This window comes from Carica papaya, chromosome 3 (genome assembly GCF_054855325.1).
Source record: "Carica papaya isolate Zhongbai chromosome 3, ASM5485532v1, whole genome shotgun sequence".
Classification (NCBI taxonomy): Eukaryota; Viridiplantae; Streptophyta; class Magnoliopsida; order Brassicales; family Caricaceae; genus Carica; species Carica papaya.
This window is the reverse complement of record NC_142311.1, coordinates 30,655,551-30,727,639: the sequence shown is the minus strand read 5'-3', so window position 1 is coordinate 30,727,639 and position 72,089 is coordinate 30,655,551. Positions and strand designations below refer to the sequence as shown.

The 72,089-nt window shown below is 37.5% G+C and overlaps 4 protein-coding genes across 16 annotated transcripts in view; 1 reads left to right on the top strand and 3 right to left on the bottom strand.

The window, feature by feature from the left end:
* Positions 1-669, top strand: part of GATL4 (galacturonosyltransferase-like 4) — a 1,655-nt gene extending 986 nt beyond the window's left edge. The window contains exon 1 of the mRNA XM_022049345.2: positions 1-669. This exon is cut by the window's left edge and continues 986 nt beyond it. Within this exon, the coding sequence (XP_021905037.2) occupies positions 1-223 (223 nt within the window). The 3' untranslated portion in view covers positions 224-669.
* Positions 670-994: 325 nt separating this feature from the next.
* LOC110819848 (clathrin adaptor complexes medium subunit family protein) lies at positions 995-18,651 on the bottom strand. Its single transcript, XM_088216464.1, has 8 exons — positions 18,443-18,651; positions 17,867-18,013; positions 17,256-17,567; positions 14,584-14,876; positions 13,565-14,460; positions 12,315-12,371; positions 11,680-11,727; positions 995-1,420 (listed from the first exon to the last, which is right to left on the bottom strand). Exons 1-8 carry the CDS (start codon positions 18,508-18,510, stop codon positions 1,349-1,351), a joined length of 1,893 nt encoding a protein of 630 aa, XP_088072590.1. The 5' UTR covers positions 18,511-18,651; the 3' UTR covers positions 995-1,348.
* A 1,245-nt stretch (positions 18,652-19,896) lies between these two features.
* Positions 19,897-27,491, bottom strand: LOC110819885 (AP-5 complex subunit mu-like). 13 transcript variants are annotated; one of them, XR_015818006.1, is made up of 7 exons: positions 27,404-27,491; positions 26,220-26,982; positions 25,689-25,733; positions 24,131-25,063; positions 23,850-23,920; positions 23,510-23,617; positions 22,252-22,462 (listed from the first exon to the last, which is right to left on the bottom strand). XR_015818006.1 is itself a non-coding variant. In XM_088216463.1 (4 exons), the coding sequence occupies exons 1-3, from the start codon at positions 27,466-27,468 to the stop codon at positions 26,243-26,245; spliced, it is 240 nt and encodes a 79-aa protein (XP_088072589.1). In that variant the 5' UTR covers positions 27,469-27,491; the 3' UTR covers positions 19,897-20,131; positions 26,220-26,242. The 13 variants fall into 13 exon arrangements, 3 of the variants coding, with proteins under 3 accessions (XP_088072589.1, XP_021904898.1, XP_088072588.1); XR_015818005.1 differs by having other exon boundaries at positions 23,510-23,606; XR_015818004.1 differs by having other exon boundaries at positions 23,510-23,606; positions 23,850-25,063.
* A 13,605-nt stretch (positions 27,492-41,096) lies between these two features.
* Positions 41,097-47,758, bottom strand: LOC110807177 (F-box/RNI-like superfamily protein). The gene is made up of 8 exons (XM_088216461.1): positions 47,304-47,758; positions 45,985-46,230; positions 45,182-45,588; positions 44,295-44,480; positions 43,821-44,013; positions 43,656-43,732; positions 42,987-43,137; positions 41,097-41,563 (listed from the first exon to the last, which is right to left on the bottom strand). The coding sequence occupies exons 1-8, from the start codon at positions 47,568-47,570 to the stop codon at positions 41,267-41,269; spliced, it is 1,824 nt and encodes a 607-aa protein (XP_088072587.1). The 5' UTR covers positions 47,571-47,758; the 3' UTR covers positions 41,097-41,266.
* Between the last annotated feature and the right edge of the window lie 24,331 nt (positions 47,759-72,089).

Sequence of the window (72,089 nt, the reverse complement as noted above, 5' to 3'; positions counted from 1 at the left end):
GGAAATGAAGGCGGTGAATCATAGATGGAATCAACATGGATTAGGTGGAGATAACTTTGAAGGAAAATGTAGGACTCTGCATCCTGGTCCTATTAGTCTCCTCCATTGGAGTGGCAAGGGGAAGCCATGGTTGAGGTTAGATTCTAGGAAACCCTGCGTCGTTGATTACCTCTGGGCTCCTTACGATCTTTATCGTTCATCAAAGCACTCGTTAGATGAGTAGTAAGAAATATATACATGTATATGTATATCTGATTAATTAGCATTTAGAAGTTTATACGTGAAAAGGCTCCATTTAGGGTTTGGATATATTCAAAGAGATAGTAGACACCGAGAGTGGGATTCGGCAATGATGATGATGAAGATGATCATGAGTTTCCTCTCTGCATTTTGTTCATGAATATGGAGCTTAACGAATTAGGTTTTACGTCCTGCGAATTAGAATGATCGAGGAGGGATTTTTATTTTTATTTTCTTTTGATTTGTTTATTATTTATTTGTTTAATTAATTTTCACCTCCTTGTTTAGGTTGGATCGTGGAGTGACCCATGAAAATTGTAAATTAGAAAGATGAACCGGAACATGTTCCGTGGTTCGAAGGATACACACACACACACACACACACGCGTATATATACAGTCCTTGGAAGAACTAATTAATTAGAGATGCTATCAACTTTTAAAGTTCTTCGGTGGTTGATCTATTAATTCTTATCCTGGAATTTTAGTTCTTTTTTATGTACATAAAATATGCCTCCCACAACATCGCGTGTAGTATACATACATACAAGCGATGTCGTTAAAAGTGTAACCTTGATGAGGACTCAATGGAGATCGTATATGGAGGCTATAGCTTAAATTATATTCAATCAATGTTGGATGAGGGGAAAAAAACACATGCACAGACAGCAGGTACCTCAATCGATTGCACCAGCTATTCTTTGTGAATGGAGCAGCAAAACAATGGTTGAACATCAATTCCTACATACAGCATATAAAGGAGAAAGAGTTGGCTTCAATCTCATTCTATATGTTTCAGTTCCACCAAATAAGCAGAGATATGATGGCTCAAAACAAACTCTTTAGAAGTTGATATACTGTCTCAAAACGCTTATTATATATATATATATATATATATATATATAGCAAATTACACCACAGTATCCACGATCAATGAGTTTTAACTGCAATCACAAAGACTGATGCTTAGCTTTGAGTATGGCCAAACTCAAAGGCTTGAGCCTGGGAAAGTAGTCATCTAGCCTTGTGCTGGGCGATTTTCTGAGAATAAAAAGCTTCTTTCCCATCCAATGACAAGATTCTATGTTTCTGAAATGCTATCTACTCATTTATGCTTTTGCAGAGGCAGCAGATGGGCATTCACCTAATGTATTCCACAGAATATAATCCCCAGATGTAGCCTGTTGCAACCACATGTAAATAAGACAGAAAATTCAACTCTATCAAAGCAAATTCATATAAGCAATGGTAGATACCAATGTTCATTTCTTCTGTTCTTTTTTTTTTTTCTTTTTTTAAATCAAATTTCTTCTATTTTCTTGATCTCTTAATTGTTTTATGGAACTTGGTGGATTTCCATCAGCAATTATTTCCAGGAAAAAGGTTCCATTAGCAATGAGATGTATTAAGTCCTTTGCAGAGTGACTTTACTCTAAAAACTAAATCAAGGGAAATAAAACGAGGTTTAAAATCGACAAGCTAGTTGTTAAAATTGGACTACTCCAACCAATCCAAACGTGAACCAAACACCTAGCAGTTCAATTTAGCAAATTTATCAATGATAAACCTAGTGCCTAATTACAACTAGGTCGATTAGTTAAAGATAATAAAATAGCACTTATGTTTTGGACAAACATGACAACTTAGTCAACCACTGAAATCATTGTTAAAACACAAACAGGTCCTTTTTTTTTCTCCTCAAGAGAACACACAAAAAAACTCATCTAAAACGGAAATACATGAAATCTTGAAGAACATCAAAGTGCTCGTTAATCTGGTCAAAAACTCATCTAAAAAAGAAATACATGAAATCTTGAAGAACGTTAAAAAGTTTTTTGACCAAATTAGAAAGAACTTGGAGAACTGCGATCAAAGAAGCTTGACTGATCAAAATCTGTTCCCAATTTCAGTCAAGATCCTTCCATTTTCTTTCAATTTGTGCATTTTATTTTCTTATAGAAGGCTTTCATGTGTCCTCTTGGAAAAAAATATTGGTTTATGCTTTAGTGCTGATCCTAAAGTTTACAATTAGTTTATTGGACTAATTTGTAATGTTTGTATAAAACATAAATACTAAACGTACTCTCATGGTCACCTTTTCTCTCATAGTGAAGTGACTTGGAAACTTTGGACCAAGTTTTACGACACTTTTGGGTTTATCCAGGTTTATACCTCTTCTATTCATTGTTTCTTGAGGTCTAATTTAAAAGACGATTGGGTTAGAGATGAGGACTCTATGGAGAGAACCCATTTTTTGCCCTTGCCTGTTATGGTTGGAGCATAATGCCAGAATTTCCATAGATCACTATACGCTTTCTCAGTTTCTGTGGAACAGACTGACTTTTTCTACTTGGCTTTGGGCCAAGTCTCATAATTCTGTCAGGGATCCTTTATTATCCATTCTAAAAAGAAATTGGGAGCCAATTTTGGATTGATTTTCTTCTTTCTAATTTGTTTTCTTTTCCTTATTTTTCTGGAGTTTTTTCAAGGATGTCTCATCCTCATCTTTGTATCAATTCTTTTCTCTGTTTTCTAACAATTTTTATTTTCTTATGAAAAATTTGTAATTCTGTCAAACTAATGGACCTGAATATAATTAAACCAAAAACTCAAAAACCTTCTTGTAATTTATCCCATATCAAATTAGCATAAAAACCCATCAACAATGGTCAAAACCAGCCAGTTCAGTTAAAACCAACCTCAGGATTTAATCATTTTTTTTTTTGAAATAATTAGGATTTAATCATCTTGATCTTTTATTTCAAATTGAGCTTCTAAAGAAATATGAAAATTTAGCAGAATTTTTGAATTTGGGTGGTAATCTCTTGGTGCCTTGATTTACATATTCTTTTTTTTTATTTTTTATGTAGTATAACATTTTTTGTTTCTGTATTTTTTCACTTAATAATTATCAATTGTACATGATTTCGTGTTTGCCTTTGTGATCTATTCACATTCCTCATGTGCCATCTTTTCTTTACAAAGGAAGAGAGCAAAGAGAGCGAAGAGTGAAGAGAGAGTTAGAGCAAAAAGAGAGAGAGTGAAGCTTTTCACTTCAACAGCCTCTGGCCGGCCAATGTGGCCGACCATGTTGAGGGAGAATGTGGCTCAAACTGGAAGAAAAATCCTTGTAATTGATCACAAGTTGTTCGATTTAGTTAGCAAGGGCAGGAGGATGGACTGACCGAGAATAAGCCACAATGGGTGAGGATTTCGGACTCCGATTTCCCTAGATAAGGTTGAGGTAGGATGGCTTTTGACGCTCTTGAGGATTCCTCCTGGAGGAAAGGGAGAGTTGCGTGGGCAAAGCACTTCATTGGAGAGAATCATGAACTCTGGATTTCGTTTGGCAGTAACAGGAGATGATTATTTCGGACTCCGATTTCCCTAGATAAGGTTGAGGTAGGATGGCTTTTGACACTCTTGAGGATTCCTCCTGGAGGAAAGGGAGAGTTGCGTGGGCAAAGCACTTCATTGGAGAGAATCATGAACTCTGGATTTCGTTTGGCAGTAACAGGAGATGATTGTATCTGGTGTTATCTGTGTTGTGGGGTAAAAATGTGAAGAGGATTTTTATTTTGGAGAGAATACAGGGGAGAGGCTGGTGGAGATTTATGATATCAGCACTCAAGCTCACAGATCGGCCCGTTGTCAACACTGAGGGTAGAGCGAAGACTAAGAGGATCCTTGGAAATGCTGTAAGAGCGGAACATGGACAAGCGGCATTGTGGAAAGCATCCTTTCAGTGGCCCCATTGCGGTGCCCATTCATATTTTGGCGGAGGTAGGAGGAGCACAATTCTATGCAGTGGCAGTCCAAACCAGGGGGGAGCCGATGAAGGGAGTAGGGCAGATGCGACCCAGGAGGAAGGCGGGTCAAGTCAATCCAAAAATTCAAAATAGGGGGAATGCCCGAAAAGCAAGGAATGCGTGTCGTTTTGGAGCTCGAGGTGTTGGTGGGCTAAGATGGTTCGACCCAGTTTGTGGATCACTGGTTGGGTCAAATGGGAGGAGACGATATACCCAAGCAGAAAAAGAGAAATGGATCGCGGAGCCTAGTTCGAAAGTGGTTAAGGCTGGAAGAAGCAGCCCAAAGCTAAAAGGATGGTGGAGGCCCGTGGGGAGCATCTCGGCCCGAGGTGAGCCATCGGGTTTGAGGGGGTTTAGGTGTGAAAACAAAATGATCGAAGAGATTTCTAAAGATGAGGGGAAATCAGAGAAAAGGGCCAAGGAAATGTTGGCAAGGATGTGCGGAGAGGATGGGCGGGAGGAGATGTTGACTCGGGAGAGTCCATCGGAGGCGAGAGTCGAAATTGTACCTTGTTTTTACTACGCGTGAAGTGTTGGAGGAGGAAGTCCATGGAGTCGATGCCACGGGATCCGTTGACTACAATGGCAGTGATCCTGTGATGGTTCTGGTGGAAGAGGAGGTTCAGATGGTTGTCTCAGCATCAGATCCCGACATTGAGGAGATTTTGAATGGAGTCGACTTGGTGGACAGTGAAGATGAAAGGAGTTCTCTGTGGGTTTTGCAGAACATCCAGAGATTTAACAAGATGATGGGAGTCTCTCTAGAAGGTATAGAAGATTAGGTATATTCTTTTTTATCTGAGATTGAAAAGAGATTAGCTAATAAAAAGGGAGAAGGATCAGTGTCCAAAAAAATAGTGTGGATACTCCGAGAGAATTGAAGAAATTAGAGTATTCCATTAATTATGATTGCCATAGAAAGGTGGTAAAGAAGGCGGGGGAGGTAAAACTAACGTCTTAAATAATTAGCAAAATTATATCTAGGAATGTGAGAGGTGTAAATGACAGAAATAAACGTCTTGTTATGGGGATGCCTTAGTAAGTGGAAACTGTTCTGCCTCCAAGAATCTAAAATGGAGGTGTGTTATGATGACGTCGTGAAGAGCTTGTGGAGAGAGAAGGATGTGGGGTGGGATTGTATCCTGACTAGAGACAGCTGGTGGGATTGTGTTATTATGGAAGGAGGAGAGGGCGAAGTGTATGAAGGTGTTGAAGGATGAAACCAAGCTGTCCTACTTATTCTAAAATTGTAGGGGAGGGGGGAAGGGTTGAGTGGGTGTTTACTGGTGTGTACTCTCGAGGGAATAATGAGGAGAAGGAGATATTGGAGGGAACTTGATGCATGTAAGCAGAAATGGGGTGAAATGGGTGGACTTTAATATGGTCTTGAGAAGGGAGAAAATGAGTGGAGAAAACTTTTCGAGCACTTGGGCCAATGATTTTAAAGATGCTTTGGATAGGTTGCATTTGGTGGATGTGCTCTTAGTTGGGGATCAGTGGACATGAACAAATCAGAGAACTCCATCCTTCATGTTCATGGATTGACTGTTTTTTTATCTCACCTAGTTTCCTATTGCAACTTACAAGTGTTTGTCAGAAACTTTTGCATCCTTCATGTTCATGGATTAACCGTTTTTTTATCTCACCTAGTTTCCTATTGCAACTTACAGGTGTTTGTCAGAAACTTTTGCAACATTCCATTTCAGATTATTTCCCAATATATCTGGAATCTAAAGGCATAAAATGGGGACCTATACCATTCTGGTTGGACAATAAATGGTTGAGGGTTGATAAATTTAGGGGCTTTGATGTGGGCACAGATGACTTAAACTATTCAACCAACCAACCAAGTCAAGAAAGGAAACAACCCCTAAAGAAGTTAAAAACACAGGGGAAATCTGTCCCCACCCATGAGAGATTTTTTCTCACTCGAGAGATTTTTCTCTCCAAAATGAAAGTTTCCTTTTCTACTCCATATATTTCTCAAGTGGCAAAAAAGAAACCATGATCAAGAAATTTTGAAAATTCATCAAGAGAAATCAAGATCATATTTTTCTAAGTTTACAAGTCAATATCGTATCTTCCAATGAGAGTATATTCACATATAAGGAAAATCAAGGGAGATCATGGATGAATTTTAAACATTTATCGCAAAATCATGAATGAATTTACTTTCCTAAAGAATTCAAAGATCTTCATTAAATTAAAAGATTTTCTTTAAATTACAAAATCTTTCTAAATCAATCAATCTTTCAAGAAAAGATGAAACTAAATCTTTAATCTTTAAAGGAAGATATCTCCACAATTAATTAAGATATTTTCCATTTAAAAAGATTTTTTCATAGGGAGATCATATCTATTATATTTTAGTTGTAATTCTCTTAATTTTGTTTATTTTCTTATTCAAGTTTGCAGTTAATTTTCTATGTAACTTTTTCATAAATTTAGGAAATTATTATTTTTTTATTATTCACATATCTTACACTATAAACAGGTTATTAATTGACATTTGTTTTCAATCAAAGTTCGAGAATAATAAAATTACAAAATTCTAGTTTCCAACTAGTGAGGTTTTTTTCAACTTTCTTGTTTAGTGAAAAATTGGTGTTAACTTATCAAGATAACTTGTGATGTTTTCATCAATTTCTTTTCTTGAATTAATTGTAACTTATCAAGGTTTTCCTTATGGTGTTTTAATTAATTCATTTATCTATATTATCTTAGTTTTCACTCCCCTATTGATTGCGAGTCAAAGGTTTAGTATCAAGTTTGGTGAAAGAAAAATTGAAAGGTTTTAATGTTTAGGGTAAGGCCAGTTTCAAGATCGCGTGTAAGCTCAAGGCATTGAAGGATGAAATTAAAATTTGAGCAAGGGGGAAAGAGAGAGAGAAGGGGAGGAGTTCAGTATCACAATGAATGAGATTGATGAGCTTGATAAGAGGGTGGGGGTGGGCGGGTTAAATGAAGAGGAGAGGTTAAAAAAAGACTATTTGAAGGTGAAATTGGGAACCAAAATCAGTATGGAAGAGACCTCCTAGAGACAAAAATCTAGAAAAAAATGGTTGAAAGAAGGAGACCGCAATACAAAATATTTTCATGCTTTGGCTAGTCATAGAAGGAGATGCAATTACAGTGATGAGACATAGATTAATGAGAAGAGGGTCAAGGGATAATGATATGAGGGAAGCTAACCGTGGTTACTTCTCTAAGCTGCATGAGGAAGATTTTGTGATAAGACTTAAATTATGGGATGCAATTCAACAGGCTATCTGAAGATAGCAAACAGTTGTTGGAATCAGAGTTTACTGAGGATGAGATTTTGAGAGTCTAAAGTTGTGTAATGGTGATAAAACTCCAGGCCTGGGCGGTTTCAGTATGAAATTCTTGTAGGAGTTCTAGCATGTAATCAAGGGTGATGTAGTAGAGCTCTTTAGAGAGTTGCATGATTCTGGTAAGTTTGTAAAATCATTAAACACTACCTTTCTTGTTCTCATTGCCAAAAAGGAATGTGCAAAGGATATCAGAAACTTCATACCAATAAGTTTGGTGGGCTGCATTTATAAACTCATTGCTGAAGTATTGGTTAGAAAATTGTTGAGAGCACTTGGTGATGCAATAGGAGAGTCCCAGCATGCTTTTGTGGAGGGTAAGTAGATTTTAGATGCAATTATGGCGGTGAGTGAGGTGGTGGATCTGTAAGCTAGACATGGAGAAGGCGTATGACCATGTAAGCTGGGTTTTCATAGACTACATGTTGGGAAGAATGGTTTTGGCCAAAAATAGAGAAGTTAGATGCATGCTTGTATGTCCTCTACATCTTTTGCTGTTCTCATTAATGGAGACCCGTCGACTTTCTTTAAAACTTTGAGAAGGCTTCAACAGGGGGATCCTCTTTCTCCACTATTGTTTATCATCGTTATGAAAGCTTTGAATGGTTTGATGATAAAGGCTAAGGATCTGCAGTTGGTGAGAGAAGTTTCTGTGGGCAGAGGAGACAATACAGTTGAGATCTCACATCTTTTTTTTGCAGATGACACTTTGATCTTCTACCATTCAGATGTGAGGATTCTATTGGATTTAAGGTGTGTTATTTTGTGCTTCCAAGCAGTTTCTGGGCTCAATATTAATTTGAATAAATCAGAATTGGTGATAAAAGTGATGAGAGTTGTCTTGCTAGGGTGTTGGAATGCAGAACAGTCAGTCTTCCAATCAAATACCTTGGGGTCCCACTGGGGGCAAAGTATAAAGACACGAGAACTTGGGAGCCGGTGGTGGAATTGTTTGGGAAAAGACTAACTGGTTGGAAAAGAAATTTGTCCAAGGGAGGTAGGTTCACCTTAATCAAAAGTACACTTGCCAATCTTCCCATTTATTATCTTTCTACCTTAACGATTCCTGTGAAAGTTGCAAGGAGAATGGAAGTCATCCAGTGCCACTTCTTTTGGGGTGATGCGGATGAGAAAAGGAGATATCACTGTGGTTAAATGCGTTGATGTCAAACAACCCTTTAACCAAGCTAGTTTAAGTATTAGACCTCTTATTGAGATGAATGTGGCTCTTTAAGGGAAGTGCTTGTGGAGATTTTTGAAGGATAGGATGTGGACGAGGATTATTGAGGTGAGGTGGGGCGGCTTTGAGGATTAAAAAACTGCATGGATTGGGTTTATGGAGGAAGATTATGATGGAGTGGCCTTGTTTTCAGAAGTGTATTAATTGGAAACTAGGTAGAGATAACAGAATCAGATTTTGGCCGGATGATTGGTTTGAAGGAGGGTTTCTTATGAGGCATTTCTCAAAGATTTTTGCTATTGCACAATCAAGAAGCATGGTGATTGAGGAAGCGTACAGGGACATCAATGGTAGCAAAGAATGGATGGTGAATGTTACTATAAACCCCAATGATTGGGAAATTAGTGAGTACAAAGCTTTACTGCAATTACTTGCCTTACAACAGGTTAATTCCAATACGGACCAGGTGCTTTGGAAGCTTAAACAGAAAGGAGATTTCTCAGTTAAATCTTACTAAAAGCATATTGTGAGGAATGGGCAGGGAAGGAGTCACAATTTCCTGGTTCATCAAATTTGGAAATCAAAGGCGCCTCCTAGAATCGCTTTTTTCCCTTGGGATGGTAGTCGGGAATGCATATTGACCATTAATAAACTGGTGACCAGAGGCCAGATTATGGTTAACAGGTGTTACTTATTCATGAACGCAGCAGAATCTTGCAATCATATTCTTTTGTGCTATCCTACGGCTTATGAATTGTGGAGCATGATATATGGTCTTTTGAGGATTAAATGAGCGATGACGGGTTCTATTAAAGAGGATATTTGGGCTTGGGATGTGCTATGTAAAAAGAGAGTTTGTAAAGTTGATTCCATTGACAATTTTTTGGGTCCTTTGGAAGGAAAAAATTATAAAACTTTTGAGGACAAAGAGGTAAAGAATCATAAATTGAGAGATAGATAATTTCACTATTTTGGATCTATCTTATTAGGACATGACACCATTAGGGATGAAGATTTTAGGAATGTCATTGACACTCTAACAAAATTGTAAATTTTTTGTACATGCATAGTACCCTTTTGGTACCTTATTAATACATACTTCACACTTTTTGTCTCAAAAAAAAAAATTATTCTTTTGTGGTATCCTATGGCTCATGAATCTTACAATCATATCCTTTTCTGATATCCTATGGCTTATGAATTATGGAGCATGATATATGGTCTCTTGGGGATTAAATGAGTGATGGCGGGTTCTATTAAAGAGGATATTTGGGCTTGGGATGTGCTATGTAAAAAGAGAGTTTGTAAAGCTAATTCCATTAACAATTTTTTGGGTCCTTTGGAAGGAAAAGAATTATAAAATTTTTAAGAGCAAAGAGGTAAAGAATCATAGATTGAAAGATAGATGATTCACTATTTTGGGTCTATCTTATTAGAACATGATACCATTAGGGATGAGAATTTTAAGAATGTCATTGACACTCTAACAAAATTGTAATATTACATGGATGGTACCCCCTTGATATCTTGTTAATACATACTTCACACTTTTTATCTAAAAAAAATTATCCTTTTGTGGTATCGTATGGCTTATGAATCTTGCAATCATATCCTTTTGTGGTATCCCATGGCTTATGAATTGTGGAGCATGATATATGGTCTTTTGGGGATTAAATGAGTAATGACGGGTGTTCTATTAAAGAGGATATTTGGACTTGGGATGTGCCATGTAAAAAGAGAGTTTGTAAAGTTGATTCTTTTTGACAATTTTTTGGGTCCTTTGGAAGGAAAATAATTATAAAACTTTTGAGGGCAAAAAGGCAGCGAATCATAAATTGAGAGATAGATGATTTCACTATTTTGGATCTATCTTGTCAGGACATGACACCTTTAAGGATGAAAATTTTAAAAATGTTATTGATACTCTAAGAAAATTGTAAATTTTTTGTATATAAATGGTACTCCCTTGGTACCTTATTAATACATACTTCACAATTTTTATCTCAAAAAAAAAAATTATCAATTGTACAATTTGAATGACATTATTATTAAAACTTATGTTCTATTATTTATATATAAATTTTTGAACAAACAGTTCAATTAATAAACATTGGTTCCACCAATCAACCAGTGTCTCAACTGGTTCGGAAACTAGCCTAATTTTTCCAACTATGATCTATACCAGTGGCCCAGAATGTAATGAGAACTGATGTTTGCCAGGGATATCAAATTAATTATAGGAAGCTCATAAAGGGTGGGGGTTAAGAAGACAGCAGCAAGCAAAGCTAAAAAAATCTGTAAGCACCACAAAAACAAACTCGATATAATCAACAAACTAAAGTTTATACAGGATAACCACTCAATCACACATACAAAATGTTCATGCATGTGATTCCTATAGAGGAGTAGCAAACATTTACGTCGAATTTGGTTCAAATTTCAATTCCATGCAATATAAAGGAGAAAGCATATAAATAGGACTGAAATTTGAACAAGAACAGTATTCCTATTCCAAATTTATTTCATGTCCAATTCAAGTCAAGAGTTTTCGTGATGCCTTCCTTGAGAGGCAGGAATACAAAATTCATGGGTGTACAATTGACGATAAGATTAAAATGAACTTAATTATGTATCAAATACGTTAATATGACTAATTTCTCAATATTAAATAACTTAGATCTAGAAATTGAAGGAGAATAAAATTGGTCTAAAATAAACACAATATTACGGTATTTAGTTCAGTAAAAACAAAGGTTTAAAATGTTCTGTTTCTGATAGAATCAGAAAACAATTTTCAGATGCTTTCTGCACTCAGGAAGAAATTTTCCAACAGAAGTGTTTCTGTTTTGTCAAAATAAACATGTTTTACTTGTTTCCTAAAATAAAAACTTTTATTGGGAAACAAGACTTTCTACAACTAAACAACTTCTAATCTTTCCAGTCACAATAATTCTAACACCATTATGACAAAAGTTATCATTATGAACAAGTTCTCATCAGGTCAGCAAATCTCAGTTGATGTAAAGATTCCAAGTAGAAGTTTCAAAATAACGAAAGAAAATAAAAAACAAGGAAGAAAAAGGTCATCCAACTTCAATAGTAGATTTTGAAGACAATCCTACCTGAGTTGCTAACTCTACTGGTGCTTTTATCGCAGGATAGATGCTAACCTACAAACAGCAAAAACACCCGCAAGACAAAAGCATTAGAGCAAACAATTATCCAGATTTCAATATCACAGCAGTATAAGGCAAGAGTTACACAAGCACTCAGTCAAACACAATTAAGGCATGCACTGACAAACTGCCATAATATATAGATGAATTGTGCAGTTCTGTAGTTGCTTAAATGCTGCCACTCAGCAAATATATAGGTCTTTATTAACAGCAGTTATGAAGTGAACAAGAAATCTTCCTTGAGCAAAGCACCACATGAGAGTAGATATTGAGAAACTACTAGATAGAGCTATCTACAAATTAGAAAAGGATCAGACTTTTCATTTCCGATTTCAACTTTGGCAAACTAATACTAAACCCATAAAGTAACTAAAGAAATATCTAACATGCAAATATTGATTGTTATATAGCATCTGATACTCTGCGAGAACTTATTTGTTCACAAGCACATTCAAACCCCCAAAAAATGTTTAAAAATATAAAAATCAAAATTGAAGACCAAAGCAACAAGGATACTCATAACTTCCCCTCCTTGTCACTTTGAACTTAATTAAGGGAGACTAAAGGAATCATAAACTTACAGATTTAGGATCAATAGACATTCCAGATAAAGATGCACCAACAATCTTGAAAGATACCTGTAAATATGAGTTAGAAAAGCATGTTGTGGGAAAAAATAAACTCTCAACATCGAGGAAAATAGCAAGATGTACAACACAAACCTATAGCTTAGAAGTTATTTTAAATCGATAAAATATTACCAAATAAATTCTTGGCAAATCAGAATTATGCCACTATTCTTATCGGGATACTACTTATAGAGATACACATACTTTGATAAAGAAAACTGAAAACTGAATATAAAAGAACATTCAAGTTCAGTCAACAAGAGCAACTGCTTAACTAGCAGTCATCAGATTCACATCCACATGCATTGATCTTTAAAATAAAAATGTGTAAGCAAAGACAGTATCGTTTTTCCATTTTTGTATTCTTTTATCAGCATAGGACACTTATACCATTCAGAGGCACAAATTATCAACTTTGACGAAAGACATATATCAATAAAAAATTGAGAGCTATTGCATATTCTTTGCAAAGAAACAAGAACCTGAGAACTCTAGCATATTACAGAACCATGTCCAATAACAAAAAAATATATATATATTAAAGAGACAAAATCTTCTTTGAAGACATCATGCAACTACAAAGATTAACATCTAAAAGGAACTGTTTTTTTCCTACTGATACACATCTTCATAGGCAAGGCATAATTGTCTTTGGATGAAGAATGACTCAATTGGCCTCGACAAGATCAACTTGCTATAAGTCATGGAAACAAAAATTACATTTAGGAAGTTGTGCAGGGAATATAGAGAACTTCTAGAATTTGCAAAAGCAGGACGTAAAATTTAAAGCATATACCTCTAAGTGTACGTAAAAGAATTTGGTTTTTTTTTTATAGATAAAAGTTAGTAGATTTATTAAAAAATGGCACCAAGGGGATACCACTCATGTACAAAAGTATTACATAAAAGAATTTGGTTTTAAAAAACATTTGAATAACATCATGCAACCACAAACGTTTAACATCTAACGGAAATTGTTTTTTCCATTCGTGCACATGCAATAAAGCAACTTATTCAGTTTCCATCATTGCATCAACTCATAAAAGAAAACTAAAGAATGAAGCAGTTGTCTTTAAAAAGGTTTGACTAACTACAAATCAAGCAAACAAAAGTTACAGATATTACATATTCATGCAAAGAATATAGGAAACTTCTTGGATTTGGAAAACCAGCTGAAGGATAAAATAACAGAAAGCACATACTTTCGCATAATTATACGCATGCCAACAAAATGGCTCCTCTAAGTCAACTGGGGCGAGATCTTTGTTCATTTTTTCCATTAAAAACTCCTCCACATTCACCATATTGTTAGTATACTCTGTCTCAGTATCACTCTCTTCATCAGCTGCATTTCCAAAGAACGACCTAGAGTAAGAGACTCTTTGGGTTTGCCATGGTGAAAACCTGACAGTTCCAGGAAAAGTTGCCTCAATACTTTTCCCAGCAAGACCTCGTCCACTGGTGATAATTTTCCATTCAACAGAGTGCTCTGTAGTTGAAACTGTTCCAATTGATGGAGTCCCCTCAAAAGAGATGACCCTTCTTCTAGGAAATGGCATTGTCACATTACAGAATTCCATTGTCAGAGGGGCCTTATAACCTTCCATGAGTCTCAACTTAAATAAAAATGCGCCTTCATCTTCAGAAACCATTGATAATTGATAAAATCCCTTTACAGGAGGTCCAAGGATACAACCTGCCTGATAACGGACCAAAACAAAGTTACCTAAGGGTGGTGAAAACATCACAGCCTGCTTATCCATTCCATGTTCAGGAACCTGAGCACATGGATGGAATGATAAAACCTCTATGTGAGCCATATTCATCCCTGTCAAGGGGATTGACACATCCGGCAATCCTTCTAACTCTGCTCGACAATTTATCTGCCCTGCAATGGATAAACTATCTGGAATCTCATCTCGATCATACATAGCAGCATGAACAGTCTCATGAATTGTGAATAGCAATCTCTGCTTTCCTTTAAACAGATATGGCTTCCATGCTGGTTGCTTGAGGTCTTGTGGAGGCAGATCAGATGAAGAGAAGCCATTAACCTTAATAGCAGAAATATTGGAAAAACTGAGGTCCACAGGAGTACCTGTAGAATAGATAACAAGCATGTAAAACATTATGCATCAGCCCAATGCATGCCCGTCAACAATAAAGGATATATATATATATATATATGTATATCCAAGATGAAGAAATAAAAAGTACAAACCAAAGGGCATTGCACTGCTAATGAAACTTCGAAGTGAATCTTTATCTAAAGGCCTCGAACCAATTTTTGGAGCATCTGATGGAACAGCTCCAACGACAGCAGTTCCAGTTGTGGTGGAAGATGCAACAGGTGCAGCAACAGGCTTTGCCCTTGATGAGATACTTGATATCCCAATACTGCCAGTTAGAGAATCCAATAGTCCACCAACAGATGGAGATGCATTTACAACCACTTCAGGTTCCACTAAATCACCAGTAACTATGTCACCAATTACGTGTGCCACCATAAATGCCCTGTAACAGAAAGTGAAAAAAACTCTCCTGAAAGCAATTAAACAGGAAAAGACCAAGCTACTTGCCATGTAAAAATACTATTCTTCCTCTCGAAGAGAATGAAATAACTTTGAAGTATGAATGCAAAGACCAAACACCTCTATAAAAAATGAAAATGATTATGAGAGCAAGGAAGATTACGGAAAGGAAGATTACGGAGATATGTTAGCAAAAGTTTTCCTTAAGAATAAACAATGAGAGAACACCAACTTCTACCACGAGTAGATCATCAACAGGACAAATTTTGATGAATTGTAGTGCAGATGGCAATTTTTTATCCATACAGCTATTCTTAAGGAGACAAATTTTGGGGAACCATGGTGATGATGCTAGTTTTGCAAGGATACTGGAGTGTAAGACAGCAAAATTACCCATTAAATATCTTGGGGTTCCATTGGGTGCGAAATACAAAGACAAGAAAAATTGAAACTGGTGGTTGAGATGTTTGAGTCTAGACTTGCGGGATGGAAGAGACATTTTTTATCAAAAGGTGGTAGATATACTCTTATCAAGAGCACTCTTGCTAATCTCCCTACCTATTATCTTACCACATTAACCATTCCAGTTAGTATTGCAAAAAGATTGGAAACTATCCAATGTCGCTTCCTTTGGGGTGATGGTGAGGACATGGAAAAATATCATTTGGTAAGATGGTTAGAAATCAAGAAACCGCCCAAAATGGGTGGATTGGGAATCCGTTCTCTGGTTGAAATGAACAAGGCTTTACAGGGTAAATGGTTATGGAGGTTCTAAAGGAAGAAGAAAAACTGTAGAGGAGGGAAATTGAAGCAAGTGGTGCAGGGTTGAACTTGAGGATGTTGGGGGTCTGGATAGAAGAGGCCACGGTTTAGGCCTGTGGAAGAAATTAAGAAGGGCTGGCCAAGTTTTAAAGAATGCATTAAGTGGCAGTTAGGTAGAGGTAATTCCATAAGATTCTGGCATGATGAGTGGCTGGAGGGGGGGTGTCTAAAATCTAGACTCCCTAGACTGTTTGCCATTGCGCAATCCAAAAATCTGCAGGTGGAGGAGGCATATGTGATGGTGAATGGCAGCTGCTCTTGGTCTGTTAATGTTTCCTGAAATCTGAACGACTGGGAAATCGGTGACTACATGGAGATTTTGGATGCGGTATCTCTTTGTCAGATTGTAGATAGACCTGACCAGGACCTTTGGAAACTGTCTAAGAAGGGAGAGTTTACTGTTACTTCTTTCTACAGGCAGATAATGGGAATGGAATCTGGCAGTAATCCTTCTTTCCATTATTTACAGATCTGGAAGGCCAGGGTACCACCAAGAATTGCATTTTTATTGCAGGAGGCCTGCAGAGAATGCATTCTGACTTTGGACAAATTGAAGGCTAGGGGACAGGTGTTGGTAAATGGCTGTTCCATGTGCAGAAAAGCAGAGGAAACTTGCTGTCACTTACTCCTTAGATGCCCAGCAGTGTATGATTTATGGTGCATGATATACAGCTCGTTAGGCATTCAATGGGTTTCAACGGATTCGGTGTTAGCTGAGATATGGGCATGGGGAGGGGTTTATTCGGAAAAAAACTTTGTAAAGATTATTCCTCTGGCTATTTTCTGGGTCATTTGGAAAGAAAAAAATTAAGAGCTTTTGAGGAATTGAGGTTGGTAGATATAAATTAAGAGATAGGTGGTTCAAATATTTTGCATCTCTTATTTTGGGACATAACATCATTAGGGATGAAGATTTTAGGGATGTTATTGATACCCTTACAACCTTATAAATTCTTGTGTATACGGGTGGTACCCCCTTTGGTACCATATTAATACATATTATACTTTTTTCTTTCAAAACAAAAACAGCTATTCTTAATGAGAAGATGAAAGAAATACAAATATAGAAATTCCCATAAAAGAATAATAAATTTGATCACTATATGCATGATATGGTCGAACAACCCATATGCTTTCTATTATTTTTAAATATAATCACGACTTTCATATTATTACTCCATAATAAATATCAGCAATAACCTCCCCAATACTCTGTAAATGAAATGATTTCCAGAAAGACGGAAGTATTGTTGCAGCAATTCTCAAGACTTTAAATTTTCAACAATTCCAAAATGGAGCAAGCCCTGTGCTTATGTAATCAATTCACTAAAGTAGAATCAAATACCTGCTAATTTCCTTGATTTTCTAAAATATTTGTCCTTGTTTAAACTAAACTCATAAGGCAGCAGCGGTAACAAAATATTGTAAAATCCATTATGTTACACATTCAAATAAGAATGACAAATTGCTGGAAGAAAACACTAAACTATAATCTTATAATTACTAAAAAATGAAAGATACAGCAAGCAACTTACCATACCCTGTGATGCACAGAAGATCAAGGATGAGCGAAGACAAACTTCCATCTGCACCAATAGCATTTCCACAATCAGATCTTCTACACAACTCCATATACTCCTTTAGTTGACGAGGCTCCACCAGAGGCAACACTAGGATGCAATAGGGGCCCTTTACATGCAAGACTAAAGGCCATAGAAAATGATTCTCTCCTTCCTCCTCTCTGTGTATGTAAAGGCTTATAATATGGCGTGTAATCGGATCATCAACCCAGGAATCCGAGCCCTTGGTTGATTGAGTTGCACGAATGCCAAACCCGCGCAAGGATCCCTCCCTGCATATAGGTACAGCTAACATCATGCTCAGTTGAAAACGGGTTTTCAAAAAAGAAAAGGCTCCGACATCTCAAACGAAAAGATGACACCAGAACCAAAAGTTGGAATGCCATGGACTTCCAAATGTACATTTTGGTTAAGTAACGGAACTACCAAGCCTATATTCAGCCTCAATTTGATGAGTAGATTCATAATCACGAGATATGGGGCTTAAAAGCTAAGAAGCAATTCTCATTGACAGATTACGATGTCGAAAATTAGAGACGAGAAAATAAGACTGGTGAACTGTTTTGGTGACCTTTGCTTCCTCTCTGCAAATGCAGTGGCTAATTCTGCATCTGTAGGTAGTACAGATACCACGGGATTCTTTGACGAATATTCGCTAGCGCTCTCATTTTCACTCTGACAAGCAGCACACCACCGCTTCTCCACCACAGGAAACCTCCTGTTATTTTTCAAAAAATAAAACTAAATCAAAAACTGTTTGGTGGTGCGAATCAATGTCAAAAATAGGGGAAAGCGAAGTAACCTTGATCAGGAAACCAAATGAAATAATTCAACTTAAAAAATCGTTTTACTTTTCAAGTTTTTACTTCCTTAAATTTAAACGAAAAGAAAAAGGTCAAGCAATCATCAGATACTATCTCATATTAAAAAAAAAAAAAAATCTAATAGTGCCAAGGAACTTGAAATCCTACAAGTTCAAAATCATATCATTTAGCGATAAAGAAAATAATCAAAGAGAGACGGAGAGAGATTGTAGATGGAGTAATTGGAAATAATGCACAAATATGTAATCGAAGAAGAAACAGCGAGAAGCTTCGTTTTCAGCTGAACATATACAGACACGTAATAGTGTTAATGCGACGGACACCTGGAAAAGACGACGGCGTCTACGCTGTTGAGAATCCAGAGGGCTCTGATGCTGCAACCAGCCGACATGGCTTGATTTTCCTGCAACTTCCAAGTGATGGTAGTCGCTGGAGATATAATAAGAACAAGGAAAAGAAGGCTCAGAATCTGGAAATGGGTTTGTTCGGCCTGATGCTGTGAGGCCGAAACATGAAACGCGAGTGCGCACGCCAGAAGATCTTCTAATTAAACAACGACGTCGTTTAATAAGTAGATTTCAACGCATTTGAAAAAATAGTCGTGGTAAGAAGTTATGCACGAGTATTTGATAATAAAAAAATAAAAAATAAAAACTATTAATTAATTTGAAATTAGTTGATGATATTATAAAATTTAAAATTAGAGACTTAACTTTGTAAAACAATTATCAATCTATAAGAACCATTCTCTTGTTATTAACTTCACACATCAGAATTTGACAGGTAAAGAAAATAATTTTCAATTATTCTATTTCTTTCAAGTTCTTTAAAGATGAATAAATAGTAAAATTTTATTTTCTCTATATATAAGTAAATAAAATTTACTTATTTTTCAAAATAAATCCTAATATTTTTTAAAAAAATTTATCTTAATTAAATCTTATATCTTAACTTTTATCCTATTATAGGATTCAACAAATCCATTTTTTATGTTCATAGCAACTCATACACAACCTTTTAGATATTTTCAATTCCTATCAAAATAAAAATTGTAGACTTTTAATGAGTGTATTCTTTTTGTTAACAGCACGAGGGCAATGTTTTTAAATAAATTACTAAATAAACGACATCGATATTATGATAGTTTTGATTGATAATAGTTGTATTTTCATTAAACAAGGGTTAGATTTTATCAAAATTAAAAATTAAAAATTTTATTTGAGCACCCAAAAAAATTAACATCTTTAAACAACTACAAATAGTATATATATCAATAATTTAGTTTAACAATTTTTGACATCTTATTTTTATTTTTTCAATGTATTTAAAAACATTCATAAATTTTTATTCTTTTCAATGTACATATAAACATAAATAAATTTACAAAATAATTTGAATAACTAACAAAATTCTTATCTTTTTATTCTCTATTTTTTTCAATCTTCTCACTACTGTCATAATCTAAAATATGGTTAAGAATCGAGATCTAAGATTTTCACCTCAAAATTAACATAAAAAATTGTAAAACCTATAGACGTTCCTAAACTAAATACAATCCAAATTAAAAATTGTCTTTCTTGTGTAGGCGAAACAACTACTAATTATTCATTTTCAAAAATATCCTACACACATACTATAAAAATATTTGGTATGTTTAAAAAAAACAAAAACCTATTAAGAATGTTATGTAAGAAAATATTCAATAATAATAGATAAATTAAAGACAATCTTCACAAAATAAAATACAACAAATCACTGAATGATAGATAACTACACAAATACATTCTCGTCCTCATCCTCTTAAAACCTAAAAATTTTTAACTCTCTTTGACTCTCATACTATACTTATGGCACAGTATTGATGTAGGTTTTACATGAGCAACCCTAAATATTCATGCAAAGGTAGGTCATGATTGCACTTGTTCTGCATTTCATCCTCTCGCTAACCTTCCATTTCTCAACCAAGACCTTCTTTATGTTGGGACAATTGAAAATAATAGTGACAACTCTAGCTGCAGTTATAGTTAGATAATAAATTATATAATAGGTCTTGAGCATATTGGGACTTTTAATAAGATAAATCAGATAAACATTAATTATTTCACAATAATATGACAGTACTATATAGTTATGCAATAGGCATCTTTCGCCTAATTTGACCAATGTTACATCCTTCAAATTTTATCAAGATACAACGAAACTAAATTTATTATTTTGATAACATTAAAGAAGGACAAAAACAAAAAGCATTACGAAGTTGAGAGTTTAATAACATTTGAATGTTAAAGCAAAAAGTTAACGGATTATAGTTTGAATTTTTGCTTATTATAAGCTTTAATAGACACAATTTCTACGTTCAAGGCAACATACACACCTTTTTAGATTCTTCCAATTCCTATCAAAACAAAAATTATAGTCTTCAAATATCTTGTGAGTGTATCTTTTTGTTATCAAGATGACATACCTTCATGGGCAATGCTTTTAAAAATTACTAAATGAACGACACCAACAATATGATTGTTTGAAAAATTAAATTTTAAATCATTCACAATCAGAACAAAGTATAACAAAATAGAAAAGACACACGAAATTTAACATAGTTCGACAATATATCTACATTTACGGACAAAATCAACAAAAAAAATTTTACTATAATAATATAAGAGAGTACATCCGCAATAAATTAGCAAACATATAAATAAAGAAATTATTATAGTTTTTCTCTAACAAAACTTTTTATAATATATATCAGATATTCTCTGAAATAAATATAAAATATTTCTAAAATATACATAAAATATCTAATAAAATAAATATAAAATATTCTTTTAAATATAAATAAAATATCTCTAAAATTCAAGTCGCATTATCAATGATAATTTGACCAAGTTTTTTCATTAAACAAGAGGTTGGTTTCAATAAAATTAAAATTCTTAAAATTTATTTGAGCACCTTAACATCTTAAAACAATTACAAATGGTACATATATTAATAACTTAATTTAACAGTTTTTCATATCTTATTTTTATTTTTTTAAGTGTATTTATAAATATCCACAAACTTTTATTCTTCTCAATATACTTATAAACATATATAAATTTATAAAATGAAAATTGAAACAATTTAGAGAACTAACTAGGTCCTTCCCTTTTCATTCTTCGTTTTTCCCAATCCTCTCACTGCAGCAATAAGCTAAATGATAGTCTTAACATTTTAGAATCAAAAACTTTACATCAAAATCAACATGACAAATTGTAAAACCTATAGATATTCTTAAGCCAAGTAAAATCGAAATTAAAGATTGCCTCCCTTGTGTTGGCGAAACAACCACTAACTATTCTTTTCCAAATATATCCTACACAAATACTACAAAAATATTTGGTACTTTAAAAAAAAAAAAAAAATACTGCAAATATTAGGTAAACTATCATCCAAATGTGACATCACAAAATAAATTATTATAAAAATATTTGGTATAACTGCAAATGGAGTTGCTACTTTTATTTATAGTTATCCCAACATAAAGAAGGTCTTGGTTGAGAAATAACAAGTTAGCGAGAGGACCAAACACAGAGCAAATCCAGTCATGGCTGGCCTCTGCTTTTTTGCTTTTGTTGCTCTTTTTTTGTTATTAGAATAATAAATTTGATTTCGTTATTTCTTACAGAATTTGAAGGATATAACAATAGTTGAATTAGGAGAAGGATGCTTGTTACCAAACAATACAGTACTTTCATACTATTGTGAAGTAAGTAATGTTGGTCTAGCTCATCTTGTTAAAAATTTCAGCTTATTTAAGACCTGTCACATGATTTACTATTGAAGTATAACTGCAGTTGGACTTGCCACCATTATTTCCAGTTGTTCCAACATAAAGAAGGTCATGGTCGAAAAATGGAAGGTTAGTGAGATGATCAAAGGCAGAACAAGTGCAGTCATAGCTATCTTAAAGAGGATCTTTAGGCATGCCCATATAAAGCTTACATCAATGTTAAAACATGCATCAATGCAACATTGATACTGGCTTTACATGAGCAAGCCTCAAGATCCACACAAAGGTAGATCATAATTGCACTTACTCTACGTTTGGTCCTATTGCTAATGTAGCAGCCCTGGAAATTCAAGATGGAAATTATATTAAAAATATCAAATATGGAAGCGAACTCAAAATTTGAATAACATCCCTTACACCAAAACAAAAAACGTGCTCACAAAATATAAAAGATCAAACTACCTAAGGGAGAAAACTTGAAAGTAAAAACTACGAATGTGACTATGGAGTCTTTAGGCGTCCCCTTCATCGTCCTCCTGCGGAACCGGCTCGGGAACGATGTCCTCTTGATCTGAAATGATTAAATAAGGAATGAGCTACACTAGCCCAGTAAAGACATCAGGATATCTCACCGTCACGGAGGTAAAGGTGGGTAGAAAACACAAAAAAAACCAATGGAGCATAATTTACAACAAATCCTTTTATCGATAATAAAACCTTTACCATTCACTTACCTCGGTGAAATTCATAAAACAATATATGAAAGCAATAACATCATCATCATCATGAAAACATATATATGAACTGTATAACATAATACCTATTACACTTTTCGTAATTTAATCGTTAACAACATATTTTCCTAATTCATCAGCCCACTAGTATCTATGGGGATCCATAGGGGTCCCGCTACCCGTTAATCCTTAACACTTGAAATCATATTCCAGGGCCATCCCCATACCCCGTCCGGTATGGGCGCCAAATCATAAACCTCATTACCCCGTCCGGTATGAGGGTGAAACGGGCCGTCCCCATACCCCGTCCGATATGGGCGCCAAAACAATAAACCTCATTACCCCGTCCGGTATGAGGGTGAAACGAGCCGTCCCCATACCTCGTCCGGTATGGGCGCCAAAACACATAAGATCTCCATACCCCGTCCGGTATAGGAGACCACAATCCCGGTAGGGTTCCCTACGGACCCGGTCCGTCCACCATCTCCCAAGATATCTAGTCAGGCTGAACACATTATACAATTTCCATTCACATAATCTTTCATTCTCCTTTTCCCTCAGTCAGCATTATCAATCACATACAAACAAGCAAAACGATAATTTATGCCAAACAGACAACATATAGCATCAATATCCCGGTCATTCAATCCATAATCAATAAAACAGTAAAATATGCACACGAAACTATAAAATGAAAACATCGAACCTCATGCTGCATTTAAAACTGTAAAACAGGTCAAATAACAGTTAACCGATAAACACACTAGACTCGGGCTCCATTAGCGACCTTAAGCAATTTCACACATTCGTTGATTCATGAAAAACTGTTTTATCATTTATTGGACTTTAAAACCGTGATAGGAAATAGGGTGAGGGGTCCTTACTCGTTTCGGGGTCCGAACACGGCTTCACAGTGCGCTTGTAGGCTGTCCCTAATTTTTCCTGAATTTTCCTCGGGGAACTGAAACGCACTACTGGTACCTGCACGTATTCTAAAAAAATCCCAAATTAGGCCCAGGGCCCCTTTCGGCCCAAATCGCAACTCCGGCACGGCGACTCCGCCGTGCTCTGGCGATGGCGCCGCCGCTGGCGGCGGCGATTCGCCTCGGGTTGGCTGTTTTCGGCCGTTTCCGGCCGAATTCGACCACACTCGCATCGGTCCCTGCGAGAAAACAACCCTAGGGCCCTCGGGGGGCCAAAAAATCACGGAAAAACGGAGCTTACCGGCGGCGGCGCTCTCGGGTGCGGCGGCTCTCCGGCAAGGTTCGTGTTTTGGTGATTCGGCTCCGGTCAACCTGTAGAGAAAAGAATGGTGATCACGGTGATATAAAAATTGCATCAAACGGAGGCCGGGAAGGGCCTCATCGGAGGCAAAAACCGAGAAGGGGCGCGGCGGCGCCGCTGGGCTTCGGCCGTGTATTCCGACCGTTTGGCCGGGATTTTGGCTCTGATTTGGCCACAGGAGGAATCAGCGTGGAAAAACGAGTCGGGGGTACGAAATTTACCTCGATCGGCGGTCGGAAATTCCTCCGGTGCGGCGGCGGGTGGCGGCGGCCGGCTTCTGGTTCGTCTTCTCCGGCGAGCGGCAGGCGGCTAGGGTTTGTGGTCTGGTGTGGGGGTTCTATTTATAACCTTTTGCCTTTTGATCTCAGCCGTCCATTTTGTTTTAATCTGGGCCGTCCGTTTTTTATTAAATCTGGGTCGTCCGATCGCACCCACGCGGATCGCCAACGTGGCCCTTTTTGGAACGACGTGGTTTTGCCACGTGGCAGGTCCCGATTGGCCGGGACTGCTGACGTGGTTTTTTTTTTTTATTTTTTATTTTTATTCAGCCCCTTTCCGGGCGCTACAGCTAACCTTTTATTTCTCAATCAAGATCTTCTTTATGTTGGGACAACTAGAAATAATGGTGACAACTTCAACTACGGTTATACTTGAATAATAAACCATGTGACAGGTCTCAAATAGACTAGAAGTTTTGACAAGATGTGCTAGACCAACATCAGTTATTTCACAACAGTATGAGAGTACTATATAGTTGAGTAGCAGGTATATTTCTTCTAATTCGACACATGCTCCTTCAAACTCTGATAAGAAATAACGAAACCAAATTTATTATTCTTATAACAAAGAAGAGCAACAAAAGCAAAAAAGCAGAGGGAGGCCATGACTGCACTTGCTCTGTGTTTGATCCTCTCACTAATTTTTCATTTCTCAATCAAGACCTTCTTTATGTTGGGACAACTAGAAACAATAATGGCAATTCTAGCTGCAGTTATACTTGGGAAGCAAACCAATGGACAGGTCTCGAGCATACAAACTTTTTTGACAAGATGGTTACACCAACATCAATTATTTCATGACAGTGTGAATAGTAGTATATAGTTGAGTGGCGAGCATCCTTCTCCTAATTCGGCCAATGCTATATACTTCAAACTCTGGTAAGAAACAACAAAACCAAATTTATTATTCTAATAACAAAGGAGACCGACAAAAGCGAAAAAATCATGAAGTTGAGAGTTCAGAGGCATCTGAATGTTAAAATAAAAAGCTAACGGATTATAATTTGAATTTTTTTTCTGTTATAGGCTTCCATATACCCATTTTCTATGTTCAAAGCAACATACACACCCTTTTAGATCCTTCCAATTCCTATCAAAACAAAAATTATAGGCTTCTAATATCTTTTCGGTATATCTTTTTGTTGTCAACATGACGTACCCTCATGGGCAATGTTTTAAAATAAATTACTAAATAAACAAAACTGGCAATATGATAATTCGATCAATAATAGTTGGTTTTTCATTAAACAAAAGGTTGGTTTCAACAAAATTAAAATTTTTTAAATCTATTTGAGCACCCAAAAAGATTAACATCTTTGAACAATTACAAATACTAGATATATCAATAACCTAATTTAATAATTTTTCACATCTAAATTTCATTTTTTAAATGTATTTATAAATATCCAAAAACTTTCATTATTCTCGATATGCTTATAAACATATATAAATTCACAAAATGAAAATGCAAAACAATTTGGATAACTAACCAGGATCTAACCTTTTCATTCTCCATTTTTCCCAATATTCTCACTGCAGCCATAACCTAAATGACAGTCGGGATTTCAGAAACGAAGACTTTACCTCAAAAACATATTATCACTCCATATGGTCGAACAATCCATATGCTTTCTATTTTTTTTAAATATAATTCATGACTTTTATATTATTACTCCATAATCAACATCAGCAGCAGCCTCCCCATACTGTGTAAATGAAATGATTTCCAGAAAAGACAGAAGCATTCTTGCAGCAATTCTCAAGATTTTAAATTTTCAACAATTCCAAAACAGAGCAAGCCCTATGCTTATGTAATCAATTCACTAAAGTAGAATCAAATACCTGCTAATTTCCTTGATTTTCTAAAATATTTGTCCTTGTTTAAACTAAACTCATAAGGCAGCAGCGGTAACAAAATATTGTAAAATCCATTATGTTAAGCATTCAAATGAGAGTGACAAATTGCCGGAGAAAAACACTAAACTATAATCTTATAATTACTAAAAAATAAAAGATTCAGCAAGCAACTTACCACACCCTGTGATGGACAGAAGATCAAGGATGAGTGAAGACAAACTTCCATCTGCACCAATAGCTTTCCACAATCAGATCTTCTACACAACTCCATATACTCCTTTAGTTGACGAGGCTCCACCAAAGGCAACACTAGGATGCAATCGGGGCCATTTACATGCAAGACTAAAGGCCATAGAAAATGATTCTCTCCTTCCTCCTCTATGTGTATGTAAAGGCTTATAATATGACGTGTAATTGGGTCATCAACCCAGGAATCCGAGCCGTTGGTCAATTGAGTTACACGAATGCCAAACCCGCGCAACAATCCCTCCCAGCATAGGTACAGCTAACATCATGGTTAGTTGAAAACGGGTTTTGAAAAAAAAAAAATGGCTCTAAAGTTTCAAACGAAAAGATGACACCAGAACCAAAAGTTGGAATGTCATGGACTTCCAAATGTAAATTTTAGTTAAGTAACGGGACTACCAAGCCTATATTCAGCCTCAATTTAATGAGTAGCTTCATAATCATGAGATATGAGGCTTAAAAGCTAAGAAACAATTCTTCATTGACAGATTACGATGTTGAAAATCAGAAACGAGAAAATAAGACTGGTGAACTGTTTCGCTGACCTTTGCTTCCTCTCCGCAAATGCAGTGGCTAATTCTGGATCTGTAGGTAGTACAGACACGGCGGAATTCTTTGAGGAATATTCGCTAGCGCTCTCATTTTCACTCTGACAAGCAGCACGCCATCGCTTCTCCACCACAGTAAACCTCCTGTTATTTTTCAAACATTAAAACAAAATCAAATACTGTTTGGCGCTGCAAATCAAAGTCCAAACTGGGGGGAAAACGAAGTAACCCTGATCGGGAAACAAAATGAAAGAATTCAACTAAAAAAATCGTTTCCTTTCCATGTTTTTTTCACTTCCTTGATGCAAAAAAAAAGGTTAAGCAATCATCAGACATTATCTCATATTAAAGGAATCTAATAATGCCAAGGAATTTAAAACCCTACGAGTTCAAAATAATTTCATTTCGCAAAAGAAAATGATCAAAGAAACGGACAGAGTTTGTAGATGGAGTAATTGGAAATAATGCACAAATATATATTATCGAAGAAGAAACGACGATAAGTTTCGTTTTCAGCTGAACATATACAGACGCGTATCGCGTATAGTGTCAATGCAATGGATACCTGGAAAAGACGATGGCGTCTACGCTGTTGAGAATCCACAGCGCTCTGACGCCGCAACCAGTCATCACGGCTTGCTGCGACTTGAGTCTTTATTTGTTTGTATTTTTAAATATATAATATAATTGGTTGAGTCATAATTATTAAAATTATAATTTTTTTTATTTTTTTATATAGTAGATTCGATAAATTTTATATTATTGAATCATAAAATTTTTTAATATTTTTTATTATTTATAATATTACACTTTTCTTTAATTTCTTTTACCATATATTTTTTTTATTCTTTTTCTTTTCTCAAAACATATTTATATATTTAATTATATATAATATATTTAGATATATATTTTATAATATATATATGTATTTATGTTTTTATTTATATGTTATACATGTATATAATATTTTAATTATAAATATATGTGTATATAATATTTTAATTATATATATAAATATATTTAATTATATATCTTTATATTTAATATTATATATTTTTTAATTTTTCATTATTATTATATACAATAAAATATGGATAAAATAAAAAATTTACTCAAATATATAACAATATCATTCTATTAATTTAAATAAAAACAATTGTCACTATTAGATATTAATATATTATCATCTAAATATAGTTAAATTTGAACATTAATAAACCTTATACATAACTGACCATACCCAACATTAATGATTATCATGCAAATCATTCAATCAAGATGTTCCAAGTGATGGTAGTCGCTTAAATAGAATAAGAACAAGAAAAAGAAAGAAGGTTGAGAGCCTAGAAATGGGTTTATTCTGCCTAATACTCTGAGGCCGAAACATGAAACGCAAGTGTACCCCAGAAGGTCTTTCAATTAAAAATGTAATACCCGGGTCCGGAATTTGACCCGGAATTAATTTCAACATCAAAAAAATGTATAAAAATTTATTTTTAAAATTAATAAATTTTAATTTAATGTGAAATATGAAAAAATAAGTTGAGAAAGAAATTGAAATTTTTTTTGAAAAAAATGGATGAAAATTTGAGTTCGAGTGGTATTTCTGAAAGAAAAATCGAAAACTATGGGTCATAATGCAATTAAAAAAATTATGCTACGTAGGACCGCCGAGTCAGCAATTTCAACAAATCGAAGCGCACTGCGTGGCAAGACACGCTTACTCGATGCCACACCAGAGGCCACGCTGGTGATCTGCATGCCCCGCAATTAGACGGACCGAAAGCGTTCCCGTATGCGTGGACGATCCGGATCCGTTCCCTCCTCAGGCGCGATCGGACAGTTGTGATTAAATGCGATGAACGGTCCAGATTTGTTCCATCTTTAAATACGATCGGACGGTCGAGATCAAATCACAATGAATGGTCCATATTCATTCTTCTTTAAATGCGATCGGACGGTGGAGATCAAACGCGACGAACGGCCTAGATTTATGTGAAATGGTATAAATATTTTGTATCACACCGAACCCAAACCCTAGCCTCCAGCCTCCCGCCAAAGAAGAAGAACCAGTCGCCAGAAAAGGGAGCTGACTGTCGCCCGCCACCGCGCTAGAGCCACCTCCGATAACCAAAAAAGGTAAAAATTCTCTTATCCGCTCGTAATTTGATTTTGAGCACTCCATGGCCAAATCAGAACAAAAAGAATGGCAGATGAACCAAAAATTACAGGCAAAATCCGTCTCTCGTTTGTGCAATTTTTTTACTATTGTGTTCACCGTTCTATTTTATATAGGTTGACTAAAGAAAAATTATTAGCTGCAAAGGTGAGCCGGCAGAGCCACCGCACCGAAAAATTCAGCCACCGGTAAGTTTCTATATTTAAAATTTTTTTCAGCCAACCGAGTCCCCTAACATGTTTTCTCACAGGAATAGGTATAAAACTGGCCGAAACCAGCCAAAACTGGCCGAAAACAACCAGACCAAGGCAAATCATTGCCGCCCACGGCGGTGCCACTGTGCTGGAATTTTGAAATTGGTCGAAAAAAGTTTTTAATACCGCTTTTGAGTTTTTTGGGGTATTTTTAGGTACATGAAGCATGTTTTAATCTCTGTAAAAAAATTCAAGAAATTAAAAAATCGCCAGTAGACACAGAAGAAAGTTCGGTATTTCAGACACTGATTCGGGTAAAAATCTCTCACCTTATTCTTTGTTATGGAATTGAAGCTTAATAATCGATAATATGATATTTTGTGTAATTTAGAAAACTTTGAGAATAATTACAGGTTACTAATGGAGCCGGAACTAGTTAGTTATTTATTTGTTCTATTTAATTAATTGTTGAATTTACAGCTTTAAATATATGATGATATATTAAAATTGTTAAATAATTCAATTTTACTTCCTTGATATATATATTGCTTGTCTTGCGTGATATATGGTTGATTTGTAAAATTAAAAATTAATATGCAAACAGAAAATTATTTGGTCATGTGAATTAATGAATGATAGTCTTATTGGATATCCTGAGAGATGATGGATGAATCGGGTACATAGGGAATCCTACCGTTAACGTTACCCCATACCGAACGGGGTAACAAGTAATGGTATTTTTGGCGCTCATACCGAATGGGATATGAGGACGGTTTGATTCACCCTCAACTAGATGGAGTATTGAGGAATGGTATTTTTAGTACTCATATCAAACGGGGTATGAGGACGGCAGGTTAGTTGACAATGTTGGATATTGGTTCACGCGTAATGGGACATCTCTATAGGCCCTCACGAATATCAGTAGGCAAATAAAAAGGAAAAGTTGTTATTGTTACTCACTTGAATATGAAATTATAATATTATTTGAGTTATTGCCTCTATAGGTCGATTTTAAAAATCTTACAACGGTAAATATATGCAATAAATGATTTTCTTTATGATAAATGAATTTACTTAAATCAAGAGCTCCGTTGGTATTTTTATGATTTTTACCAACTTTCCGTCTCTGTATCGGTGAGTGGTGTGATATTCTTACTAGGTAGTGTAGTTCACCCTTTCATTAATTATTTCAAGTCAAAAGAATCAAGATCCAGATCCAAATCAACAAAAGGGTTGTGAATAGTTCACTACCCGGACTCCCTTCAAAAGCTAGTGAAAGTCATCCTAGAATGCTCAATTATTTGCCTTTATTTATTTCTTTGATTTTCATTTGTTCTTTTAGAATGGACATTCTCGTAACTCTATTAGACATTCTAAATTATTGTGTAAGGAATGTAAACCCTAAACTCTATTATTTTGCTTCTGCATTTAATTTATAACTTTATTTCCCTATTAGTTTTGGGTATTTACAGTTGGTATCAGAGTTGCATTTCTCGGAACCATTCCTTACCCAAAAACTTAAAAACACCAAATATGAACTATTGTCCAGCCCTTCCTTATGAAAAATAAGTACAAAGACACGAAGAGATGAGGTCTCTTACTGAACAGGGCAGCCCGATACGGGTCGCTTCGAGGGGATGTCGATAAGCTCTTCGAGATTTTAAAGAGACTCATTTCTTCCCAGTAGGCCAGAGAAGAGAGGAGGGAACTGTTTGACCCTCCACCACTTCCACACTATGAACCACCCCTACAACGAGAGGATCTAATGCCATCTCGATGCAAATTTGCTCATTCATGTATCATCTGACATCGCACAATACAATTAAGAGCTCCCAACATATCATCCGGCACCGTTACAGGGCCACCTGGTCCCTCCCCAACGACATCTGGTCCCTGGTCCACGGGATTCGATTTCACCCATGATGGACCTGATAGAGATTGACATGGGGGACCCTGATGCATTTCTAAGAATGAACTGGTTAGCGGCGTATCACGCCACCGTGGATTGTTTCCATGAAAAAATTTGTATTTAAGCCTCCTAACGAAGAGTTATTTACAAGCTAATAAAAGTTTTGAATATTGTTCCCTCATAGCAATTTTCTTATTACATAGCACTTTAATTCGGTTGTTTTCTCTACAACAGGCCAATCTAAGAAAGAAATTTGTATTCAAAAGATTTTGGTAATCTGAGATTTCCTAGATGTGCTTCTGGATGAACTACTCCAATTGTCAATAGACAGAGAAGTTGAATTTATCATAGATCTTCAGCTAGACACCCAGCTTATCTCGGTTACCCCTTACCGCATGAGTCATATTGAGATTGAGGAGCTGAGGAAACAAATCAATGAATTATAGGATAGTGGATTTATCTGATATAGTGTGTCTCCTTGGGGTACTGAAGTCACATTTGCAAGGAATGGGGATGGGGTGTTAAAGTTATGTATTGATTATAGATGACTGAATAGGGTCACGATCAAGAACAAATACCCTTTACCCAGGATCGATGACCTTTTTGATAAGTTGCAGGGTGCCCAAGTCTTCTTCAAACCTGTGTTCAGGTTAGCATCAGGTAAAGATCAAGACAGAAGACATTCCCAAAATAGTTTTTCGAACCAGGTACGGACACTATGAGTTCCTGGTCATGCCATTTAAATTAATCAACGCACTAGTCATCTTTATGGATTTGATGAACATGATTTTCAGATAATTCATAGATCAGTTCATCCTTGTGTTTATCGATAACATCCTGATCTATTCAAAAAGCGAAGAGGAACATGTTCATCATCTGACTCAGGTTTTGCAGATTCTTAGAGAAAAGAAGTTGTATGTAAAATTAAGTTAGTATGGATTCTGACTTTAGTAGACTACCTTCTTAGGGCACATCATATCAAGAGATAGAGTGTCAGTGAACCTTGAAAAAGTTGAGGCGGTGCTTGATTGAGAGAAAATTGATCTCGGTCAAGGAGATTCGTAACTTTCTAGAAATGACATGTTATTACTGCAGGTTTGTGGAATGATTTTTTAGCCTAACTGCTCCTTTGATTCGACTCACAAAGAAGAACGTCAAGTTTGAGTGGAACGAGAACTGTAGAAAGAGCTTTTCATAACTAAAGAAGCGGTTGACTACTGCACCTATGTTGGCCTTACCGAGTGGGCAGATAGATATACAATTTATAGTGATGCCTCCTACCTGAGGTTGTGTTGTGTTTTGATGAAGCATGGGAAGGTCATAGCCTATGGGTCTAAGCAATTGAAGAGTCATGAGAAAAACTACCCCACCCACGATTTAGAACTTGCTGCGATTATCTACGCCTTAAAGACTTGGGGCCATTACTTGTATAGGAAGGCTTTTCATATCTACACTGACCATAAGAGCTTGAATTCACTCAAAATGATCTCAACATGTGTCAGAGACGATGGATAGAATTCCTCAATGACTACAATTGCAACATTTTGTATCACCTGGATAAGGACAACATGGTAGCCAATGCACTCAATAGAAAAAGTGCAAGTATGTTAGCTCACCTAATGGTTTTAGAATGCAAGATAATAGGGGCCGCACAACATGTACGACTTTAAGACCTGAAGAGAGTTACATGTTTGGCCCACTTGATTATTCAACTTGAGTTGATCTAGAGAATAAAGGAAGCTTAATTCCCTGATTCCACCCTAGTAGCCCTCAGGAAAGATACAGAATAGGGAATAAATTCAGAATTTTGAGTCTCTACCGATGAGTTGCTCAGATTTCAGGACAGGGTGTGTGTTCTATGTGATAGTGAGCTGAAAAAAGATATCATGACAGAGTCTCATAGCTCAAAATTTGTCATTCATCTCGGAAGTACTAAGATGTATCAAAGGTATGCGACCCCAATTTTAGTGAAACGGGATGAAAAGAGAGGTAGCCAACTTTATTTTCAAGTATCTAGTGTGTCAGCAGATCAATGTATAGCATCAACACTCAGGCGGGTTATTTCAGCCATTACCAATTTCGGACTGGAAGTGAAAACACATTACAATAGATTTCGTGACAGGATTGCTTAGGGCACACTTAGAACATGATATCATTTGGGTAATTGTTGACCGACTTACCAAGTCTTCTCACTTATTGGCCATCAAGATAACCGATCCCTTGGACAAACTAGTAAGAATGTATATCCGGGAGATAGTTAGGTTGCATGGAGTGCCAGTAACAGTAGTATCCAACAGGGACCCCAGGTTTACTTTTCGGTTATGGTCTAGTTTTCAGCAAGCTATGAGAATGAAACTGTCTGTTAATACCACATTCCATCATTAGACCGATGGACAATAAAAAATGACAATCTACACACTGGAGGATATGCTTCGAGCTTGTGTTCTTGACTTCGGGGATCATTGGGATCATTACTTACCTTTAATAGAGTTTGCTTACAATAACAGCTACCAAGTAAGTATCGGCATGACTCCATACGAGGCGTTATATGATCGTCCATGCAAATCACTAATATGTTGGGAAGAAGTGTGTGATAGAAAATTATTCGGCCCAGATCCTGTAGAGAAGACTACAGCCAAAATAGTTAAAATTAGAAAAAATATCCAGATAGCTTAAAGCAGGCGGAAGAGCTATGCGGACACCCAGTGGAGGGGTTTGGAATTGGAGAAAGGTGATCGAGTGTTCCTTAAGATCATTCATTTCAAGAGAATCAATAGATTTGGCAAGAGGGAGAAACTAAATCCCCCGATTTATTGGGTTATTTGAAATCTCAAACAGAATTAGTATCGCCACCTACAGACTAGCACTGCCTCCAAAACTATGCAAAGTCCATAATGTGTTTCATGTGTCAATGCTACGCAAGTACAATTCGGACCCTTTCACATCTTGGCCCACGAATCCCTTTCACTCCAGAATGATCTGTCCTATGAGAAGGCACTGGTGCGCATTATGGACTGAAAGAGCAGAGTACTCTGCAACTGAAAAATTTCATTCGTTAAGGTCCTATGGCAGAATCACACACAGAGAGAAGCCACATGGGAGGTAAAATCAAACTTCAAATCTTAATATCTTAAACTGTTTGATTGAGTGAGAGAGAGACAAATTTGAGGGACCAAATTTCTTCTAATGGGGGAGAGTTGTAATATCCGGGCCCGAAATTTGGTCTGAGATTAATTTTAACATTAAAAAAAGTATAAAAACCTATTTTTAAAATTAATAAATTTTAATTTAATGTGGAATTATAAAAAAAATAAGTTGATGATGAAATTAAAATTTTTTTGAGAAAAATAGGTAAAAATTTGGGTTCGGATGGTATTTTTGAAAGAAAAATAAAAAACTGTAGGTCATAACATAATTAAAGAAAATTGCACCATGCAAGACCACCCAGTCAGTAGCCTCAACGAACCGGAGCGTGCCGCGTGGCAAGGCATGCTGACTTGGTGCAACGCGGGAGACCACGTTAGCGATCCGCGTGCTCCGTGATCGGATGGTCCGAAAGCATTTCAGCGCACGTGGATAGTTTGAATTCGTTCCCTCCTCAAGCGTGATCGGATGGTCACGATTAAATGTAATGAACGGTCCAAATTTGTTCCTTCTTTAAATGTGATCACAAGATCGAGATCAAATTGTGATGAACCGTCTAAATTTATTTATTTTAAATGCGATCGTACAGTCGAGATCAAATGCGATGAACAACCCAGATTTATGCAAGACGGGTATAAATATTTCGTATCACACCGAACCCAAATCCTAGTCACCAGCCTCTCGTCAGATAAAAAGAACCAGTTGCCGAAGAAGGGAACCAACTGCCACCCGCCGCCATGCTGGAGCCACCTCCAACTGTCAAAAAAGGTAAAAATTCTCCTATCTGCTCGGAATTTGATTCTGAGCACTCCCATGGCCAAATCAGAGTAAAATGAATGATAGATGAGTCGAAAACTGCGGACAAAGCCCGGTGGCTCCGATGAGCTCCTTTCTGTTTCCTGTTTTATGCGATTTTTTCACTGTTGTGTTCACCATTCTATTTTCTATAGGTTGACTGAAGAAAAATACTCAGCCGCGAAGGTGAATCGGCAGAGCCGCCACACCAGAAAATCCCGTCGCCGATAGGTTTTCATTTTTTGACTTTTTTCGGCCAATCTTCTAACGTGTTTTATCGTAAGGATTGGTATAAAACTAGCCAAAACCAGCCAAAACTGGTTGAAAATGGTCAGGCCAAGGCAAACCGCCACCACGGGTGTTAGTGCCGCCTTGCCAGAATTCTGAAATTTACCGGAAAAGATTTTTAACACTGATTTTAAATTTTTTTGGGGTATTTTAGGTACGTAAAGCGTATTAATCTCCACAGAAAAATTTAAAAAATTCGAGAATTGTAGTAGGTGCAGAAGAAAAGTTGGTGTTTCGGATACCGATTCGGGTAAGATTCCCTCACCTTATTCTCTATTATGGAATTGAAACTTAATAATTGATAATATGGTATGTAATTTAGAAAACTTTGAAAATAATTACAAGTTACTAATGAAAACCGGAATCGGTTAGTTATTTATTTGTCATTTTTAACTGATTGTTGAATTTACAGCTTTAAATACATGATGATGTATTAGAATGGTTAAATGATTCAATTGTACTTCATTGATATATATATTGTTTGTCTTGCGTGATTTACGGTTGATTTGTGAAATTGAAAATTAATATACAAATGGAAAATGATCTGGTCATGTGAATTAATAAATGTTAGCCTTATTAGATATTCTGTGAGATGGTGGACGAACTAGGCACACAGGGAACCCTACTGTAAACGTTGCCTCATGCTGGACGAGGTATCAAGAAATAATATTTTTGACGCTTATACCGAACGAGGTATTGGGAGAGCTCGATTCACCTTCATACTGGAAGGGATATTGAGAGATGATATTTTTGGTGTTTATACCAGACGGGGTATGGGAACAGTCGGTTAGTTGACAATGTTCATGCGTAATGGAGCATCCCTATGGGTCCCTAAGGATACCAATAGGCAAATAAAAATAGAAAATTATTGTTTTTACTCACATGAATATGAGATTATAATGTTATTTAAGTTATTACCTCTATAGATTGATTTTAAAAATCTTACAATGGCAAATATATGTAATAAATAGTTTTCTTTATGATAAATAAATTTACTTAAATCAAGAGCTCCATTTGTTATTATTATGATTTTTACCAACATTTAGTTTTTGTATTGGTGAGTAGTGTGATATTCTTAATAAGATAGTGTAACTCACCATTTCATTAACTATTTCAAATCAAGATGACCAAGATCCAGATTCCGATCAACAAGAAGTTGTGAATAATTCATCACCTGGACTCTCTTCAAAAACTAGTGAAGGCGGTCCTAGAATGCTAAGTTATTTGCTTTTATTTATTTCTTTGATTTTCGTTTGTTCTTTTAGAAGAGACATTCTCGTAACTCTATTGGGTATTCTAAATTATTGTATAAAGAATGTAAACCCTAAACTCTATTATTTTATTTCCGTATTTAATTTATAACTTTATTTCTTTTTAAATTTCGGACCTATACAAAAAAACGACGCCGTGGGTTAACAAGTGATTTCAGCATGCATCCCGCGTGCTAAAGAAAATAGTATAGAAAATAATTTTAAAGTATTCAACTTCCTTTAAATTCTTTAAAGATAAAAAAATAATAAACTCTTATCTTATATATAGATAAGTAAATAAAATTTACTTCTCGTTCCAAAAAAAATCCTAATATTTTAAAAAAACTATATAAAATTCTAATTCCTTTTTTAATTTTTTAAGTACCATTAATTAGCAATTTGCCAACTCTATACAATTCAAAATTATAACATAAATTATCAATTTATGCGCATCCAGTTAACCCGGGTGGGTTGCGAAACCCCGTAAGGACTCCGTTTGTATGCATTTACGTGTGTGTATATGTATAGTGTTCAAGTAAAAGAGAAAAGCTTGTGTGTATCTATGGTGTACAATTATCGTCTTTTTTTTTTTTCCTTCCCTATATGTACCTTTTTTCTCTCTCATTAATAAAAAGAAAAGAAAACCTAATTAGGATTTCTTTAAATCACCATTCTTTCTTGGTTATTCTTCATCTCTTGTTTCTCATATCCATTTGGACTTTTGCCTTTTCTCATATTTACATAAATGTAAAGTAATTCTAAATTTTTAAATATAAATTTGTAAACTTATAAATACATTTTATTTTCTTTATTAAATTTATTAATTCATATCATAATATTGAACAAGAAAAGATCATGATTATATTAAAAAAAAAGAAAAACTTGACTAACACGAGTACTTTTTCGTTTAAATTTAAAGATTTATTATATAAAAGATTTGAACATGAAAAACTATTTAGGAAAAATATGATATTTTTATTATTATTTTTCAAATTTTAAATAATAATAATAACAAAATTATGATTTTAAAAAGATATAAAAAAATTGTTTTTAAATTGTATTATATATTTATTATAGTTTTACTTAATATAGGTATCTAATACCATTTTACTTTATTCCAATAATTAATTGCACTAACTTTGATCAAATAAAAATTAAACCTTTCAAATTTTGTTTGGACTTGAATCTCATTTGACATGACCACTTAACATAATGTGGTCAAGCAACAAGTTTGTCAATTTAATATCTATGATGATTGACAATTCAAAATCACAAAAATTGATATTTTTCTTTATTCTCCTATAACTGTAACGATTCAAAACTTAAGAGAAAATAAATTATAAATTGAATGCGGAAGCGAAATAATAACGTTAGTGTTTACATTCCTTAGACAATAATTTAGAATACCCAATAGGATTACGAAAATGACCATTTTAAAAGAACAACGAAAAAAAAACAAATAGAAAGTAAACAACTGAACATCCTATTCGCAACCCTCTTATGGATCGGGATCTGAATCTTGATACTTTTGATCTGAAATGATTAATGAAAGAATGAACTACACTAGTCCAGTAAAAATGTCACACTACTCACCGATACATAAATGAAAGTTAATAAAAATCATAAAAATAGCTAATATAGTTCTTAATTTAAATAAATTCATTTATCATAAGTAAAATAATTTATTATATACTTATCGTAGCAAAATTTCTAAAACTGACCTATAGAAGCAATAGCACAAACAATATCATAATCTCATATTCAATTAATCAAAACGACAACTTTTCCTTTTTATCTGCTTACTGTTATCCATGGAGGTCTATAGGGATGTCCCTACTTCGTGTGAACCCTTATTCAACATTGTCGACTAACCGACCGTCTCTATACTCCATCTGGTATGAACACCAAAAATACAATCCCTCAATACCCTGTCTGGTATGAGGGTGAAACGGACTGTCTCCATACCCCATCCGGTATGAGTGCCAAAATATCAATCTTCGATACCCCGTCCAGTATGAGGCAATGTTCACGGTAAGGTTTCCTATGCACCTGGTCCGTCCACCATCTCTCAAGATATCTAGTAAGGCTACTATTCATTCATTCACTTAATCAAATAATTTCTCATTTACATTTAATTTCTAGTTTTACAATTTAACTGTAAAATCACGCAAAATAAGCAATACATGCATCAAGGAAACACAACTGAATCATCTTACCAACTCCAGCGTATTATCATGCATTTAAAACTGTAAAATCAATCAATTAGTTGAAACAGGATAAACAGTGATAAATAATCAGTTCCGGCTCCATTAGTAACATGTAATTAATTATCGAGATTTTTTAAATTGTACAAAATACCACATTATTTATAATTAAACTTCAATTTATAACAAAGAATAGGGTGATGGATTCTTACGTGAATCGGTGTTCGAATACTAAACTTTCAGCTGTACCTACTAGCGGTCTCTAGGTTCTCTGAATTTATTTCGAAAATTAAAACGCGCTCCAAGTACCTATAAATATCCTAAAAATTTCAAAATCAGTGTTAAAACCTTTTTCTGGCCAATTTAAGAATTCTGGCACGATGACGCCGCCGTCCACGGCGGTAGTTTGCCTCGGACTGGCCATTTTCAACCAGTTTCGATCAATTTCAGCTAGTTTTGTACTCATCCCTGCGAGAAAATAAGTTAAGGGGTCTTGGTTGGCCGAAAAAAGTTAAAAAATAGAAGCTTAATGGCGGCAGAGTTTTTCGATACAGTGGCTCCGCAGGCTCACATTTGCGGTTGAGTATTTTTCTTCGGTCAACCTGTGGGAAACAAAATGATGAATACAATGGTGGAAAAATCACACGAAACAAGAATCAGGAAGGGCCTCATCGGATGCGGTTTTTAATTTTTTTTGCGGCAGCGCCGTCGGGCTTTACCTGTGATTTTCGGCTCATTCCCCGTTCATTTTGCTCCGATTTGGCCATTGGGGTGTTCAAAATCAAATTTTGAGCGAATAAAATTTTTTTTACATTTTTTTACAGTCGGAGGTGGCTCCGGCGCAACAGCGGGAGGCGGTCAGCTCCTTTCTCTAGCGACTGGTTCTTCTTCTCCGGCAGGGGGCTGGCGGCTAGGGTTAGAGTTCGACGTGAAATGAGGTATTTATATCCGTCTCCTTTTAATATGAACCATCCATCCCGTTTGATTTCGACTGTCCGATCGTGTTTAAATAGGAAATAAATATGGAACGTTTATCGTGATTTGATCTGGACTATACGAATGAGCCAAAGGAGGAAACGGATCCGGACCATCCGATCGCGGGCACGCGGATTGCCAGCGTGGCCTCCCGCATAGCTCTGCATCAGTGTGCCTTGCCATGCAGCGCACTCTGATTTGTCGGGACTGCTGACTGGGCAATCTTACGTGATACATTTTTTTAAAATTATGTTTTGATCCCTCCTAATTTTTTAATTTTTCTTTCAAAAATACTAACAGGACCCAAAATTTCACCTATTTTTTCTAAAATTATTTTTAATTTTATCCGCCACCTATTTTTCTAATTTTTTTACATTAAATAAAATTTTATAAATTAAAAAATTATATTTTATATAGCTCACATTTGGTTCTCTCCCAACCTATTAATCTTCAACATCCATGAGCTTTATTACTTTCGGATTCGACAATGGAAATAGCATAACTGAATTGCTATATAATCTTAACTGTTAAGTCGAAAATTATAAAATTAAAAGATACAATAATTAACATGTGCATCCTTTTAAGGTACTTATACGAAAAACAAAAGTCTAAACAATAATCAAACAGTTAAACTAAAATAATTATATCTTAATTCATGAAGTGAATAACTAAAAAAAAAAAAAAAAATTATTCCAAGATCCGCAAAAGTTAAAAAATTATACTTCATCAATTGTTTTTACTAGATACGATATGTCTTATTTTTGCATCATCACTCCTTTTAAGGTCTCCATTTTACAAGCATTTTCAATACATTAATGAATGATGCGGACAGTGTAATAATTTCAAATAAGACACAATATCAATAATCTACTTTACTAATTTTCCTCATCTTATTTCCATTTTTCAAGTGTATTTATAAATATTCATAAACTTCCATTCTTTTCAATAATATATAAATATTTACTAAATAAAAACGCAAAACAATTTGAATAATTAACCAGATTCTCACCTTTCATTCTCCATTTTTTCCAATTTTCTCAATATAGTCATAACCTAAATAAATTACATAGTGACCGAATCTAAGACTTTTTACCTCAAAATTAATATAAATTGTAAAACCTATTAACACTCTTATCCTAAAGTACAATCAAGTTTATAGATTGTCTTCCTTCGGCAGGCCAAACAACCACTAACTTACTATTCCTTTCCACATATATTCCTACACACATACTACAAAAGTATTTGGTATATTTTTTTTATAAAAGAAAACCTACTACGGAATTTATGTAAAAAAAAAAAAAAAAATCCAACAAAAATAGGTAAACCAAAGGTGACCTTCACATAATAAAATACAATAAATCACTAAATGATAGGTAACTATAAATACATTCCCGTCCTCATCCTCTTAAACACCAAAAATTTTATAGCTCTCTTCAGCTTTGATACTATATCTATAACATAGCATTGATGCAGACTTTACATGTGCAGGCCTAAAGATCCACACAGAGATAATGGAGTATTGCACTTGCCTTGCGTTTAGTCCTTTGACTAGGTTTCCATTTTTCGACCAAAACCTTCTTTATATTGGGACAACTGGAAACAATGGTGGCAACTCCAGCTGCAGTTATACTAGGACAGTAAACCATTTGACAGGTCTCAAGCAAACTGCAGTTTTTGACAAGATGAGCTAAACCAACATCAGTTATTTCACGACAATGTGACAATACTAAATAGTTGAGTAGCGGGCATCCTTCTCCTAGTTCAGCCAATGCAATATCCCTCAAATTCTGGTAAGAAACAACGAAACCAAATTTATTATTCTGATAACAAAGAAGAACGATAAAAGCAAAAAGTACCACAAAATTGAGAGTTCAGTGACATCCGAATGTAAAAAGTGATTTAGGATAGGTAACAAATAAACCCTTAAAAGGAAATAAAGGAAGAAAAGATATAAAAAAAAATATGAACTGAACCGAGTGGATTTCATACATGTTCCTTTTAACGAAAAATAATTCATTGGGAGGCACTAAACGGTTACCATCCAATATAAAATATACAAGGATCAAACTGACCAATATCAAAAAGAGATAACATCAACCCTATCCTTGAAAGGGTGTCCTTTAGGAAGGATAAGAAGAGAGTATTCATGATGTAAAATAAAGAGATCTTAAAGACAAAACTTTTGAAAATTCTATAAAGTAAAAAAGTTAGAGATCTCAAATATCAATGATCAACATAATATCTCACTATTTAGATAACAATCATGAATGGTCAACTTAATAATTAAGATAATGTACCTTATTTGTAGGCACCAAGATATGATCAAAATAAGAAATCTAGAAAATAGAAAATAAGCAAAATAATTGACTAACCTATAATTAAAAAATAATTAAGTAGCATTGTAATTGAATAGGCAATAATAAACTTGTGCCATATTAGATATTAGTTATTAAATAACTTAAAAACCTTAATGATACATAATATTACAATTACATAAATATATCTTATTATAGAAATATATCCACTGTGGGATCTTCTTGTTCTACATCATTCTACATCACTTGGTGAAAACTCAATATTGAGTTTTAAAATGAAGAATACCATTTGGAACTTGTCTTAATAACATTTAAGGCTTGCAAAACTTCAAATATCCATAAGATAACATGAAAGTTTCTGAAATCAAGGGTTCTGAGGATATAGTGAACTAATTAAGAATGACAAAATCTGCAGAAGGAACAGTAGCCAAACTTTTGTAATAGTTGGTAGGAGCCAAGTAATATGGAGTAATGTCTTCAGGTGAGGCTCTTTTTTCATGGAGTTCAAACCAACTAGAATATTCTTGTTGTTGACAGGAACAATTTTCATTGCTTGCTACTAAATCAGAAGATCCATCATTAGGAAACTATTTCTAGATATTATAAGGATGGACTTATCCCAATCCGTTTATTCATTTATTCATCAGAAAGTATCAAGAAATCTATATTTTTCCATCTGGAATACAATCCCCAGTAAGGATGTCACAGATCCACAAGCATTTTTGGTTCACACAAAAAACGAAAGAAACATAACTTATGCATTAAACTCCCATTTAAAGCTTTAGATAGGTAGTTGAAACAAGAATTCACCATAATGATCCTATAAATGACTTCTTTAAAAGGTATAACTAAACAGGAAAGTACAAGAACGAAAGAGATGAGGAAGATTACAAACCTGAAGAACACTTATATCTAGGTAACTGAGCTGAGGGCAACCCCTTGCAATAGCAATTATTCCAGCATCACTAACTTGATGGCAGCCGCTGATATTTAGGTGCTGTAAGGGGCAGCCCTTACCAATGGCAATAAGGGCTTCATCCCCCACCCTATTGAACAAAAAGTTAAGACAGACAAAAAAAAAATGTTATTTTTAACATCGTTCATCCATGTTTTGTCTTGAGGCTACAAAATCATCCGCTAATGGAGGAAGGGGAGGTTGCAAGATTCAAAGAAATATTTATTGGAGCTGTGTGGACATAGCAAGGAATCATATCAAGCATTTCATATCAATTTTATTGAAAGAACAAAAGACAAAATAGAAGGCGAAAAAGTAGTTCCAAAAAAGTTCATTGAGCTTGTATAGTAATTATAGGAATCACACAGGCAGCACAACTCCGCCAACATAGATTTAGCTTTCACCGTAGTTCTACAATCTAGTTTTCTTTGTGTTCAAACCTTTGAACCAGGGACTTCGAGGTGAAGTTGACAATCAATCAACAAAAGATCATGTAAAGACCAGTTAACATCAAAATCAAGTTTTGAAGCAACAGTGGCAACTTAAGTGCACTTCTGACGAGCAACTCCAGAACGAGTTGGGAAAAATAGTACCATGAATAAGGCTTACCTATCACAAAAACGAAGGCTGAGCTCTGTGAGAGACTTACAATATTCCCCAACAGCTATAATTCCCTTGTTTCCAATCTATTAAAAACCAAAAAAAGAGATATATGAAAATCTACAATAACACCCGGGGGTCAGGAGGGAGAGAGAGAGAGAGAGAGAGAGAGACCTCGTAACAACGGCGAACGTGAAGTTTCTTCAGATTTCTGCAGCCTTCAGCTATGCTACAGATGGCATCATCTCCAATACTGGCACAATCGACCAAGTGAAGGGCTTGCAAGAATTTACAGCCTCTCCCAATTTCAAGAAAAGCAGGACTGCCAACTCTTTGATAATACATCAAAAATAATTCAGTTAGGTGCCTGCATACAAATGAAATCCTGTCAATGAATATGTAATCGAAATTATGGGAACTAGACAGAGCACATAAATATTTGCCACAGGCAACAAGTAAATCACTTAATATCATAAAAAGAAAAGGTTAACGGAAGTTATATGTCGCTCGTAATATACCAGGGCATAAAAGAAAATAAATAGGCCTTTGAATTAACAAAGAGAAAAGTAGGGACAGTAGAAATATCTGCTCCCCAAAAAAATCAGAACAATGCTACCCATTTAAACAAAGATACCGGAAGAAACATACGGGCAAGATCTTCCAATGGACTCAATTCCGATAGTTCCAATATGGTGGCAACCACTAACTTCAAGATGTGTAAGTTCTGCGCATCCATTAGCAATTGCTTCCAAACCATTGTCAGTCAAGAAATAGCAGTCACTTAGATTAAGGTTTTTTAATTTTTTACACCCTTTCCCAACAGCAATCAGACCCCTGAAATATGAAGTAGACCACTTTATAAATATCATGAATCAATCATATAATAAATGGAAACAATATGCGCAGAAAATAAGCTCGCAGAATTTAGTTGCCTTCTTAAGGTAGCCAAAAGGGAGAAAGAAGTAATTGGCAAAGTTAGCAAAATCCAGGGCCAAAAAATGAAATAATAAAAGTATACTTCATCCTGCTTAAAATTAAAAATGACCTAACCCAGACAACTTTAGTTCTAAAAATATGAGTCCAATGTGACCGATACCAGTTCAACTTGAACTCAAAAAGGAATTGAAAGACAAGAAGACTCAATCCCAATAGTAGAACCAGAATGTTCTTTCCCTATTCTAAATCCTAGAATCTAAGCTGAATGAAAAATATCTTTTGAAGAGAGTCAACATAAGCTAACAGAAAACTCTAGTCACCTGACCTGCAAACAAGCTGACACTACACATGACCCAATCCAGAAACGATCTACTCAAGACATCCAACTTAACATGAAAATAAAATGACCCAACCCCAAATTTAACTTGCTTGATTTCCACCTATAATAAGATGTAATTTGAAAAAAAAATTGTAAAAAAGATAACATGGAAAACAGAACAGTCATGTCAAATTTTAAATACTTTACAAATTCAAACCATTTTAATTGTCTTGCAAAAAGAATCATAAGAAGTAACAAGTAACCATGAAGGGCAACTAACTGGTCCGTAAATTGCTGCAAGCCGTACAAAGCCAACAGTTCCAGTGACCAGCAACAAGTGCCCACTGCTAAAAGAGCCTCATCTGAAACATTGATACATTGTAGCTTCAAAACCTTCAACAGAGAGCATCCTTGGGCCACAGCAATCACCCCTTTGTTGTGGATTAATTCTGAATCTAATGACAAGCTTTCAAGAACATTGCAATGAGCTCCTACTGCTTCCATTGATGTATCAGTTATTTTTTCACAAGCTGCAATGCCAAGAGATTTTAATGTCTTCCCGCAACCAATAGCTACATCAATCAAACCTGCATCAGTCAAGCCTTCACAAAATCGGAGGTTTAATTCTTCAAGTTGGTTACAACACTTCCCAACTGCCTCTAAACCCGCATCTCCAGCATAGCAACCCTGAAGATGACATCATAAAGAAACAGAGTTGAAAAACAGTAAATTTTTCAGCCTTAGATGGCCAGTTCAAATTAACTAGGTATATGTAAGCACCCATTGACTTCCACCCACAGGTACAAACCCAAACAAAATGCAGGCAAACTAAAAATGAGAAAGCTTAACTGGATTTTTAACGAGAACATTGCCAATTAGGATCAACACATTTATGATCCTGAAGACTCCTTCCAAATGGTTATAACATCATAATGCTCCCAACAGAAATCAATGGTAAAACTACAACAGTCCAGTGATAACTGACGGAAATAGTTCTTGAAACCAGAATTACGTCTATCTCAATGAAATTAATAGCCACATTTTATACCTAATGCAGTTTGAAAACTTTTTCCAAATAATCACCTGTAGATCCAAAGATGTCAGGTATATACACCTGTGAGCAAGGGACGATAAACCCGAACTCGAAACATTTGGGCACCAGACCAAGGTCAGTTTCTCAAGTTTTGGAAAGCCCTCGCTGAGAGCAGTCAACCCTGCATCTGACAAACAGTAAGATCCAGACTGGTCTTCCTCATTCCCACTCTTCTCAGTCACACGGCGCAATTTAAGGGATGATCGTTTGGACTCATCTCTGCCCCGCTTTTGCCCCTAATAAATAAATTGCGAAACACTATTAAATATTATCATTTATTAATAATACACCAAAAGATCAGTTGTCATTTTGTGAAACGTCAAATAACTAAAAAAGATCAAAGTATCATATCAAAGCTAATAAGTACAAAGAACATTCCCTTCCATGTTGGGAAATTTTGATTACCATAATTGACAAAACAAAATCAATCTATGTCTTTTCTCCTCTTTTGTTTTGGATTCTTCTTTATAAAGAAATTTTTTCTTGCTAAAACTGTACAATGACTGCATAGAACAATTCTTTTTTCCTACTTATCCCTATTTCATCATATTTTTCCTAATTTAGAAGGAAACTAGAAGTGAAAGGAGTCCATAGATTTCACATGTTTCCTTCTCAAATCTCTGTTTAAGTAACTGACTTTGAAATTCTAAAATCTTCTGCATTGACCTTGGCGGCCTTAATGTTTTTGCTAGCTGGTTCCATTATCACAAAGTGGCTCCAAAATTGAAGATAGAGATCAAAAAATTGAATTTCAACTATTTGGGGAAACATATCAATAGGTAAAACCGTTGATAAAATTTGAACTAAGGAAATTAAAAATGTAAGTTAAACAAAGAGAAACATAGAATGATTTTTTTGGTTATTCTAGCTCTAGTTTTATTAAATATTAGGGTAAACCTAACAAAAATATCCTAATCGTACAATTTGACCATCCAAATAGTAAAATTTACTAGGTGATATTTTAAAATTTGAGGGTCATTTGAAAAGTAGCTAATTGAGAGTGGAGGAGCAATCCCATATCCCCTATATTGACAAATGACAGCAACCTTCCGGATAAATTTTGAACCTCATTTGTCATAAGTCAAACACTCCCTAATCTTCCAAGCTAAACCAAAAAGTAAATCCATGTTTCAATTTTCTCTAAACAATTAATTCAGTTAATCAATCATGCATGGTTCTTCACATGCCAAGATAGTGAATCAATCCAAACACAACAAATGAAGAGAAAACATAAGAAATTGAAGCCATTGAACACAATCACTTTGTTATAAGCATACATTTAAGTATGTTTTCCTGAATTGAGAACTACCAATTTAACATGGCGAGGAATAGAGAATCGCTCGTCAATGTGGATGTCTTTAATGCTAAGAAAGCGGCGAGCGAGGAGCTTCAGGATGAACTCGGGGCCGCCAGAAGCGCTGATACGGAGGCTGGAGCGGCTGAGGCGCTCTAGTGCGAGCCACCGCTTGCAGACGAGTGAGCAGGCATCACGGCTCGCCTTCGTCTCAAGGTGCCCGAAGATCTCGAGGATCAACTCGTCCGGTAGACATGTGTTGATCAAATCGCGGCCTCGCATCACCGGGACCTGCAACTCAACGGACGGTGATGACGATTCTAACGACGATTTATTTTTTGAAAATTTTCCGATGATTCACCAATCCTGGGCACACATGCAGAGGGACAGAGAAAGAGAGACAAGCGCCGGGGTGCTCCTCATGTTCGAGTTGTAAATCATGTGATGGCTTAAGTCGGCGGCCGAGTGAGCGGGTGGATAATACATTTTTTTATTCTTTTTTTTTCATTTTTAATTTTAATATAATCATCTTAAACAATTAATATAAAATTTTAATTAATTTTAATTCTAGTTTAATTTTTAATTTTTTAATTATAAATTTATTTTCTACTAAATAAGAATTAAATGAAGTAATAAATAAATAGTTAAAATAATTATATCAAACTAAAACATATTGAAAATTAATAATAATTAAAATTTTATCAAAATTAATATGCCTGCTTATTAATATCAATTATAGACATAAAATATTAGTTCATATATAATTTTAATTATTACATATTTTAAAATTTATTTATTAATTTTTTCATATTAAAAACAAATAAGGAAATTATCATACAAGTTCAAGTGCTTTATCCATTTAATAAATTGACTTTAATAACTTAAATATGCATCTGAAAAGCCAAAAAGAAAACAAAAAAGGTATTAGTGATTAGAATAAGTAAATAAAAATTAAATTAATAGATGAATGATAACTATAATATTTTTTCATTAAATTATTAACAAACGTGTAATTATATGCTTTCGTTTTAGTAAAATTTTTAATTGTTAATTAGGTAGATTTAATTCTATATAAGAATTAAAACATAACTATAATATATTGTTAGCATAAAATATAAATATACGAATATAAAAGATCACTCTTCCTTGAGTATCTTTTGAGGCTAAATCATTTATAAGAATATTTATTATAAGAAACTAAACAAATATTATACAACTAAATTTTATTTGATCTGCAGTTTTATTTATTTAAGGAATGAGAATCTCTACTGTAAAACTCATTTTGTATTTAATAAATTAAAATAAAAATAATTAAAATTAAATTAATTTCTGTAAGAAAATTTGTTATTTTAAAATTACACATATACTTTGATTATTTAATTTAATTCATAAAATACAGATATATTTAATGATTTCAAGCGTTTTAGCTCAATCAATTTAATAATAATAATAATACTGAATTTTTTTATTTAACGAAATAATTAATGGTTCGAATATTATATTCTTTGCACGTTTACTTAAAACGCCTAAATAGAGGTTATGAATATGCTTCAGAACTGGAAACGAAAGAAAACTACCAACAAGTAAATATTATTAACCTCTATTTGAAATTGACGAAGTGAGAAGAGTTAGTTGCTTAGCTGGTCTCTTACTGTTCAGAATCTGAATTTTGATCGTTCTGATATAAAATTATTAATAAGAAAGGGGTGTGTTACATTAACTCAGTAAAAATATCAATACCTTACCACTGACATGAAAATTAAACAATTGTAAAAAATACAAAACGACTAATAGAATATACTTTTAATAAAACCACCTGAATGTTAGTATAGTCATTATCCGTTTTACTGAAAATGCTAGTATTTTCTTCCGTAATTAGTAGTTTCTCAAGTGACATACGTTAAGATAAAATTAGAAAGACAATTTAATCACAAAGAGCATGTAAAGACTCAGAACTTTGAATAAAATAAAATCATCATTTAAATGCGAAAGCGTATAATAACGTTAGAGTTTACATTCCTTATCCATAAATTAGCATGTCCAATAGAATTACAAAAATGTCTCATTCACAGCAGTTCATAAAACAAAAAATATAATAACATATGAAAATAATAAATAAATGTTGGAGGGAGGTTAACCTCCACTAACTCTTGATAGGAACCAATGAGACACCTACTGTAGCGCCCGGAAAATTGAAGAAGAAAAAAAAAAAGGGCCACGTCAGCAGCCACGCCAGCAGACCCAGTCAGCAGTCCCGGCCAACCGGGACCTGCCACGTGGCAAGACCACGTCGATCCAGGATGTAGCGCCCGGACCGAGGGAAAAAAAAAAAAAAAACCACGTCGGCAGCCACGTCAGCAGGCCCGGTCAGCAGTCCCGGCCAACCGGGGCCTGCCACGTGGCAAGACCACGTCGCTCCTGAACGGGCCACGTTGGCGATCCGCGTGGGCGCGATCGGATGGCCCAGATCAATCGCGCGATCGGACGGCCCAGATACAATCGCACGGACGGCCCAGATTTAATCAAAAACGGACGGCCCAGATTAAAACAAAATGGACGGCTGAGATCAAAGGGCAAGGGGTTATAAATAGAACCCGCACACCAGACCACAAACCCTAGCCGCCTGCCGCTCGCCGGAGAAGACGAACCAGAGGCCGACCGCCGCCACCCGCCGCCGCACCGGGGAAATTTCCGACCGCCGATCGAGGTAAATTTCATACCCCCGACTCGTTTTTCCACGCTGATTCCTCCTATGGCCAAATCGAAGCCAAAATCCCGGCCAAACGGCCGGAATACGCGGCCGAAGACCAGCGGCGCCGCCGCGCCCCCTCTCGGTTTTTGCCTCCGACGAGGCCCTTCCCGGCCTCCGTTTGATGCAATTTTTATATCACCGTGATCACCATTCTTTTCTCTACAGGTTGACCGGAGCCGAATCACCAAAACACGAACCTCGCCGGAGAGCCGCCGCACCCGAGAGCGCCGCCGCCGGTAAGCTCCGTTTTCCTGTGATTTTTTGGCCCCCCGAGGGCCCTAGAGTTGTTTTCTCACAGGGACCGATGCGAGTGTGGCCGAATTCGGCCGAAAACGGCCGAAAACAGCCAACCCGAGGCGACTCGCCGCCGCCAGCGGCGGCGCCGTCGCCGGAGCACGACGGAGCCGCCGTGCCGGAGTTGCGATTTGGGCCGAAAGGGGCCCTGGGCCTAATTTGGGATTTTTTTTGGAACACGTGCAGGTACCAGTAGTGCGTTTCAGTTCCCCGAGGAAAATTCAGAGGAAAATTAGGGATAGCCTGCAAGTGCACTGCAAAGCCGTGTTCGGACCCCGAAAACGAGTAAGGACCCCTCACCCTATTTCCTATCACGGTATTAAAGTTCAAAATGATAAAACGGTATTTCTTGAATTAACACATGTGTGAAATTGCTTAAGGTTGCTAATGGAGCCCGAGTCTAGTGTGATTGATGATTTACTGTTATTTGGCCTGTTTTACAGCTTTAAATGCATTATGGGGTTTGATGTGTTCATTTTATAGTTTCGAGTGCATATATTACTGTTTTATTAATTATGGGTTGAATGACTGAAGAACTGATACTGTATGTTGTCTGTTCGGCATGAATTACGATTTGCTTGTTTAAATGTGAATTGATGATGCTTATTGAGGAAAAGGAAAATGAAACATTGTGTAGACTGATAATTGTATGATGGGGTCAGCCTGACTAGATATCCTGGGAGATGGTGGACGGACCGGGTCCGTAGGGAACCCTACCGGGATTGTGGTCTCACATGCCGGACGGGGTATGGAGATCTTATGGTTTTGGCGCCCATACCGGACGGGGTATGGGGACGGCCCGTTTCACCCTCATACCGGACGGGGTATTGAGGTTTATGGTTTTGGCGCCCATACCGGACGGGGTATGGGGACGGCCCTGGAAACTGATTATGAATGTTAGAGGTTAACGGGTAGCGGGACCCCTAGGGACCCCCATGGATACTAGTAGGCTGATAAATGAGAAAAGGATATGTTGTATAATGATTGAATTACAAAAGGCGTGATAAGTGCTATGTTTTACAGCTTATATTATTCCATGATTGTGATAATGTTATTGTTTTCTTATATTGTTTCATGAATTCCACCGAGGTAAGTGGATGGTAAAGGTTTTATCATAAATAAAAGGATTTGTTGCAAATCATGCTCCATTGGTCTTTTGTGTTTTTCTACCCACCTTTACCTCCGTGACGGTGAGATATCGTGATGTTCTTACTGGGCTAGTGTAGCTCACTCCTTATTTAACCATTTCAGATCAGGAAGACATGGTTCCCGAGCCCATTCCGCAGGAGGACGACGAAGGGGATGTCTAGAGACTCTGTAGTCACACTCATAGTTTTATTTTCGAGTTTCTCTCTTAGTTAGTTTAATCTTTTATATTTTAAGTACGTTTTTGGGTTTCTGTGTAAGGGATGTTAACCGAAATTTTGATCTCGCTTCCGCATTTAATATTTATAATATAATTTCCATGTTGAATTACCGGGGCTGTTACAGTTGGTATCAGAGCCAGGTTTCCTCGGACCCACCCCTTACACGATAGTGCCTTAGATAAATACTCACCGATATATCGTTACTCAATCATTCCTTGTGAATGCAGGTACACGGGAATGAGGAGAGGAAGGCCCCCACTAAACCGAGCGGCTCAGGATAATTCACTTCGGGAGGATCTTGACAGACTGTATGAGATGGTGGAGGCTCTCGTAGCTGCCCAGCGAAGGCAAGAGGAGAGAAGGGAGTTACCGGGACCTCCTCTGCTAGCGCAGGTTGAGCCCCCGCCACAGCAGGCTGATCCCGTACCACCCCGGCAGGAGCCTGTTCCTCCACAGTACCAACCGGCACCACAGCCGCGGTACGACCCGGTACCACAGCCACAGTACCAGCAGGCGCCGCCACAGCACTTTCCAGTGCCCCCACCACATCAGCAGGTTCCACCACAGGGTCCCCCAGTTCACCCTCAGCCCGTCCCAGTCCCTCTGCCCCGGGACCCTGCTCCTTCCTTGATCGACCCCGGCTTCATAGAGAGGTACAGGAGACTGAACCCTTCTACCTTCTCAGGGGGATCCTCGTTCGAAGAAGCCCAATACTGGCTGGTAGAGACTGAGAGAGCTTTCGAGACCTTGGGAGTAATTCCTGAGCAGAGGACTGTCATTGCCTCCTACATGCTGGTAGGGGAAGCGGTACGCTGGTGGGAGCTCAAGCGGGCCACCCTGCCTGTACCAGTTAGCGGGAAGTTCCCGACCCTCAGCCCCACTCCGCAGGCCAGCGCCTACCATGCCTGTCCAACCCAGTAAGAGGCCCAGGCCTGCCGTTCAGGCCCCTCCTCAGGCTATGGGGGCAGCACGTGGGAAGATCTGCCAATACTACGGCAGGGATCATGGGGACCGACCCTGTTACCGCCTCAACAACACCTGTCGCATATGCGGCAGTGCCCAGCACTATGCGAGGGAGTGCCCTAGAAACCAGAATCAAGGGAGGCCTCCAATCCAGGGCAGAGTTTACAATCTTACCCAGAAGGATGCCGACGCAGACCCGGACGTGGTACATGGTATGTATACTATCTCTGGCCACATTGCTCATATTTTGTTTGATACTGGTGCATCACATTCTTTTATTTCACATGTTCTTGCTTCCAAAATTTGTGTATCACCTGATAGACTTAATTCATTATTGCTTGTATCTACCGCTGGGGGGGAGACATTGCTAGGAGAGGTTGTCTACAGGGCATGTGCCGTGGAGATAGCAGATAGAAAATTGAGGGTAGACCTTATAGGGTTAGACACAGGGGATTTTGATGTAATCCTAGGAATGGATTGGCTAGCGGCGTATCACGCCACCATAGACTGCTTTAATAAAAAGATTGTATTTAATCCTCCCAACGATGAGCCTTTTACAAGTTAATAAAATTATCCAGTACTGATTTCCCGAATGGCAAGTTTTTCTTGATTTCCAGTGCCTTAATCTTGTATTTTCTCTAACTAGGTAAACCCAAGAAAGAAGTTTGTATCCAAGAGATTCCAGTAGTCCGAGACTTTCCAGACGTATTTCCGGATGAACTGCCCGGTCTACCAAGGGACAGGGAGGTCGAGTTCCCCATAGACTTACAGCCAGGTACCCAGCCCATCTCAGTAGCTCCTTACCGAATGAGTCGCATCGAGATGGAAGAACTAAGGAAACAGATCACTGAGCTACAAGACAGTGGCTTCATTAGGCACAGTGTTTCCCCATGGGGTGCCGGGGTTACTTTTGCAAGGAAGGGAGATGGAACGTTGAGACTTTGCATTGATTACAGAAGGATAAACAAGGTAACAATCAAGAACAAATATCCTCTTCCTCGGATTGATGACCTTTTCGATCAGTTGCAGGGTGCACAGATCTTTTCTAAAATAGATCTACGATCAGGTTACCATCAGGTAAAGGTAAGAGCGGAGGATATCCCCAAGACGGCATTCCGAACCAGGTACGGACACTACGAGTTCCTGGTTATGCCGTTTGGGCTAACCAACGCCCCGGCCATCTTTATGGATCTAATGAACAGAATCTTCAGAGAGTTCTTGGATCAATTTGTCATCGTGTTCATCGATGATATCTTAGTCTACTCAAAAAGTAGAGAAGAACATGCTCGTCATCTTGCCCAAGTCCAACAGGTACTCAGGGAAAAGAAGTTGTATGCAAAGTTGAGAAAAAGTGTGGATTTTGGCTCGAGCAAACCGCCTTCCTAGGACATGTTATATCGAAGGAAGGGGTATCGGTGAACCCCGAAAAGGTTGAAGCGGTACTTGGTTGGGAAAGGCTGACAACAGTTAAGGAAATTCGCAGTTTCCTAGGGATGTCAGGTTATTACCGCCGATTTGTTGAAGGGTTCTCTAGTCTAGCAGCTCCTCTAACCCGACTCACAAAGAAGAATGCAAGGTTTGAATGGAATGAGAACTGCGAGAGGAGTTTTTCAGAATTGAAGAAGCGACTGACTACTGCACCCGTGCTGGCTCTACCGAGTGGATCAGGAGGGTATACAGTTTATAGCGATGCCTCCTATCTGGGTCTGGGTTGTGTCCTGATGCAGCATGGAAAGGTTATAGCATATGGGTTTAGACAGCTAAAGAATCATGAGAAGAACTATCCTACCCATGACTTGGAGCTTGCCGCAATCATACACGCCCTGAAAATCTGGCGCCATTATTTGTATGGAGAGACCTTTCAGATCTACACCGATCATAAGAGTTTGAAGCACATCTTCACTCAGAAGGATCTCAACATGCGTCAGAGAAGGTGGATGGAACTCCTCAAGGACTATGATTGTGACATCCTATACCATCCAGGTAAGGGCAACGTAGTAGCCGATGCCCTCAGCAGGAAAAGTGCAGGCACCCTGGCCCATCTGATGGTTTCAGAATGCAGGTCCATTGGGGCCACGCAGCAGGTTCGACTGCGAGATCTGAAGAGGGCCACATGTTTGAGCCATCTAGCAGTCCAACCCGAGTTAATCCAAAGAATAAAGGGAGCCCAGTCAATCGACCCCGCCCTAGTAACCCGCAAGAAGGATGCAGAACAGGGAGTGAACTCAGAATTTCAGATCTCTGCCGACGGATTGATTCGTTTCAGGGACAGAGTGTGTGTCCCAGACGACAGTGAGTTAAGAAGAGACATCATGACAGAATCCCATAGTTCAAGGTTCGCCATGCATCCAGGAAGTACGAAAATGTACCAAACTATGCGACCTCGGTTCTGGTAGAATGGGATGAAGAGAGATATAGCCGACTTTGTATCTAAATATTTGGTATGTCAGCAGGTCAAAGCAGAACATCAACACCCGGGCGGGTTACTTCAGCCTTTACCGATTCCGGAGTGGAAGTGGGAACATATCACCATGGACTTCGTATCGGGACTACCCAAGGCACGATCGGGACATGATACTATATGGGTAATTGTTGACCGACTCACTAAGTCTTCCCACTTCCTGGCCATCAAAATGACTGATCCCTTGGACAAGTTGGCAAGGATGTACATCTGGGAGGTAGTCAGACTACATGGAGTTCCAGTAACAGTGGTATCCGACAGGGATCCCAGATTCACTTCTCGGTTTTGGAATAGTTTCCAGCAAGCTATGGGAACAAAGCTGTCTCTTAGTACTGCCTTCCACCCCCAAACCGATGGACAATCAGAGAGGACAATTCGTACGCTGGAGGATATGCTCCGAGCCTGTGTCCTTGACTCCGGGGGCCATTGGGACGACCACCTACCCCTGATAGAGTTTGCTTACAACAACAGCTACCAAGCAAGCATCGGCATGGCCCCATACGAGGTGTTATACGGGCGTCCGTGCAGGTCGCCGATCTGTTGGGAGGAAGTGGGCGATAGAAGATTGTTTGGCCCGGATTTGGTAGAAGAAACCACGTCCAAGATAGTTAAGATCAAGAAGAACATCCAGACAGCTCAGAGTAGGCAGAAGAGTTATGCCGATACCCGGAGAAGGGACCTGGCCTTTGAGAAAGGCGACCGGGTGTTCCTTAAAGTCACCCCCTTCAAGGGAATTAGCAGGTTCGGCAGGAGGGGAAAATTAAACCCCAGATATATTGGACCCTTTGAAATCTTAGACAAGATTGGTACCACTGCTTACAGACTTGCACTGCCTCCTGAGCTCTCCCGGGTTCATAATGTGTTTCATGTATCTATGCTACGTAAGTACAATCCGGACCCTTCTCATGTCTTGGCTCACGAACCGTTTCCACTCCGAGAGGACTTGTCTTATGAAGAAGTACCGGTCAGTATCATGGACCGAGAAAGCAGAATACTCTGCAACCGGGAAATATCATTTGTGAAAGTCATGTGGCAGAACCACACGCCCAGGGAGGCGACTTGGGAACTGGAATCAGAATTTAGGGCCCAATATCCCCATCTGTTTGATCAAGAGTAATGAGGCAAATTTGGGGACCAAATTTCTTTATGGGGGGGAGAGTTGTAGCGCCCGGACCGAGGGAAAAAAAAAAAAAAAAAAACCACGTCGGCAGCCACGTCAGCAGTCCCGGACAACCGGGGCCTGCCACGTGGCAAGACCACGTCGCTCCTGAACGGGCCACGTTGGCGATCCGCGTGGGCGCGATCGGACGGCCCAGATACAATCGCACGGACGGCCCAGATTTAATCAAAAACGGACGGCCCAGATTAAAACAAAATGGACGGCTGAGATCAAAGGGCAAGGGGTTATAAATAGAACCCGCACACCAGACCACAAACCCTAGCCGCCTGCCGCTCGCCGGAGAAGACGAACCAGAGGCCGACCGCCGCCACCCGCCGCCGCACCGGGGAAATTTCCGACCGCCGATCGAGGTAAATTTCATACCCCCGACTCGTTTTTCCACGCTGATTCCTCCTATGGCCAAATCGAAGCCAAAATCCTGGCCAAACGGCCGAAATACGCGGCCGAAGACCAGCGGCGCCGCCGCGCCCCCTCTCGGTTTTTGCCTCCGACGAGGCCCTTCCCGGCCTCCGTTTGATGCAATTTTTATATCACCGTGATCACCATTCTTTTCTCTACAGGTTGACCAGAGCCGAATCACCAAAACACGAATCTCACCGGAGAGCCGCCGCACCCGAGAGCGCCGCCGCCAGTAAGCTCCGTTTTCCTGTGATTTTTTGGCCCCCCGAGGGCCCTAGGGTTGTTTTCTCACAGGGACCGATGCGAGTGTGGCCGAATTCGGCTGAAAACGGCCGAAAACAGCCAACCCGAGGTGACTCGCCGCCGCCAGCGGCGGCGCCGTCGCCGGAGCACGGCGGAGCCGCCGTGCTGGAGTTGCGATTTGGGCCGAAAGGGGCCCTGGGCCTAATTTGGGATTTTTTTTTGGAACACGTGCAGGTACCAGTAGTGCGTTTCAGTTCCCCGAGGAAAATTCAGGGAAAAATTAGGGATAGCCTGCAAGCGCACTGCAAAGCCGTGTTCGGACCCCGAAAACGAGTAAGGACCCCTCACCCTATTTCCTATCACGGTATTAAAGTTCAAAATAATAAAACGGTATTTCTTGAATTAACACATGTGTGAAATTGCTTAAGGTTGCTAATGGAGCCCGAGTCTAGTGTGATTGATGATTTACTGTTATTTGGCCTGTTTTACAGCTTTAAATGCATTATGGGGTTTGATGTGTTCATTTTATAGTTTCGAGTGCATATATTACTGTTTTATTAATTATGGGTTGAATGACTGAAGAACTGATACTGTATGTTGTCTGTTCGGCATGAATTACGATTTGCTTGTTTAAATGTGAATTGATGATGCTTATTGAGGAAAAGGAAAATGAAACATTGTGTAGACTGATAATTGTATGATGGGGTCAGCCTGACTAGATATCCTGGGAGATGGTGGACGGACCGGGTCCGTAGGGAACCCTACCGGGATTGTGGTCTCACATGCCGGACGGGGTATGGAGATCTTATGGTTTTGGCGCCCATACCGGACGGGGTATGGGGACGGCCCGTTTCACCCTCATACCGGACGGGGTATTGAGGTTTATGGTTTTGGCGCCCATACCGGACGGGGTATGGGGACGGCCCTGGAAACTGATTATGAATGTTAAAGGTTAACGGGTAGCGGGACCCCTAGGGACCCCCATGGATACTAGTAGGCTGGTAAATGAGAAAAGGATATGTTGTATAATGATTGAATTATAAAAGGCGTGATAAGTGCTATGTTTTACAGCTTATATTATTCCATGATTGTGATAATGTTATTGTTTTCTTATATTGTTTCATGAATTCCACCGAGGTAAGTGGATGGTAAAGGTTTTATCATAAATAAAAGGATTTGTTGCAAATCATGCTCCATTGGTCTTTTGTGTTTTTCTACCCACTTTTACCTCCGTGACGGTGAGATATCGTGATGTTCTTACTGGGCTAGTGTAGCTCACTCCTTATTTAACCATTTCAGATCAGGAAGACATGGTTCCCGAGCCCGTTCCGCAGGAGGACGACGAAGGGGATGTCTAGAGACTCTGTAGTCACACTCATAGTTTTATTTTCGAGTTTCTCTCTTAGTTAGTTTAATCTTTTATATTTTAAGTACGTTTTTGGGTTTCTGTGTAAGGGATGTTAACCAAAATTTTGATCTCGCTTCCGCATTTAATATTTATAATATAATTTCCATGTTGAATTACCGGGGCTGTTACACAGGACGGGCCACGTTGGCAATCCGTGTATGCGCGATCGGACGGCCCAGATCAAGCGTGCGATCAGACGGCCCAGATGCAATCGCACGGACGACCCAGATTCAATAAAAAACGGACGACTCATATTAAATCAAAATGGACAGCTGAGATCAAAAGGCAAAAGGGTATAAATAGAACCCCCACACCAGACCACAAAACCCTAGCCGCCTGCCCTCGCGGGAGAAAACGAACCAAAAGCCGGCCGCCGCCACCCGCCGCCGCACCGGGGAGATTTCTGACCGCCAATCGAGGTAAATTTCATACTCCCGACTCATTTTTCCACGCTGATTTCCCCTGTGGCCAAATCGGAGCCAAAATCCCAGCCGCGCCCCTTCTCAGTTTTTGCCTCCGATGAGGCCCTTCCCGGCCTCCGTTTGATGCAATTTTTATATCACCGTGATCACCATTCTTTTCTCTACAGGTTGACCAGAGCCGAATCACCAAAACACGAACTTCGCCGGAGAGCCGCCGCACCTGAGAGCACCGCCGCCGGTAAGCTTCGGTTTCCCGTAATTTTTTGGCCCCCTGAGGGTCCTAGGGTTGTTTTATCGCAGGGACCAATGCGAGTGTGGCCGAATTCGGCCGAAAATGGCCAACCCGAGGCAAATCGCCGTCGCTGGAGCACGGCGGAGCCGCCGTGCCGGAATTGCGATATTGGCCTAAAGGGGCCCGGGGTCTAATTTGGGATTTTTTGAAACACGTGCAGGTACCAGTAGTGCGTTTCAGTTCCCCGTGAAAAATTCAGGGAAAATTAGGGACAGCCCGTAGGCGCACTGTGAAGCCGTGTTCGGACCCCGAAACAAGTAAGGACCCCTCACCCTATTTTCTATCACGGTATTAAAGTTCAATAATGATAAAACTGTATTTCTTGAATCAACGAATGTGTGAAATTGCTTACAGTCGCTAATGGAGCCCGAGTCTAGTGTGTTTGTCGGTTAACTGTTGTTTGGCCTGTTTACAGTTTTAAATGCAGCATGAGGTTTGATGTTTTCATTTTATAGTTTCGTGTGCATATTTTACTGTTTTACTGATCATGCATTGAATGACTGGGATATTGATGCTGTATGTTGTCTGTTTGGCATAAATTACCGTTTTGCTTGTTTGTATGTGGATTGATGATGCTGACTGAGGGAAAAGAGAATGAAAGATTATGTAAATGGGTAATTGTATAATGTGGTCAGCCTGACTAGATATCCTGGGAGATGGTGGACGGACCAGGTCCGTAGGGAACCCTACCGGGATTGTGGTCTCCCATACCGGACGGGGTATGGAGATCTTATGTGTTTTGGTGCCCATACCGGACGGGGTATGGGAACGGCCCATTTCACCCTCATACCGGACGGGGTAATGAGGTTTATAGTTTTGGCGCCCATACCGGACGGGGTAATGAGGTTTATAGTTTTGGCGCCCATACCGGACGGGGTATGGGGACGGCCCTGGAATATGATTTCAAGTGTTAAGGGTTAACGGGTAGCGGGACCCCTATGGATCCCCATGGATACTAGTGGGCTGGTAAATGAGGAAAATATGTTGTGTAACAATTGAATCACAAAAGGCTTGATAAGTATTATGTTATACAGTTCATATATGATTTCATGATGATGATGATGTTATTGCTTTCGTATACTGTTTTATGGATTTCACCGAGGTAAGTGGATGGTGAAGGATTTATTATTGATAAAAGAATTTGTTGTAAATTATTCTCCATTGGTCTTTTTGTGTTTTCTACCCACCTTTACCTCCGTGACGGTGAGATATCGTGATATCTTTATTGGGCTGGTGTAGCTCATTCCTTATTTAACCATTTCAGATCAGGAAGACATCGTTCCCGAGCCGGTTCCGCAGGAGGACGACGAAGGGGATGCCTAAAGACTCCATAGTCATATTCGTAGCTTTTACTTTCAAGTTTCTCCTTTAGGTAGTTTGATCTTTTATATTTTGTGAGCACATTTTTGGTTTTAGTGTAAGGGATGTTAATCGAATTTTTGACTTCGCTTCCGCATTTGATATTTTTAATATACATTTCATTTTAAATTTCTGGGGCCGTTACACCTACTCACAGCTCTCATGCTGATCAGGATCTGGATATTGGTCTTCTTAATCTGAAATAGTTAATAGGGGAGGAGGTGAGCTACACTATCCCAATAAGAATATCACACTACTCACCGATATAAGAACCGAAAGGTTGGTAAAAATCATAAAAATAACCAATAGTCCTCTTAATTTAAGTAAATTCATTTATCATAAAGAAAATCATTTATTATATACTTACCATTGCAAGATTTTTAAAATCGATCTATAGGGATAATAACTCAAATAACATTATGATCTCATATTCAAGTGAGCAAGAACAATAACTTTTCTTTTTTTATTTTGTTTACTGGTATCTCTAGGGGTCCATAGGAGTGTCCCACTACACGTGAACCTAATATCTAAACTTGTCAACTAACTGACCATCCTCATACTCCGTCCGGTATGGGTGCCAAAAATACCATCACTCGATACCCCGTCCGGTATGATGGTGAATTGGGTTGTCCTCATACTCCATCCGGTATGAACGCAAAAAATAACGTCAATCAATACCCCGTCCGGTATGAAATAATGTTCACGGTAGGGTTCCTTATGTATCCGGTCCGTCCACCATCTCCCAAGATATCCAGTAAGACAACCATTCATTAATTCACATAACCAAGCAATTTTCCATTTGCGTATCATTTTTAAATTCTACAAATTAACCGTAAATCATGCAAGACAAGCGATATATGCATCAAGAAAGTACAACTGAATCATTTAACTATTCAAATATATTATCATGTATTTAAAGCTGTAAACTTAAATAATCAGTTAAACATGACAAATAAATAAATAACCGGTTCTAGCTCCATTAGTGACATGTAATTATTTTTAAAATTTTCTAAATATCACAAAATACCATATTATTGATTATTGAGCTTCAATTATATAACAGAAAATAAGGTGAGAGATTCTTACCCGAATCGGTGTCCGAAACACTGAACTTTCTATTACGCCTACTGGCGGTCCCCGAGTTTTTTAAATTTTATTGTAGAGATTAAAATACGCTTCATGTGTCTAACAATACTCCAAAAATTCAATCAGTGTTAAAAATTCTTTCCGGCCAATTTTGGGGTTCTGGCACGGCAGCACCGCCGTGCTCCAGTAATGGCACCAACGCCTGCTACGACAGTTTGCCTTTACCTAGCCGTTTTCAGTCAGTTTTGGCCAGTTTTGGCAGCCTTTATACATATCCCTATAAAAAAAACACGTTAGGAGCCTTGATTGGCTGAATAAAAAAATCAAAAAATAGAAACCTATCGGTAGTGGTGAGTACGGTGGCTTCGCCGGCTCACCTTCGCGGCTGTGATTTTTTCTTCTGTCAACCTGTAAAAAATATAATGGTGAACACAATGGTGAAAAAATTGTATGAAACGAGAAACGAAAAGGGTCTCATCGGAGGAGGTTATAGGTTTTTTTCACGATTTTTAGCTCACCCGCCGTTCATTTTGCTTCGATATAGCCACAGGGGTGCTCGGAATCGAATTTCGAGCTGATAGGAGAATTTTTACCTTTTTTGGCAGTCGGAGGTGGCTCCGGTGCGGCAGCGGTCGGCGGTCGGCTCCCTTATCCACCGACTGATTCTTCTTCTCCAGCAGGAGGTTGGCGACTAAGGTTCAGGTTCGGTGTGATATGAAATATTTGTATCAATCTCGTGTTAATCTGAGTCGTTCATTGTATTTGATCTCGACCATTCGATCGGGCCTAAGGAAGAAATGAATATGGACTATTCATCGTATTTGATTTTGACTGTCTGATCTCACCTAAAAGGGAAACAGATTCAGACCGTCCACGTGCGCGGGATCACTTCTGGTACATTTGATAGCTGGGCACGTGGATTGCTAACGTGACCTCCCGTGTGGCACTGAGTCAGCGTGTCTTGCCATGCGGCGCGCTCCGATTCATCGAGGTAGCTGACCGGTCGGTCCTATGTGGCCAAATTTTTTTTATTTGTATTTTGATCCCTAGTTTCTAATTTTTCTTTCAAAAACACCATCCGAATTCAAATTTTCACAATGTTTTTCTCAAAATTATTTTCAATTTCATCCATAACCTATTTTTTCATAATTTCACATTAAATTAAGATTTATTAAATTCTAAAATATCTATTTTATACATTTTAAAATGTTAAAATTAATCATGAGCTAAATTCCGGTCACGGGTATTACAAAGCTTATATTCCAATAGGCATGTAACGTTGGATTCTTCACATTACCCAAAGTCGGGTTACTTACCATACCCATCTCTACTCTACTATTTGATTTTTCCCTACCAGTATTGTTAGAGGTCCATAGGGATTCCCACTATGCGTGGATACATACATTTTATTGTTAATCAATCGATCGTCCCTATACCCTGTTTATTAATTGGCACCACAACTAAAGACCGTCTCAATACCTCATTTGGTATGAGTGTATTGATAAACTCCTAATTCCATCTAGTATGAGACTTTTCAGCTCCGTACGGCTGAGGGTAATGTTTACGGTAGGTTCATCCTATGTACCAAGTTCATATACTCCTTCTTATGATACTTGGTAAGCCATTTTTATTCAACAAAATTAGTTTATGTATGCATATTTTTTATTATATCTAGACCCCTATAACACGCAAGATCCGTACTTCAAAAACATAAGAAAACAAAATTTGTTGTAATACCCGGACCCGAAGAACAACTCGAGACAAATTTTTTATTTTTTAATTATTAATTTATTTTATTTTTATTTAAGTAAAATTTTGAGAAAAAATGAATTAGGGACGAGATTGAAAATAATTTTAAAAAAATAGGTAAAAATTTGGGTTATGGGGGTATTTTGAAAGAAAAATTAGAAATAGGGTGTCAAAGTACAAATAAAAAAAGTTCAGCCATGTAGGATCGCACAGTCAGCAACCTCGACGAATCAGAGCACACCGCATAGCAAAGCGCGCTGACGTTGGTGCCACGTGAGAGGCCACGTTGGCGATCTGCATGCCTCACGATTGGACGGCCCAGGATCGATCCTGCGCACGTGGACGGCCCGGATTTGTTTTTTTCTTAAGCGTGATCGGACGATGGAGATCAATTGTAATGAACGGTCCAGATTTGTTTTCTCCTTATGCACAATCGAACATATGAGATCGATTACGATGAACTGTCTAGATCAATGCAGGATAGTTATAAATATTTTGTATCACACGAGAACCTGAACCCTAGCCGCCAGCCCCCACCGGAGAAGAAGAACCAGACGATGGAGAAAGAGGCCGACCGTCGACTGCCACTGCACCGAAGCCACCGTCGACTGCCAAAAAAGGTAAAAATTCCTCCTACTCACTCGGAATTTGATTCTGAATAACTCTGTGGCCAAATTGGAGTAAGAGAGATAGCGAATGAGCAAAAAACTACAGACAAAGCCCGGCAGAGCTGCTGCAGCTAAAACTCTAAAATTCTTCTGATGAACCCCTTCTTGATTTTCGTTTCACGTAATTTTTTGATTATTGTGTTCACTGTCATTTTTTGTGTAGGGTAGCTGAAGAAAGAACCTCAGCCATGAAGGAGGACCGGCGGAGCCGCCGCATTCGAAGGTCCTCCTGCTGGTTAAGTTCGATTTTTTTGTAATTTTCTTGCCAACCAAGGCCCCTAACGTGTTTTTCTATAGGGATACAGCCAAAATCGACTAAAACTAGCCAAAATAAGCAAAAATCGACTAGGTCGAGACGAATTTCCGCTGTGGGTGGCAAAGCTGGTGCTGGTGCAAGACTGCAGTGCCATTTTGGAACCCCAAAATTGGTTGGAATGAGTTTTTAGACACTGATTTTGGATTTTTTGAGGTATTTTTAGGTATGTGACTAGTGTTTTGAATTTCACAACAAAAATTCAGAGAATCCGGTACCCGTTAAGAGGCGTAGTAGACAGCTCAATGTTTCAAAATACCGATCCAGGTAAGGATCCCTCATTTTATTCTCTGTTACGGTAAATTGAAGCTTAAAAATATATAATTTTGTGTTTTTGTAAAAAATTAAAAAACTCTAAAAATAATTATAGGTTACTAGTGGAGTGGGAGCCTGTTAGTTCATAATTGTCTTGATTTTTTATTTATTTTCATGTACTATCTTATTTGTTTGATTTTCGTATAGCACATGTTCTTAATTTATAGTTCAATAATTTTATCAACTTATCTGGTTATTTTAGTTATATACCGTCAGTATGAATGTAGTTTAATTGATATGTGAATATGATACGAGATCTTGGTATGAGTTTGTTAGTTGTTTGTTGATGAAAATCTGTATGTGAAAGACTTACGGGTTACCCAAAGAAATGGTAGACAGACCCAGTACATAGAGAACCCTACCGTGAACGTTATCTCAGTCGGATGAAGCTGGGAAATCTCCTACCAGAAAGGTTTGAGAGATATAGTTCACCTTCATACCAAACGGGGTATCAAGGCGATAGAATGTTTGATGCTTATTATCAGACGATATATGGGGACGGTCGGTCAATTGTAAAATTGAATATTGGGTTCAAGAGTAGGGGGAACACCCTTATGGATCCTCAGGGGTACCAGTAAGCATATGAGAAAAGAAAGCTATTGTTTCTCATTCTCTTATATGTGAAAGTGAAAAATGATATGGATATAGGTCTTCAAAGGTTATCTTTGGAAAACTTGTTATGGTAAGTATTAAACAAATGTCTTTAAGTTTTAAATATATTTAAATAAAGCAAAGGCTCCATTAGTTATTTTTCTGATTTTTTTACAAATCTTTAGTTTTCTATATTTTTTATTAGTGTGATATTTTTACTAGGATAATGTACCTCACCCTTTCATTAACTATTTCATATCAAGAGGACCAAATCCAGATCCCGATCAGTGAGACGGTTGTGAGTAGTTCACTATTCGGACTCCCTTCAAGTGCTAGTAAAGGTTGTCCTAAGATGCTTAGTTATTCGTTTTTTATTTTTTTTCTTTAATTTCTATTTATCTTTTAAAAGGGATATTTCCGTAACTCTATTAGACATTCAAAATTATTGTGTAAGAAATGTAAACCTTAACTCCATTAATCGCTTCCGCATTTAATTTATGAATTTATTTTTCTTTAAGTTCCAGATCTCTACATTCATGCTCTGAAATTTATTAAGGGATAAAATGATTAAATACAAGTGAAATTAAATATCATGTAAACAATAAGGTCAACTGAAAAGAAATATACTATGATAAAATAAAGCAAAAAAAAAAGAAATAAAAATGAACAATTAAAATAAAATAAAAATAAAGATAAAAATAACGAATAGGCAACACGAATTAACTAGTGATGAACATAAACAAATCGATTATTAGCTCCATTAGTAACTTGTATTTAATCATCAAGGAATCGCAGAACTATTTATAATTTTTTGTTTATTATTGATTAAAATTTAATTTAACTATAATAGGAAAAAAGATGAGGGATTCTTACTCTAGGTCGGTGTCCATGACATCATCTTTTTTACTACAACTTACAAGGATTTTCGGTTCTTGGATTTCTTGGGTTTTCTTGGTCAAATTTAGAAAAAATATGTAAAGAATCATGAAAAATGTAGAAAAAATTCACCGAGGGTTGGGTTGGGGTTCCGGCGTGATAGCAAGGGCATCGAGCTTCACTGCCTGGTCCTCATTCTCTGGCACTTCTCCATCTCAGCCAAACAAATTTTGGCTGGTTCTTGGTAGAAATTTGTTTAAATCGTAGAAAATAGGTTTTTTTATAGAAAGGAGGGGGAAAACATGGCCTTACCAACAGTTTTCATTCTATTTTGCGGTGGCTTAGCCAAGCTCTATCGTTCCTCCCTCGCAGTTTGTGGCTTTTCTAGGTTATCCTACATCGAAAATGGCTTAAGCAGCTAAAGACAGAGAAACAGAAAGAACGGGAAGAAAATTTAGGCTTACTGAGGCACTTTTGGGTCCAGCACGGTGGTGTCGGTGTCTCTCTGACAACTGAGCTCTCCTCTAGCCATCAAGCTCTCCCCAGGCCGCCCTTCTTTTTCTTCTTCTCTGGTAACCCTATGTCAGCTAAGGTTTTAGGGCCGACTGAAGAGAGGTATTTAAACATCTCTTCCTCTGATCCTAACTGTTCATTTGGGCCAACATGGTGCAAGGAGGGCCATTCGATCGGTCTTATTCGGAGAATCAATATGGGTCATCCATTCGGGTTCTTGTGGGGCAATAGGAGTCGTTCAATCGAGCTTATTCGAGGAATTGATTTAAGTAGTTCGTGGATGCGGGAGTGGACACGAGCTGTCCGATTTTCTTAGCATGCGGATTGCCAGCGTAGGCTTCCTGTATGGAGCCCATGTTAATGTGGCCGCCATGCGGCATGCACCGATTTGCTGCATTCCTGAGTGGGCATCCACGAGGCCCATTTTTCTCTTTTTGTAAATTGACCCCTGTTTTTAAATTTTTCTTTCAAACGTGCCCCCTTTATTTATAGTTTGATCCTGGTTTTTGAAATTTATTTTTAAATGTGTCCAAAATGTATATATTCCTCTTAATAATTATTTTTTTGCATCTTTTAAATAAAAAAAAATTTAACTATTATTATTATTTAAGAAAATTAAAATTCATTATTTCGAGAAAAAAATTTCAAACTCAAGATGCTATAACTCTCCCTCCCCCAAAAAAAATTTGGACCCCCAAATTGCTAACCTTAGTCGGACAAATAAAGATACCTAGTCTTGAACTCTTATTACAACTCCCAAGGAGCCTCTTCCTACGAGTGATTCTGTCATAAGACCTTGACAAATGAGATTTTTCTATGTGAAAGATCAAGGTTATACTTGCACAACATTGACATATGGAAGACATAATGGACCCTAGATAATTCTGGTGGCAATGGTAGTTTTTAGGTAGACATCCCGATTATGTCCATAATTTCGAACGGTTCGATAAACTTAGGATTCAACTTGTTTCTCTTCCCAAACCTTGCGATGCCTTTTAGGGAGGTGACATTAAGAAAGACTTGATCACCAGTCTCAAATTCTAAATCCCTTATTTGTGTGTCCGCATAACTCTTCTGTCTACTTTAGGCTATTTGAATTTTTTCTTGATCTTGACAATCTTTGCTGTGGTATCCTCTACAAGGTTTGGCCCAAATAATTTCCTGTCACCTATTTCTTTCTAACAGATCGGTGATTTACAGGGTCGACCATATAATGCTTCATACAGAGTCATACTAATACTTGTTTGGTAATTGTTGTTATTGACGAACTCTATCAGGGGTAAATGATCATCTCAGTTCCCCCGATATCTAAGGTACAAGCCCTAGGTATCTCCTATAGTATTCGAATAATTCTCTCTGATTGTCCGTCCGTTTGAGGGTGAGAAGTCATACCGAGTGATAATTTGGTCTTCATTGCCTGGTGAAAACTAGTCCAAAACCTAGAGGTAAACCTGAGGTCTCTGTTTGATACCACTGTTACTGGAACCTCATGTAGTCTAACTATCTCTCGAATATAAATTCTAGCTAATTTATCCAAGGGGTCGGTTATTCTAATGATTAGAAAGTGGAAGGACTTAATGAGTTGATCAATTATTTCCCAAATTGCATCATGACAAGGATGTGCCTTGGGTAATCCCGTTATAAAATTTAAAGTGATATACTCCTATTTCTATTCTAAGATTGACAATGGTTAGAGTAGATCACCTGAGCATTGATGTTTAGTCTTAACTTGTTGGCACGTAAGACACCTTAAAAAAATTGCAATATCCTTCTTAATCTCATTCTACCAAAATCAGGGTTGCATACTTTAGTAAATCTTTTGGTACTTTCTGGTGTATGGTAAACTTCGAGCTATGTGTCTCTATCATGATGTCTCTTTTTAAATCGACATCACTCGAAATACACAACTTGTCTTGGAACTTGAGTAACACATCAGTAGAAACTAGAAATCTTGGATTCAAACATAGTTTTGTATCTTTTCTGAGGGCTGCTAAAGTAGAATTAACCAGTTGAGCCTCCTTAATCCTCTAGATTACCTCGAGTTGAACCATTATGTGGGTTAGACATGTGGCACGTTCTAAGTCTTGGAGTTGTATCCACTACATGACCTTTATCATTCTGTACTCAGAGATCATTATATGAGCTAATATACATGCACTTTTCTTGCTGAGAGCATCTGCCACCACATTAGTCTTGCTTAAGTGGTACAAAATCTTACAATCATAATCCTTGAAAAGTTTTATCCAACATCTCTGACGCATGTTAAGATCTTTTTGGATAAATATATGTTTCAATCTCTTATGATCTATATAGATGTCAAACATCTCTCCATATAAGTAATAGTGCTAGGTTTTCAAGACGTGTATAATTGTGGCAAGCTCAAAATCATGAGCGGGTAATTCTGTTTATGGTTTTTCAATTATTTAGACCTGTAAGCTATGACTTTCTCGTATTACATCAAAACACAACTCAAGCCTTGATAGCATGCGTCACTGTATACTGTGTACCTACCTGTTCTATTTGGTAAAGCCAACACTGGTGCGGTAGTCAATTGACTTTTGAATTTTGTAAAACTGCTTTCACATTTTTCATTCAACTCAAACTTGATATTTTTCTTGGTGAGTCACGTCAGGGGGGCTGCTATACATGAGAATTCTTTCACAAATCTGTGATAATAACCTACCATGCCCAAGAAACTCCTAACTTCATTGGCCATAGTCAGTTGTTTCTAACCCATCACTGATTCAATCTTGTCGGGATTCATTAACACCCATTCTTTCAATATTATGTGTCATAGGAAGGAAGTTTGCTCAAGATAAAATTCACATTTACTCAACTTTGCGTATAGTTTCTTTTCTCTGAGGGTCTATAAGAATTGAGTTAGATGTTGAGCATGTTCTTCTCTGTTCTTAGAGTAAACCAAGATATCATTAATAAAAACTATCACAAATTGATCCAAATATGGCTTAAAGACCTTATTCATCAAATCTATGAAGATTGTAGGTGCGTTAGTCAATCTGAACGACATGACAAAGAACTTGCAATGTCCATACCGGGTTCTAAAGGTTATCTTATGAATGTCTTATGCTTTGATATTTACCTTATGGTATTCCGAATACAGGTCGATCTTAGAGAAGATCTGGACACTCTATAACCGATCAAAAAGGACATTAATTATGGGGAGAAGGTACTTATTTTTAATAGTGACTCTGTTCAATTTTATATAATCTATGCACAGTTTCAAAGTCTCATCGCTCTTTCTTGCTAACGTAACTTCGGCATACCAAGGAGAAATATTGTGTCGAATAAAACCGTTATTTGGTACCTCTTTGATATGTTTTCTCAGTTCTTCCATTTCAACACGATTCATCCAGTATGGGGCAACTGAGATGGGTTATCAATGGCGAATTTTACTTCTTAATCTACTCGCAGTCCTAGTAGTTCATCAGGGAATACATCCGCGAAGTTTCGGATAACAAGAATATCTTAGATATAAATTTCTTCCTTGGGTTTTCCCATCGCAGAAAAAATAATGGTTAAATTAATGGCATTTAATTGAATTCAATATACTACCACCATGTGCTAACAATATTTAATATTTTATTAATTAGTAAAAGATTTTTCGTTAGAAATGTTGAATACAAGCCTTTTGTGATAACAGTCAACAGTAGCATGATACGCTGCCAACCAGTTCATCCCTAGGATTATATCAAAATCCTCCGTATCTACTACTATTAAATCTACGTTCAGTTTCTTACCTATTATTTCTATGATACAAGATTTGTATATAACATTCTTCAGTAATGCTCTATTCCCATATGTAGACACCAACAATACAGAACTAAGACATTCAGATAGTACATTTAAATATTGAGTAAAAGTATGTGAAACAAAAAAATTCAAAACACGACTGCCAATCAAAACATGTGCAAGATGTTTGCAAATAGTATACGTACCTTAAATCACATATGGGTTGGCTTCGACATCCTGTTGGATAAGCGTGTAGACTCTATTATGGATCGCAGGTCTGGTTTGATTTTAATTCTTTGGACATTCTCTCACGTAGTGTTGGGCACTCCTACATATGCGACAGGTGTTGTTGAGATGATAACAAAATCGATCTCTATAATCCTTGTCACAATGCTGACAAATCTTATCATGTTCTACTATCAGTGCCTAGGGAGGAGCTTGAGGTGCGGACTTTGGTCTCTTATTCTGCTGATTCAATGTAGTAGGTGCTTTTGCTATGCGGAATTGTGGGTATAGAGTTGCCCATTACTGAGAGAAAAATATGAATGTTCCTCTCGATCAGTTGTGCCTTGGCCAATACTGTCGAATAAGTGACAAGCTTAAACACATATAACTGTTGTCTGATCTCAGGATGAAGACCCCATTCAAATCTTCTTACTTTTTCTGCCTTCATTTGTCATGCTCTTAGGGGAGTACTAACCTAACTCCCGGAATTTCTAAACATACTCTGATACTGACAAATCTCCTTTGACTAGTTGCACAAACTCCATTTTTTTTAGATATTAGAGATGTTCCAAAAGGTACTCAGCATTGAAGGTTGCCAAAAACTATTCCCAAGTGACCTGAGTGGGTAGAGTAGCCTACATGAATTGCTACCAACATCCTGCCTCATCTATAAGCATATACGTGGCAAGGACAACTCTTTATTCGAGAATCACCCCAAGTGTCGCGAAAGCCTTTTCTGTTTTTGCCAACCAATACTCAGCTTCCTCAAAAGTGAATGTTTTTGTAAAAGTAAATGAGTTAAGTCTCTTGTACCTCTCAATATAACCCAGGTCCATCATAGGCGGAGCTGGATCCTGCTAAAGTGGAATTGGATTATTCTGAGGAGGAACCAAGCGGCCCTTATAGTGGCATTGAGTTGTACGATGAAGGCACTGGATTGTACTGCAGGGGTACCGGATGGTACTATAGAGGGATTGGGTTATACCATGGGAGTACTGGATTCTCTCAATGTGGAGATGGCTTATACTGTGGTAAGGGTAGAGGGAGATCAGGTAATTCCTTCCTCTCCTCCCTAGCTTGCTGGGCAGAAATCAGTCTTTCAAAGAGCTGATCAACGTCTTCTCGAAGTGATCCCTCCCGAATTCCTTTGTTTAACGGGGGCCTTTCTTTACTCGTGTTTTTTCCCTACATTACATGATAATAATTGAGATTCTAATTGTGTTAAATTTTTTATAATCTTATGTGCAAGGAACGGTTCTGATGAACGCAGCTCCGATAATAATACTAAGTTTTCTTATTTAGCAGAAGAATTAACGGTTTGAAGATTACATTACATGCACGTTTACTTAAAATGCTCAAATAGGGAATATGAGAATATTTCAGAACTTGAAACGAAAGAAAACTACTAACAAGTAAATATTATTAACATCTATTCGAAATTAACGAAGCGGGAATAAGTAGTTACTTAGCTGGTCTCTTGTTGTTCAGGATTTGGGTCTTGATCGTCATGATCTAAAATAATTAACAAGAAAGGAGTTAGCTACACTAGCTCAATAAGAATATTAACGTCTTACA

Excerpts from the sequence above, each read along its gene's own strand:
- LOC110819885 (XM_088216462.1), bottom strand. The coding sequence starts at position 27,468 with ATGACTGGTTGCGGCGTCAGAGCGCTGTGGATTCTCAACAGCGTAGAC. Across the intron at positions 26,983-27,403 it reads GACGCCATCGTCTTTTCCAG|GAGGTTTACTGTGGTGGAGA; the intron begins GTATCCATTGCA and ends GAAAAATAACAG. Across the intron at positions 22,463-26,835 it reads TTTGCGGAGAGGAAGCAAAG|ATCAAGAGGACATCGTTCCC; the intron begins GTCAGCGAAACA and ends TAATCATTTCAG.
- LOC110807177 (XM_088216461.1), bottom strand. The coding sequence starts at position 47,570 with ATGCGAGGCCGCGATTTGATCAACACATGTCTACCGGACGAGTTGATC. Across the intron at positions 46,231-47,303 it reads TTCCTCGCCATGTTAAATTG|GGGCAAAAGCGGGGCAGAGA; the intron begins GTAGTTCTCAAT and ends TTTATTTATTAG. Across the intron at positions 43,733-43,820 it reads ACGTTCGCCGTTGTTACGAG|ATTGGAAACAAGGGAATTAT; the intron begins GTCTCTCTCTCT and ends GGTTTTTAATAG.
- LOC110819848 (XM_088216464.1), bottom strand. The coding sequence starts at position 18,510 with ATGTCGGCTGGTTGCAGCATCAGAGCCCTCTGGATTCTCAACAGCGTA. Across the intron at positions 18,014-18,442 it reads GACGCCGTCGTCTTTTCCAG|GAGGTTTCCTGTGGTGGAGA; the intron begins GTGTCCGTCGCA and ends GAAAAATAACAG. Across the intron at positions 11,728-12,314 it reads TGTCTATTGATCCTAAATCT|GTTAGCATCTATCCTGCGAT; the intron begins GTAAGTTTATGA and ends TGCTGTTTGTAG.